Source organism: Nyctereutes procyonoides, unplaced genomic scaffold, assembly GCF_905146905.1.
Source record: "Nyctereutes procyonoides isolate TBG_1078 unplaced genomic scaffold, NYPRO_anot_genome, whole genome shotgun sequence".
Classification (NCBI taxonomy): Eukaryota; Metazoa; Chordata; class Mammalia; order Carnivora; family Canidae; genus Nyctereutes; species Nyctereutes procyonoides.
Genome location: NW_026575120.1, coordinates 35287655 through 35357523, shown reverse-complemented (window position 1 = coordinate 35357523; position 69869 = coordinate 35287655). Strand labels below are relative to the sequence as shown.

The 69869-nt window shown below is 48.3% G+C and overlaps 2 protein-coding genes, 1 pseudogene and 3 gene segments (V, D, J or C); all 6 read right to left on the bottom strand.

The window, feature by feature from the left end:
* Window positions 1-7685: 7685 nt before the first annotated feature.
* LOC129515762 (T cell receptor beta constant 1-like) lies at window positions 7686-14435 on the bottom strand. The segment is given in 6 exon segments: window positions 7686-7913; window positions 8202-8308; window positions 8462-8479; window positions 9134-9520; window positions 13770-13950; window positions 14379-14435. Coding segments are annotated over 6 exon segments (771 nt in total).
* A 2490-nt stretch (window positions 14436-16925) lies between these two features.
* LOC129515887 (T cell receptor beta constant 1-like) lies at window positions 16926-40669 on the bottom strand. The segment is given in 7 exon segments: window positions 16926-17171; window positions 17493-17599; window positions 17753-17770; window positions 18425-18811; window positions 21240-21273; window positions 40044-40366; window positions 40636-40669. Coding segments are annotated over 7 exon segments (924 nt in total).
* On the bottom strand, window positions 29701-32872 carry LOC129515888 (anionic trypsin). The gene is made up of 5 exons (XM_055335051.1): window positions 32833-32872; window positions 31793-31952; window positions 30652-30905; window positions 30156-30292; window positions 29701-29853 (listed from the first exon to the last, which is right to left on the bottom strand). Exons 1-5 carry the CDS (start codon window positions 32870-32872, stop codon window positions 29701-29703), a joined length of 744 nt encoding a protein of 247 aa, XP_055191026.1.
* A 5877-nt stretch (window positions 40670-46546) lies between the features above and the next one.
* On the bottom strand, window positions 46547-56102 carry LOC129515761 (uncharacterized). The gene is made up of 4 exons (XM_055334778.1): window positions 56054-56102; window positions 55648-55946; window positions 55016-55076; window positions 46547-46839 (listed from the first exon to the last, which is right to left on the bottom strand). The coding sequence occupies exons 1-4, from the start codon at window positions 56100-56102 to the stop codon at window positions 46547-46549; spliced, it is 702 nt and encodes a 233-aa protein (XP_055190753.1).
* Window positions 56103-64859: 8757 nt separating this feature from the next.
* LOC129515890 (T cell receptor beta variable 19-like) lies at window positions 64860-65332 on the bottom strand. The segment is given in 2 exon segments: window positions 64860-65152; window positions 65284-65332. Coding segments are annotated over 2 exon segments (342 nt in total).
* A 2924-nt stretch (window positions 65333-68256) lies between these two features.
* Window positions 68257-68647, bottom strand: LOC129515889 (histone H2B type 2-K1-like; annotated as a pseudogene).
* Window positions 68648-69869: the final 1222 nt, after the last annotated feature.

The window sequence follows — 69869 nt, the reverse complement described above, 5'->3', positions numbered from 1 at the left end:
AAAGCGGTGAGTGAACAACCCTGATCGTTGCACAGAGTGACAGAGAGACAGGAGGACGTTACTAGGAAAGGGGAGGCTGGTGAGGGAGAGGCTTGAAAGCCTTCCAAGTTCATCAAAACAAATTAATATCCTGCATGTTACCTGCCCTATTCATGAGTAAGACTCCTCGTCCCTAATGGTTTCCCTAAGTCTAAGGACTCAGGGATCTACAATTACCTTAGTTTCTGGGGGACAAAGCAAACCAGCTCAGGATGGCAGATGCTGCTCAGATACACTCTCCCCTGCCAGGAATTCATCAATCTCACTTGTGCCTGGGGCAGATGAGGCTGCCTTCTTTCTAGGAGAGCTTCCAGGACCCCTTCCTTGGCTGACTTTGTAGGCGTGCCAGGATGACAATTCCCAGGCATGTTATTCCTGGGCCACTGGCACGTGGGGGGCACCGAGCCACATGCTGTTGGCCAAAGAAACTCCTCTCAAGTTGTTTTGCCTGGATGTCGGGCACTCACGGGATTGATATGGAGTGAGCTGGGGGCCTCTCAGCAGCTGAGGAAGGCAGGGAAGGCTCAGGGTGGGAGAGCTGGTGATGCTGAAATCAGGCTGCTTCGTATTTTTGTCCAGATCATATGCTTTGCGTTGAGAATGTTATAGCCCCGTGAGCTGCTACAAGCACGCTTGGCTTGTGACACAGCCTATCATTTACCCACTCCCTCCTCCGGAGGCTTCTCTCTGTCTGGTCCTCTGTTCTCTCTGCATTACCTTCTCCTCCGCCTCTTGCCCAGCTGAGATAGAAACTGTCCATCACACAGACCTCACAGGCCTCAGCAGGAGGGGATGAGGCTTTAGAGAGGCCTGGTGAGTCCAGCACACAGACACCAGCTCAGATATCCAGGGACTGACCATTCTGTCTGTTGATTATCTGGGGCTCTTTTCCTGTGACTCATTAGCACCTCTCATTAGATGAATGGAAGGAAGCGGGAGGTTGCAAAGGAGGGGGGGGTGCATGAAGGGAACAGGTGGGAAGAGGGAGTTGCCGGAGTGATGTGGGGCCAGGAGGGACCTCAATTGGGTCAGAGCGGTTTGCAGCTGTTTTTAGTCTTCACTATCTGCTCTCTGATCTCAGGGGTCACCTCCAGCAGGTGTAGAGGTTATGTTGGGGGTGGGGTGGTCTGCACGGGGAGCTGAGGTGCCCAGATCCCCCTCTAGAGGGCCTTTCTTCTCCCTACTGTAGTTCTATTTCCACTGCCAGGGTGCACACCAGAGGCCCAGTAGAAAGAGGGGCAGAGAAGGGGTTGGGGCAGGATGTGGGGAGTGTGGTTCTCATGATGCTCAGAAGGGGGGGGCTTTCACAGGCCCCCAGATGCAGGACCTGGTAAATGTCAAACCACATCCTGTTGTGAGTCCCTGAGATGAGCTAGGGGCAGGTGGGTGGCTGTTGTGATGTTGCTCAGAGATAAACAGCTCAGCAGCCAGCCCTGGGCTCAGACATCCCCAAACCTCCCCCAGTTGTCTCCTAAAAGACCCCAATCTGCATCTCTTTACTTCCTGTCTTTGATTCAAGGCCACTCTCCTTTAAACACTATGTTCTTCTCCTCATTCACCGCCTAACCAGGTCTCCTTCTGGAGGAGAGCCAGCGAACAGGTGTCGGGGTACCAGGTGCCTCTTGTTAACTGCGGGCTTCCAGGGTTGGCACCCTGCCTCCCCACCAGAGACAGCTGCTGAGGCCATGTCACTGTGTGAATGATTTGCATCTGGGAAGAATTAGATCCCCAAAGCTCTCTTCCTCATGGTGACTTGGGGCCTGCAGACTGTGAATCACTGAATCTAAAGAGCGGAGTTTGAAGATTCTTTAGACATCACTTTACCTAATCTCCTCACTTCACAGACGAGGTGTCAGAAGCCCCACAAAGCAAAATGAGTTATCCAGAGCCATGCAGCTGTGGACAGAGGAGGATCAGAAGCTAATTATCTATGTTTGAGCAGCTCCAGGTTCTCAGACAAAGCTTAGAGGAACGTGGACTCTGTATTGAACTATGATCTTGCTGTGGGTTTTATGAGCCACTTCTGTAGAAACACATAAGGTGCAACCATCAGCCCTGAGTGGCATGAGGATGGAGGGGTCCATACAATGACCCACAAAATTAGATTCCTCAGAAATGAGACAGGTTGAAGAGATGAGCTGAAGAAATGCGATACAATTCAACAAATCCCCCCATCTCCCCTCATCTTCCCCTGAAAAGAGAAAAGCAACCGTCGGCACATAGCAAGTCTCATAGCAGGACCTGTGAAAAAGACTCAGGGTCTGAGTCAAAAGTGAATTCTGTGAGTGGGTACAGGATGTTGAAAATTGCCCTAACAGACCCAGTATAGGCAATATCGAGACTCAGGGGGTAAGCGCTCTGTCTCCCTGATATAGGTCAGAACCCACCTGGCACGGTCTTCCGTTCCAAACACCACACTTCTAGAAAACTGAAGGGTGAAAACACACATAAATATTTTCAGAAGAGGGTGGCTGGGCTGTGGGGAGTTGGAAGTGCTCAAAACTGGGCCATATGCGAAAGACATTGAGAGAACTGGAAATGTCTAGCCAGAAAATAGACTTTAGGCTCCTAACAATTTTTATGATGGTGGCTAAAATTTATTGAGGCTGTGATAGCAGCTTTGCCTGTTGTGTGCATTAATAAGATGAAACCACCTGATGGAGTCGGGATTGTGATTCAGCCCATTTTATAGGAAGGGAGGCTGAGTCTCAGAGGTGGTCCTAAGGTGGTGAGACCTAAGGCTTCGGTCTAGGCCTCTTTGGCTTAGAAGTCCATATCTTTGTCATCATAATGTTCTCTCTGCTGAGTCCTTTTCCTCCTCTGCAAACTCAAACTCAAGCTTTTAAAAGTTGTGCTTATTCTATCTCTCTTAGATTTGTGGACTCGACTGGGGTGGGCTTGCTGGCTCTCATGGGACTATCTCAGTGGTCAATGAGGGTATGACAAGGAGTTTGATGGTTATGGAAATAGGAGAGAATTCTTCACAAGAGCCACCGGGGGATGAAATGGCTGCACAGGTGGATGGAGAGCTCGCTGTTCCCAGGACAGGTCAAGCATAAATGGGGGGATACAAGAACCCTTATCAGTGAGGGCATGTATAGTTCCCAGACCCGGTCCAGTTAAAGTCTCACCGTGGGAGTGAGGGTGCAGAGGACTCAGCTGTGATTGCTGGAGTGACCCAGGACTTGGGCAGGAAGGATCATCCCAGCAGGACCACTCTCAAGTGGCTATTTTAAAAAACCACTTCTTACATTAGTGAGTTTGATCAGGAAGCAGTAGGGCGCTGGGCCCGCAGGAAGCCCTAGAGTGCAGTCTCCTGTGAGGTCCACCCCTCAGACTCCCAGAGGACAGCTGAGATACTTCCAGCTGGCTGATGACTCTCCTGGGGGAGATAGTCAGAGCAGTGGGCTCTGGTGGACCTACAGATCTGACCTACAGATCCACTCCCTTGTCACCAGGACTCCATCCTCCCCAAGGAGGGGAGCCTGTTAGGAGTCCAAGTGCAGCAAAAGTAAAGGCAATGGGTAGAAATGGAGGTGGAACACCATGTAGTGGGGACTGTGGGTGTGTGCTGAGCAGAGACTAGGTCCTCTGTTGGAGGGACATGATTCAGGATATGGCCAAGTGCTGTCACAGTAAATCCTAAGGAATGATGGAGAGGTGTGGTGTGTTAAGGAACCTAGAGACCTCAGATCCATAAACACAGCTTGAGAGCAGAAAGTTTCCAAGAGGGGAAAGGAGATATCTAGCCCAAGACTGAGGCAGAAAATTCTTTGTGTTTGGGGCCCAGATGGGGTGGATAACATCTCAGATTATGGGGTACCAAGCCTCAGAAATCACTATTCTGGGGATTACAGGAGTCTGCCACAGACAATGGGAGTGAACTGTCATCATTGTTGTCCAGGCTTGGTGGCCTTCCATACTCTGAGTCTTCTTATATGGGCATAGGGTAATTTCCATGGACAGGGTAAAAGTGAACTTGGTTATGAAAGAGAGGAAGTCAATGGGCAAGCAGAAGAGCAATTTACCCATAGGTCAGTAGTAGTGCTAAGAATGGATGTGGGGTTTTAGCCATTCCTGATCTCCATCAGCAGTTCCTGGCACCCTAGATGAAAATACACGTAGGCATGAGTGTATTTTTGGTCTCAAGTACCAATCCCCCATTCCCACATCCATCCCTAAGCAGTGACCTCATGAAGCATGTCCTACACAGGGACATTTGGGGCTGTGTGTCTCTCTGACTATAAGGGGCTGGGATCAGCCAGGCTGCCCTTCCCTGGGTCCCTATGGAAGAAGAAAAATAGGGAAATGTTTCAGGGCAGGAAATGGAGATATTGATATCTATCAGGATCCATTGCTCCTTTTCTGGCCTCTCTTGTTCTAAAATCTTTTTTTTTTTCCCTCTCTTTTCTCCCTCCTTCTTCCCCTATCACTTACTTAAGAGAGAAGAAGTCTTTGTCTCTTGGAAGGTCCCAGCACCCTCGGCTCCCATCCCCACCACCCAGCCTGGGTATCCGGGCCATGAGCCCTGTGGTAGGAGGGCATGCGGGTCTTTTGTGGATACTAGTGCTGATAGGAACATTTTTCTGGGCAAGTGACAGGGGCTTGAGCAGCCCTTCCCTACAGGAACCTCACCCCCCACCAGGATGTTCTCATGATTTCATGACCAGTGGGATGCTCCCATTTCCCTCCTAATTTGTAAGTAAATCTCTATAGATCACAGGGTTGAGGTTGCTTTCCTGGTTCACTCTCCTAACGTGAGTCCAGCTGTGCCCTGGGGAAAGGTGAGAACCTGGGGACCCCAGGCATTCCCTTAGAGATGCTTGGCTTCTAAGTCTTTTCAATCAATAAGCACGCTTTGCCCTGTATTGGGCTCACTTCTGGAGTTTGCCCCTGGACTACCTTCTGCCCTCAGGTCTCTTCAACAGGATGCTGTTTAGATGAGCCCTGAGATTGGAATAGGCTGATAGGCCCAGGCCCCTGAGGAATTGCTTCAGGGCTTCCCATTCATTCTCTGGGCTCAGAAACTCTTTGGGAGCCCTTTTAATTGGAATGGCCATGTATCCTAGTTTGCAGGGACAATCTTGATTTCCTTCTTTTTTGCTTCTTTTAAAGACTTTATTATTTTATTTGAGAGAGAGAGCACAAGTAGGGGTAAGCAGAGGAAGAGAGAGAAGCAGACTCCTGGCTGAGCAGAGCATTAGATGTGGGGCTCTATCCCAGGACCCCAGGATCATGACCTGAGCTGGAGGCAGATGCTCAACCGATGGAGCCACCCAGGTGCCCCTTGATTCACTTCTCTTGTCCCAGAATCTTACCTCTCACCCTTGGCAGGGTCCCCGCTCCTGTAATAAATAAATCACACAGTCACCTGGCATCTAACCTGTCTTTGCTCAGTTTCACCTGAGGAAGGATGGATGGGATGCCCAGAACTGGTCCAGAAGGACCTACTTGGATTCTACAGAGAGAGGCCGAGGCAGAAGAGGTTAACTTCCTAGTGCTGTGAGTCGAATATTGAGGAGGTGGGGGGGTGTTGTCTGAGGGGGCAAGGAAACAGCTGTAAGAATTGGGTCAAGCAGGGTGCGGTGTGGGTGTGGGGACTAGTGATGTTTGTAATTCTCTCCAGCTCTATTATGTCCCCCGGAGTGGAAGGGTGGAGGGTGGTTTGTTCTCCAGAGCACATTCTTTCAGTCCTCACATTGGCAAACCCCAGGTGCCCACGGGCTCCTCTGCCCACATCCTCCCCAGCTGCTCATGCCCTGCTCAGCGAGCCCCGTTTCCCTTCTGTGTGGGGTTACCCTCTCTCCACCTGCCCCTCCATCTCTGCACTGCTTCTGCTCAGCATTCTCCACCCCCGCCACTGCTCTGTGCCCACAAACACCCGTCCTCCACTCCCTGTCTCAGGGAAGCCCCTCTGGTCCCCACAATGCCCTCTTCTCTCTGAGAAGCTTAGTAGTCCCTTTAGCTTCTCCTTTCCCTGTCCTGTCCTGTCCCTTCCTGGCCTGTGTCAGCTGTGTCTGGGGAACCCCTCACCTCCATTCCTGGACACACAGTGCAGTGGGGTAAATAGCATCGCCTCAAACTTCGTGCCCACCCTGAACCTCAGAACAAAAAGTGGCCTAATTTGTCAATGAGGTCTTTGCAGAGGTACGTGTTAAGGATCTCAGGACAAAATCCTTCTGACTTCAGGGTATGTCTTAAATCCAATGACTCCGGTCTTGGTAAGAAAAAATAAGGGAGAAATTCAGGCATAGGGACACAGGGGGAAGGTGATGTGGAGACAGGCAAAGGGTCGGAGCGATGTTGCCACAAGCCAAGGACCACCAAGTGTGCCAGAGGTAGGGAGAAGCGGAAAAGATTCTCCCCTAGAGCTTTTCAAGGGGGTGTGACCTTGCTCGCACCTGATTTTGGACTTCTGGCCTCCAGAACTGGGAGAGAATAAATGTCTACTGCTTTAAACCATCAAGTCTGTGGTTCTTTGTTACTGCAATGCTAAGAAATAAATACACTCAGGAGGAGTCAAGGTCTCTTTATAGTCTGTGCCTGTAGGTCCTGCACCGGAAGTTGGGGGCAGCTACTCCATGTCAGCCTGTGACAGTCACACCATTCTGGCCACTATTCAGAACAGGCTTCCTGAATTTCCATCTTCATGAGAACGTGCCACGGTTTCGCAGCTTACCGGTCCATGTGACCCATGAACTGTGGCTTCCTCACCCGTGGACGAGGGAGAGTAACACCTGCTTCCAGGGGCGCGATGGGGATGAGCCGGGACACCTGTGCCAGCGCCCAGCCCCAAGCCTGGAACAAGCAGGCTACCAGCAAGGGACTCCACCTTCCCCATCCTTTCTTGACTTTCGGACTCCCTGCTCACCTCTGCCTAAAGGAGCTCACGTCTCCTCTCTCAGTGGTCTGGGGGTCTGTGTCCTTCTTTCCCCTGTTTGTGTCCCTTCCCTCCCCTGCTGTGTGTTCCACTGCAGTGACTGTGACTTCCTTGGAGGATTTCCCCCAGTAAGATAAGTAACTGTCTCTGCCCGAGTGGATGCGCTTGACACGCTGCGCTTGGGGTGGCCGGCTGTCTACCGCATCAGGTGAGGGGCTCCTCATGTGTGACATCTCACCACCCCCCACCCCTGGAGCATGATCCCCTCGCGCCCCGTTTCTGTGAAATCTCTGGGCTTCATTCATCAGTAGTTGCAACTCCGTGCCTCCTTTAGGATTCTAACCCAGACATGCAGAAGAGAGTTAGATCTTCTGCCGAAATCTCAAAACAAGATGAGATGGCGGCATTAAGAACAGATCCAGAGAAGACCTAAATGGATAATAAATGAAACCTGAGTCTGGAATTGAGAGCTGACCAAGCATTTCAGACCATAGGCTGCCCTGTCCTGGGTCCCATGTGAGGTGAGCTTAGGGCTCATCTCTGCTCATCCTTATGCAGGTTTTCCCCGCTCTGTGCCCTTTGGGCCAACCCTACACCCAAGGAACCCGGAACACCTGGGTATGGACCACGGAGGCCATCCTCCAGCAGGATGGACAGGAAAAAGCAGCCTTGCTCAGAAAGAAGGGTCAGTCAGGGATGGTGCCTTCCTGAATCTTCAAAGGACAGAACTTCATAGATACTCCCGAGACACCACACGGCCTGGCAGGACACTTTTATTGTTTTAGTCTATTTCAGTATCAGGCCTGAGGAGCTCAGTCTGCAGGGAAGCAGAGAGAGGGGACAGATATCCCAGCAGGAAGGTGATAAGAGGTAGAGAGAGAATAACTCTTTTAGAAACGCAGACTGGAAGCGTGCGAAGGAGAATCGAGGGTGAGGCTCATGATCATCTCAGGATGCACTTTTGGAGCTGGTCTCAGGAACCTTTTCTCTTGACCTGAAGGAGAGAGAGTATTGTCAAGGTCCCAGGAGCCATGAAGGCCTGGGGAGCCTGACGCTGGGCCTGATTTTGGGTACGGCTGGTTGTCTCTCCCCATCCTCGGATGCGACATCCTATAACCATCCCCATACTTTCTCCCCAGTCTGACAGTCCCATTATAATTTCCTTGAGACAGAGGATATATCAGGGCTGAGTCAGGCTCTGAGATCCCCTCGTGTTCCACGCCTGATGTTCTATTCTATCCTTTCCCTCCAGGCTGCCTGCCCCGTCCCCCCGCCCCCCTACCTTGGCCATCAGCACCAGGACGCTGACCAGCACAGCATACAGCGTGGCCTTCCCCAGTAGGATCTCATAGAGGATGGTGGCAGACAGGACGCCCTGATGGTAGGACACTGCGGGCGGGAAGGGAGGGCACACGGGGACCTGTGAGCAGCAGGTGGCTCTGGCCTCTCCACCCCCACCCCAGGGCCCATGGGTTCCCCGTGCTCTGGGTCCAGGGCAAAGCCACGGGAGGCAGAGAGTGAGCAGCAGACAGGGACACTTACCCGAGGTGAAGCCACAGTCTGAAAGAGAAAAGGGGGAGGGAACGGATGAGAGACCCCATCTTCTGAAGCAGGCGGGGAGCTGCCCAGGTAGGTGCACCTGAAGCTAACGCAATATGACTTGTCAGCTGGGCTTCAATCAAGAACAAAACAAACACGAACACAGGAAGTGAGCCTTCTGGGGAGCAGGGACCCCAGGCCGGACCGGCCTTCTCGCAGGCTCTTGGACTGTCTTTCTGGGCCTGTGTCGATGGAGCCACACCACCCTGGCACCCCGTGGAGCGTGCGGAGCCCTACAGGCTAGGACAGTGAGGGCCCCCGCTGCAAGGCTCTGCTGGGCTGAGGATCTGGGGGAGGAATGAGCCCGAGGCGCCCGGTCCCCCTCATGCTGGCCTTTAGTCTCCTTGCTCTGTCCTGGGTTCTCTGCACTGGTTTTGCTCTCTTCCTGTTTTTCATGGGGAATGTTTTATTTCTATCTCGCTGCCTTCCACAAAAGGCTTGGGGTGCTTATTCTTTTTTTTTGCAATCTAAGTTGGATTAATGAACGTATAAGACTGATGATGAATCTCTGAACTCTACCTCTGCATGTGGCCTGCCTGGTCTTCTGCCTGGAACCTCCCCACCCCCTTGCTGGGCTCTGACTCACTCCCCGCCCATCCCCCAGGGCCCCCTCACCTGCTCTGCCCCAGGCCTCAGCACTGACGTTCTGGGTGATGGGTTTGACTCTATCGTGTTCCCACTCATCGTCGTCCCCGAGCCCATAGAACTGGACTTGGCAGCGGAAGTGGTTGCGCGGGTTGTGCCAGAAGGAGGCAGAGACCCTCAGCCGGCTGCTCAGACAGTAGCTGGAGTCATTCTCGCTGGGCCTCTCCTTGTAGGGCTGCGGGTCGGTGCTGAACCCACTTGTGACCTCCTTCCCGTTCACCCACCAGCTCAGCTCCACGTGGTCGGGGTAGAAGCCCGTGGCCAGGCACACGAGTGTGGCCTTCTGGGTCCGCGAGATCTCTGCTTCTGATGGTTCAAACACTGTGACCGTGGGAGGGGTGACCTTCTGCAGATCCTCTGCAAGGGAAGAGAGGTTGGGACCAGGGCTGGGCTGACAGCTGTCTGGGTTTGCTCTGTGTGTGTGTGTGTGTGTGTGTGTGTGTGTGTGTGAGAGAGAGAGAGAGAGAGAGAGAGAGAGAACAGAGACAGAAACAGAGAGAAATAGGGAGACAGAGAGAGAATGAGCTGGAAATGGAGTCATCATAAAGCAAAATTATGTAGCAGTAGGTCCTGTGTGTTTGGGGTCTCCATAATGTTCCTCTCTATTTGTTCTCCTGCCCTGAGTGTCCTTTGTAGTCACCCTGTAGGCATTCTGAGTAATGTCCCCTCACCGATGTTATTTGATTTCTTCTCCAGCAGTGAAACCTTATCTGTCTGCATTTCACCATATCAGGTAGTAGTTATTTGAGGGGATCGAGCACACGATGGGAATCAGAATAATGGATCCAAATCTTGAAGCTGACTTTGCCCACCAGTGTGACATTGGGACAACATCTTAAATTCTATGCATCATTTTCCCTGCTCGTGAAGGGAAAATCATGACACCGACTTTCCAGAGTGGCTATGGAGGCTAAGTGACGTTGGTATTCAGAAAGGCCCTGTCCTCAGCCTGTGCGTTACTTCTAAATCGAAGTGGCCAAGGAGTAAAGAGGAACTGGAGGTTAGGGGGTCATTTGAGGGCTGGGGGGTTTTCTTCAGATGATAGTCTACAGAGGGTATATTTTTGTGCACTCAGGGGAGGGCACCCTTTGGTGTTATGGTGTGCTCCTGAGAATGTGGGAGCTTTGGACTTTCTTGTGGTTCATGAGGCCACCCTAGCCATTGCTCTGCCTTCAGGTGCCCCCTGAGCTTCCTAGCTCACATAGAGAACAATCGCTCCTTATGTCAAGTTCAGGGGCTCATCGACCTTCTTCACTCCTTTCTCAGTCTTATACTTTTTTCTACCCATCAGCTTCCTAAATAAGCACCTGAGATCATCAGGGCAGCTTCTTGCTAGTTTTGATACAATTTTTGTCCAAAGTCTCTCCTTTGCAGAGTCTTGGGTGAAGGCCCGGACCACCCTCTGATTTGGCTGGCTCACTTCTTCTGGGTCTGCTCTCCATTCATCGTATCCTACTCCTTTGCTTTACACTGTTTTTTTTTTTTTATTCATTTCTTAGCAATTCCATTAAAATGAAAAATCTTCTTATAAGAAGAATCCAGTTTAGCCCGGAAGATGGAGAAAATGTCCTTCTAACTGACACTTCACATTCCTACGGATGTGACCTAACCTCCAGGGCCAGCTTCAAGGGTGTATGGGACCCCACCGTTACAAAGTCCACCCCCACCCCTTGGCTTAATGGCTGCTGTCGCCATCTTGAAATTCTAAATTATTTTTAATGAGAACCTGGCATTTTCATTTTGAGCTGATCAGGCCTCCTTCCCTATCAGCTTCCCCTCCCTGCAACTCCTGTTTGCTAACTGCGAAACTATGTCTCTAGGTCTTTACTGGCTGACCCACCAGAAGGGGTAACAGCCTATCTCCACTGCCCGGTTCCATCAATGTCTCTGCTTAACTTGGTGTCTTCACTCTCCTCTCAAAGACCTGGCTCTGAAGTTGTACCAGCCCTCCTGGCGCACTACCGAATGTACTTCTCTGACCCTCCCTCTCCGGTAAACACTCTGTCCTTCCCGCAGAATTAATGATGTGTGATGCTCTGCACAATGTGCGATGCTGTCTGCACAATGCTTATTGATGCAATGGGCAGGACAAACAGGATGCCATGTCTACACAGCTCTGCGTGAGGGCAGGGTCAGTTTATCCTTCCGTGTTTGTGAGTCCCTGTGGGGTGTGGGTGAGCGTGCCTACGTGGGTGTGTGTACTAGTGAGAGTCTGTTTGTATATGCTCTGTTTGTGGCTTGGACTGGCTTTAGGCAGAATTGTGAAGTTTATCTTTTCCTGTTCCCACCCATGGCTCACGCCCGCCCAGCCCTCCCCTCCATTATCCATATGCCAAATCGCGTCCCTCCTCAGGTACTGGGCTCACCCTCTCCCCTCACTCCCCACTGACCACCTAGGGGAAGGGTGGAGAGGAGAAGCACTGAATTATAACAATCCACCTTCCCTGCACGCTCTACACCCTCACAGCAATGGTAAGGGGTAGGTATTGCTGATGACCCTATACCGTAGAGGGGATGGAGCTTCACATAGATTCATTTGCCCAAGACCACCCAATCCTTAGCCAGCCAGCGACTGGGACCTAGGTCTACCTGGCTCTAAAGTCTGGTCTTTCCCCACCCCGGCTGATCACAGGACTCTGGCATTTCCTCTGGACAAAGCTTAGCTGAGCCCCATTGGCTCCAGCTTAATGCCTGTCTAACTATAACTGGAGCCTGTTGTTATCAAACAATCCAGGTTAATGTACCAGTATCCTGAGTGACCCTCCTGCATCACCTGGTCTGTTGAAACTGGGATACTTAGTGTGAGGCCCAAGATTGCAGGCTGGGGGGGGGGGCAGAGGGAGACAACTGGAGGGGGAGGGGTGAATGCACCCCAGTGGCCAAGGTTCCAGTGCTGCCCTGGGCCGGCAATGGGTGCTGTGGACACACCTCAGGGGGCTCGGGCTTAGGAGAGAAGGGCAGGGGTTTTAACTCTAATTTTACATGCTAAAGACTAAATCAACTCACCTTGCTTGTTTTGAGTCTTTTCTCCACTGACTCAACATTGATCTGCCTTTCTCTCTGGCCTCCCTTGTCTCTCATTCCTTTTCTCCTCTGGTCAGCGGCCTCCCTTGCATCTACCGGTCCCAGGAGCCGGCAGGGCTGGGTGCCCCCCACCCATCCCGAGCTTGGCGCTGCTTTTTCCTGCCCCTCAGGCTCGGTGCCCCTCTCTGTAGCAGCTACACCCCTGCTATGCTCCCCCAGCCCCAGTTTTCCCTCCTCAGCCCCGTGCCCCAATCCAGCGGCTCGGAGTCCTCATCAACGCTCTCGTCCCCCACTCGCCCTGCCCCTAAATGCCCCAGACGCGGGAAAAGAGCCCCACAGCGCCCTGGCCCTCCGCCCCGGTCCCCGGCCTGCGCGGACTGGGTCCCCACCACCTGGAAGGACTGACCCCCGCCCCTCCCCGGGACGGTTAGCGCCCCACGCGCCCCAGCCCGGCCCCCACCCGCGCGTTCTCCGGGTCCCAGGGGCTGGGCGGGGTGGGGGGCGACGCCCGCATCTCACCGAGGACCGTGAGCCTGGTGCCGGCGCCAAAATACTGCTCGTAGCGCACAGAGGCCCAGCCCCGCGCGCAAACCCCAACGCGCCCCCGCCGCGCCCCAGCCCCCAGCGCGGGAGCCCACCCGGGGTGGGGGGGGGGCTGGGGTCGCCCACCCCGCGGCGCTGCCCGCTCACCCACGACGGTCAGGGCGCGGCTGCAGAGCACCGCCCTGGGCCCCCAGCCAAGACCCCCCCCGGGGGGGCCGCGCTCACCCGGGACTGGCACGGTCAGCCGGTGCCCGCCCCCCAGAAGTACTGGGCGTCCAGGCTCACAGCCGCCTCCCCCCAGGCGCAGCACAGAAACAGGCCCGCCGTCCCCTGCCCCCCTGCGCTCCCCGGCGCTCCCGGGCATCCCCCCTCACCTGGCACGGGCAGCTGGATGCCTGCCCCAAGCACTGGGCGTCCAGGCTCACAGCCTCCCCCCCAGCAGCACAGAAACAGGCCCGTCTTCCCCGCCCCCCGGGCACCCCCGCTTACCTAGCACGGTCAGCCGGGTGCCCGCCCCGAAGTACTGGGTATTTTGGCTCACAGCCCCCAGGCGCAGCACAGAAACAGCCCCGTCCCCTGCCCCTCGCGCTCCCCAGCGCCCCCCGCACCCCCCTGCACCCCCGATTACCGAGCACGGTCAGCCGGGTGCCCGCCCCGAAGTCCTGGGTGTCCAGGCTCACAGCCCCCCCCCCGCGCAGCACAGGAACTGCCCCGTCCCCTGCCCCTCGCGCTCCCCGGCGCCCTCCCCCCGAGCCCTCCTCCCGCACCCCCCTTACCGAGCACGGTCAGCCGGGTGCCCCCGCCGAAATACTGAGTTTCTGTGCTCACAGCCCGGAGCCCCAGCACAAAAAAATCCTGCGCTGTCCTCTGCGGCCAGCCGCGCTCCCTTGCGCACCCCGTCCCTGTCCCCCAAGCCCGAGTCCCGCCGGGCCCAGGGAGCCCCGCCTCTGAGCGCAGCCCCAGCCCCAGATGGAGCTGGGCACTTGCCCGCGGCCTCGTGCCACCCCGCGAGCGCCCGGCACCCCGCTCCACTCCTTACCCAGCACGGCCAGCTTGGAACCGGCCCCGAAGTACAGCTGCCCCGTGTTGGCACAGCTCAGGGGGCCCAGGCGCAAACCCGCCTTCCCCGACCAGGCGCCGGCTCCTTGCGGGCCAGGGTCCTGGGATGGTGCGGGCTGGGCAACCCCTTCCGCGGTCGCACCCAGGAGCTCCTTTCTTACCTAGGACGGTGAGCCGGGTCCCTGGCCCAAAGTGCTGCTCCCCGTATTAGCACAGTGGGCAGGGGCTGCCAAGAATTTCTCTCCTCCCTACTTCCCTTGGCTCAAGCTGAGGGGCGCTCTCCTCCCCCCTCCTGGGCCTCTCCCTCCCCACCTCCAGAGCTAGCTGGACATAGCAATCTGGAAGCTTCACCTCCAATATGCAGAGAAGAATCAACTTGGTTTGGGGACAATACAGTGGAGGTGGAAAGTGAACGAGGACTGGTGATGGTGCTTTGGGCTGGAGTTGGGAAGTGTTCCGGGGGACACTGTCTCTTACTCCTTATAGGACCTGCAACCTCTCTGGCCTCTCAGCTCTTTCATCCGAAGAATGGGGTGGTATCTTTCACACAGTGTCATGAGTTCTCAAGAAATAGCTCCTGTGTAGGTACTTTTGTCAAGGGCAAGTGTTCTGAAAAGTGCTGGATGACAATCCCACTTCGATGCATTGTCTTTTGTGTTCCTGGGAGGCTGTCTGGAGCCCAGAGACGCAGAGGTATTCCGAGTCCAGCACTTTAGGGACCAGCTAGAGAGACACCTCCCAGCCACTCCCCATCCAGGACCTGTGTTCCCCCTAGGCTGGCTGGAGAGATTTCCTGAGGCAGAGCTTTTTGTAAAAGGACCCCCTCCACCTGAATCATGGTGAGTCCCCCAGTTCCCACAATGTTACAGTAGGATACAAAAATGTTTCTTTCCCTCTGGTCTCCTCCCCCAACCCTTGCGCAGAGACAGGAAGTGCAGGTGACAGAGGTTGTATTGACTTGGGGCTATGAGCAAACTCCCAGTACACTGAAAGTGGGGAGGGGTTGAGGAAGGTCTTGGAGCTCGTGGGGGCAGGCAGAGAGGCCCCTTTGTGGAACACATACCACTCTGAGGGGACCTTCTATGTCACCAGGTCTCCCCTCTGAGACTCACTGTGCCCCCCTGCACAGACTGGCATTTATAGTGAGGCAGGGTGGGAGGAGCAAGGGGTGCAACCCACAGAGCAGGTGATGGCAGTTTGTGGCATGGGGACAAGCGGGTGGGAAACCCCTCTAATTCCCCATTGCTCCCCAAACAGAGTCCAAGCTCCTTCCCCTTCGTGTATTCCACAAGCTCCATGAACATCTGCTGTGCGCCAGGCCTCCTGCCGGGGAGTCCACCTTCGGAGGAGCATGTACCAGCCCTGCCCAATGCCTCAAGCCTCCCACCTCTGAGCCATGGCCCCGGCTAAGCACCCAAGAGTACCCGACCCTGTTGTTCGGCTCTGGCTCATGCCTCTGACTGTCACCACCACCCTTTCCCATGGATAATTGTACCAACTCTTGCTTTGAAGAGTTTGCCAACTTCTCAGACTCTTCCCGGAGGATCCCAGTTGGAAATCGAGTGCTAGCCTCTGACTGCATTGGAGTTGACAGCTGGCAGTGCTATGTGAAAGGGCCACTTTGCATTTCAACTTTCTATTGAATTTCTATTTGTGTTTCAAAATTTCTATTCATGAACGACCCCCTCGTGAACGGGCAGGCTCCTTGGGGACTGTGACTTGGATGTCTTTATTTTCTTGAAGGTTAATGTCAGAGGACTGCAATGATGTGTGCTTGATGAGTGTGGTAGCGCCCATGTGCATGTATGTAAATACATATATACACACACGTGTGTGTGTGTGTGTTGTAGAAGTGAGCACACACATCTGAATGCCTCGTGTGTGGCGATGGAGAGAGAAGGCCACGTGCTACAGTCCCATGAGTGAGAGAGTAGATGGCTGGTTCAGGCAGGCCTGGTGGCGATATCTGCTCTTGCACTGGGTCACACTGGATTCACTCATTTCTCCATTCACTTATTCAAAGATAATTGACTATGCACGTCCACGGAACCAAGGTCCTCCGCTGTATGCCAGGGAGACTATAATAAAACATATCCCTGTCATCAAGGACTGCCTGCCAAGTGGGGATGTCAGACAAGTGAAGAGATTGTTCCCATCAAGTGTGGCATGGGTTCTGACGGAGGTGTGCACCGGGCACTGTGATAGCAAAGTATAGGGTGCATCTAAGCCAACTGCAGGGGAGTAGGGGGCAAAGAAATGCCTGAGAAGGTTTGCTGGGGGGGGGGGCGGGAGGATGTTGGAGCTGAAATTCAAGCATAAGTAGGGGTTGGAGTACGATGTCTCTCCAGGTAAAGGAGTGCAAAACAGTCTGAGAGCAGGTGGCTCAGGGACACAGGGTGAGAGGAGCGGAGTATGTACGGAGCAAGGGAGCAGAGGACCACTGCCATGTCCTAGATGCCATCCTCAGGACTGTGCACTGCATCCCCTCCTTGGCAATGGGACATTGAAGAGCCCTCAGAGGATTTCTAGAAATAGCACTACGGCTGATTCTGGATTTGGAGGACCCTTATTTCCTATCCCTCCAGCAGTGGTCAGGGCACATTTTCACACCCATTTAATTCACTAGAGAGAAGTTCATAAACGGACTTGTGACTTAAACTGCAAGACACACGTGCTACTTGAGAAGTCAGCACCTTGTCTTCTTGGCCGGGAAGCCCACTTGGTGAAAAATGGAGCACAGTGGCCTCAGGGCACAGCTGAAGGGAATGTGGGTGAGGGGTATGAAAGCAAGCTTTGTTAGCCAAGCATATATGACCTGTGAGAGACACACCTGTGTAGGCGGACTCTTCCTCAGAGCACCTTCGTTCAGGTAGGACGCAAAGTTCTTATAGGAAATGGCACCATTTTTCTGGGCTGTTCCTAAGTAAGTCTCTTCAATCCCATCATCTCCCATTACCAGTTACTCAGGTTCCTCTGACGGGAGGGGCAGTGCCAGCCACAGGCGGGGTCCCTCAGCCCTGGTACCGGAAGGGCCTGCCCTTTCCTTGATCCCTCCTGTTTCTGTCCTGTCTGGAGTCACACTGGAGGTCTGAGAAGATGTACCCAGATACTCACAAGGCAGTCAAACCAGGTCAGGCCATTTTTATTGATTCGGTCAATGTGGTCACACTAGGGTCCCCCTGGGGTTAGGGAGATTTGGGTCATGAGCATTCAGGTGTGCACAAACATAGGGGGTAGGTGTTGGGGGTGAGCAGAGAGATGAAGACAGCTCTTGAGAAGCACTGGCTAGAAGTGGAAAAAGGAGAATCCGTCCTGGGGCAACAGCAGGCTGGAAGCTGCTGGCTCTGCCTCCGAACTAGTTTCAGGAACCCTTTCTCTTGACCTGAAGAAGAGAAGGTTTCAGGGAGTTACTGGGAGTCAGGAGTGGTAGGAATTGAGAGGAAGTAGGAAGGTCCACCGACAGGATGAACAGTAGGGCTCTTTATAATGTCTGTTGGGTTTTCAGGTGACCCCAGCTTCTCCTTCCTTGCATGGCTCTCCCCACTGTGGTCCCAGAGGCACAATGTGTCTTCTTGGCACACCGGTGTACCTCCCTGTTCCTCTACTGCCACCGCTGGCTCTAGCAGGGTCCCTTGCTACTCACTGCTCTGAGTTGTTGTGTTTCAAGTGTGACCCCCCCCAGTGCCCCATCCGCCCCCCCTACCTTGGCCATCAGCACCAGGACGCTGACCAGCACAGCATACAGCGTGGCCTTCCCCAGTAGGATCTCATAGAGGATGGTGGCAGACAGGACGCCCTGATGGTAGGACACTGCGGGCGGGAAGGGAGGGCACACGGGGACCCGTGAGCAGCAGGTGGCTCTGGCCTCTCCACCCCCACCCCAGGGCCCATGGGTTCCCCGTGCTCTGGGTCCAGGGCAAAGCCACGGGAGGCAGAGAGTGAGCAGCAGACAGGGACACTTACCCGAGGTGAAGCCACAGTCTGAAAGAGAAAAGGGGGAGGGAACGGATGAGAGACCCCATCTTCTGAAGCAGGCGGGGAGCTGCCCAGGTAGGTGCACCTGAAGCTAACGCAATATGACTTGTCAGCTGGGCTTCAATCAAGAACAAAACAAACACGAACACAGGAAGTGAGCCTTCTGGGGAGCAGGGACCCCAGGCCGGACCGGCCTTCTCGCAGGCTCTTGGACTGTCTTTCTGGGCCTGTGTCGATGGAGCCACACCACCCTGGCACCCCGTGGAGCGTGCGGAGCCCTACAGGCTAGGACAGTGAGGGCCCCCGCTGCAAGGCTCTGCTGGGCTGAGGATCTGGGGGAGGAATGAGCCCGAGGCGCCCGGTCCCCCTCATGCTGGCCTTTAGTCTCCTTGCTCTGTCCTGGGTTCTCTGCACTGGTTTTTCTCTCTTCCTGTTTTTCATGGGGAATGTTTTATTTCTATCTCGCTGCCTTCCACAAAAGGCTTGGGGTGCTTATTCTTTTTTTTTGCAATCTAAGTTGGATTAATGAACGTATAAGACTGATGATGAATCTCTGAACTCTACCTCTGCATGTGGCCTGCCTGGTCTTCTGCCTGGAACGTCCCCACCCCCTTGCTGGGCTCTGACTCACTCCCCGCCCATCCCCCAGGGCCCCCTCACCTGCTCTGCCCCAGGCCTCAGCACTGACGTTCTGGGTGATGGGTTTGACTCTATCGTGTTCCCACTCATCGTCGTCCCCGAGCCCATAGAACTGGACTTGGCAGCGGAAGTGGTTGCGCGGGTTGTGCCAGAAGGAGGCAGAGACCCTCAGCCGGCTGCTCAGACAGTAGCTGGAGTCATTCTCGCTGGGCCTCTCCTTGTAGGGCTGCGGGTCGGTGCTGAACCCACTTGTGACCTCCTTCCCGTTCACCCACCAGCTCAGCTCCACGTGGTCGGGGTAGAAGCCCGTGGCCAGGCACACGAGTGTGGCCTTCTGGGTCCGCGAGATCTCTGCTTCTGATGGTTCAAACACTGTGACCGTGGGAGGGGTGACCTTCTGCAGATCCTCTGCAAGGGAAGAGAGGTTGAGACCAGGGCTGGGCTGACAGCTGTCTGGGTTTGCTCTGTGTGTGTGTGTGTGTGTGTGTGAGAGAGAGAGAGAGAGAGAGAGAGAGAGAGAGAGAACAGAGACAGAAACAGAGAGAAATAGGGAGACAGAGAGAGAATGAGCTGGAAATGGAGTCATCATAAAACAAAATTATGTAGCTGTAGGTCTTGTGTGTTTGGGGGTCTCTGTCGTGTTCCCTCAGGTTTGCCACTTTTCTCGCTTACCCCATGGGTGCATACTGCCAACTATCTCTTCCATCTCCCTAAGGCAGCGGGGTGTCCTGATTTCCTTGGCTTGCTTGACAGTCTCTTTCTCAAGGCCTTGGCCCATATCTATCAAGAGTCTATCTGTTTTTTTCTTCCTCATTCAAAGCTCTCTTCGGTGCATGACTATCTATTCCCTCAAACTTAGAAGCAGCTATGATAGAATTGAATGGGCCCAGGATTTGAGGCTGAGGGTTCTCACATGATCCCGGGAACCAAGTCAACTCTTTCTAATGATCATTCTCATGTGGCGGTCTGTTTGGGTGATAGCACATATGAGAGTTAGCCTTTGTTGCCTGGAGGAGACCCTGTCCCCTTGCATCTGACTCTACTTTTTTCTAAATGCTTTTCCCAAGTCACTTTTCCTCCCTTTTCTTGTGTGTGTGTGTGTGTGTGTGTGTGTGTGTGTGTGTGTTAAATGTGTAATCTACTTTGAGGAGCCAAGAAGCCTCTGGCTATTATGTTATCAGACATTCCACATTTACTTCATTTGCAGTGGGGCACACGGGGTATGTGGTAGCTTGCCCGGGATGGCTGTAATCCTATGAAAGATACTACTCCTGGGTTGAATCTGTTTTCTTTCCAGCACCCAGCAAGCCTCCCTGCCAGCTTTGGAAATACTAGTTCACGGCCGATCTTGATGGGTATGAGCAAATTCCAAAGTCCAAGGGCCATGTCATCAGACTGTTCATGTTGCAAAGTCCTGGGCCCTTTTTTTGTGCTTGACGCATAAAGAATTTCTGGAGTTGTTGGAAGGCAGGGCCTCATGTGCAGACACAGAGGGATGAGAGAAGGCACTTCCATGCCCCCACATTCCCATCTTTTTGCTGGAATGGGCTGTGCCCTCTGCTTGGCTCTATACTGACTAGAGGAGTGGTTTGGGGGAGCAGAAATGTGGGCAACCCAAATGTCTCCACTTTATCCACATTTGAGATGCAGTTTGGGAAAAAGGCCAAAGTCTGTGACACAAGACTTTGCACAACAGGAATGGAAAGGATGGCCACAGTAAGGAGAGCCTTTTACAAGGATTTCAATATAAGTTAGTCCCTAATAATTTAACACCCCAAGAGGCTGGCGCTATCATCCCCATTTTATACATCTCAGAGATTCTGAGATTTCCACTTTTCTGTTGTTCTAGCAACCCCATCCTCTCCGGTGAGCCCAAGTATTTGGAACCCAGTAATTGTACTTTCTAATTCTTAATCCACTTGCTGGCATAGGCACCCATCTGTCGGACAAAGTCTGCTCCAGCCAACCAGTCTGGTAGGACCAAGTGTCACATTCCTCGGGCCTTGTCTCTATGGCCCAGCACAGACCCATCCCTCCACGGCCTGTCCTCCACCTGCCCCTTCCTCCCAAGCATGCTAATGGTGTGTTTGTGTTTCTTGATGGGCTCCTTACCTATCAGCCTAGCAGAGATCCCGAGGTTTGGGAAAATGGGGCCTCCTGTCTATTTTCTCTTCTTTACAACCTATGTCTTACTAAGATGGCACAATTTTCCTTGTTGTATCTCCTCTGATACTGCCAAGCAGGGTGTCCCTCAGACACCCATACTGTAACATGTACTTCTGCCCTTGGGGCTCAGAAACACCCCTCAAACCAGCCCAGTCTCATCAGTCTGCCCCCCCCCCCAACTACCTTCTGAGCCCTAGATCACTTCAGGAAGGCACGCGGGGATCTTTGGAAGTTAGTTGAGACAGAGAAGGAGGACAATGAAGGCAAGCACAGAGTTCTGAGTGCGGGGTAGATTCTAGAAGGTCTTCAACATAGAAGCCAGACCCATTCACCAAAATGGAGTCAACGGTGAACGATTGGAGGTGGAATAGGAGGCAAAGTGGAGAAGATCTGAATCAGGAAAGAAGAAAAGGGAAAGTAAAACAACACACCCCCAAAAAAGAAGAGATGAGAGGAGTCCCAGAGAACAATGAGAAGCAGAGCAAGGAAATACCAAGTCTGAAGACTAAACCGGAGCCCCCTACCAGAGGATCCACGACAAGCACTGCAGAGCAGCTCCAGAAGCCCCAGGAGGGAGAGGACAGCTCTGACCCCCATCCTTACACCCCTGACCCCACCCCGGGCTGATCGGTCATGCACAGGCACCCCAGCCAGGAGGGCAGCCCCATACCTGTCACGGTGAGCCTGGTGCCTGTTCCAAAGTGGAGGGGCGAGTTATAGAAACACAGCTGCAGGCAGCCGTGGTAAAACCGGCGGAGGTCTCCTGCCAGAGGGCGAGTCCTCACTCCCAGGGACAGGGCTCAGCCACCCTCCCTGCCTGGATGCCTGGCTCTGGACCAGGGGGGTCCCATTAGGAGCAAGGTCCCCATGATATGCTGGCTTAAGCGGCGGAACACAGGAGAAGGATGAACCAAGGAAAAGAGTAAGGAGGAAATATGAAGGGCTGAAGACTCAGGGAAGAGAGATAGAGGACCCACCAAGCCACACCACGAGGAACGGCAGCCCCAGCTCCTTGGAAGCTCCCCAGGGATGAGAGAGCTTACTTGACCCCCGACAGCCAGGGCTGGGAGGAGAGACGGGGACCCTCTGAGTCCAAGCGACCATGGCCCTGTACCACCCCGGTCCTGCTCCTTACCCAGGACAGAGAGTCGAGTCCCATCTCCAAAGTGCTGTGCCTGGTTGTTCCACAGCACAACAAGAGTGTGACAAACCCCAGAGGTGCTCTCTGGAGCCTTTGTTTCCAGAAGCTTCCTTCCACCCAATGTCCAGGGACTCGGGTACCTCCTCTGCTTACCAGCACTCTCTGAGCCTTTCCCCTGCTGTGTCCAAGGAGTCATCCTGGGACCGCACTCCCCCAACACACTACCCCCAGGGAAGCCCCTTACTTACCCAAGACAGAGAGCTTGGTTCCACTTGCAAAATACAATTTTTCATTGTTACACAACCCTGCAGGCTGGTAGGAAAACTGTCCTGACTGCATCCTATTCCTGTCCTCCCAAGTGTTCCTGCCCTCTCTCCCTTTCCTTAGCAGAATTTTGTCACCAGAATGTGGGAGCGGGGGGACAAGTATGCCATGTGAAGTGCCGTGGTCAGAGGATCGATTTGGCCATGTGGCCTCCACACCTTTCTCCCGTGTCCCTCACCTTTCTGAGCAGGGGTTAAGGCAGCTCTGAGGCCAGAGGCTTCTCATCTATGTGACCATGATGGGGTGCCCTCCAAGGAGACAGGAGATGGACAAGGTGACCCCAAGAGGAGACTACCTGCCTCCCAATAGAGGAACCCAGACTTAGCATCGCCCGTCCATGAAATCATGGAGATGGAAGGCCGTCCCCGCCTGTCCTCATCAAGACAAGAATCCAGATCTTTTTTATAAAAACGTGCTTTAACCCAAGCCCTCAAGAGAGAGGTTCCACCTGGACCCCTGCCCCAATCTGGGTGGGGGTTCCCAGCCCTCCATCCCTGATGTACTTACCTACAACACTGAGCCGGCTCCCGTCCCCAAAGTGCAAGGTGTTTCAAAAGCACAGCCTCCCAGATCCACTTCAGAACCTCCCCCTGTCTGCTGAGCTCAGCTGAGATTCAGGGACAGATCTCTCCCCTCACAGAGCTCCCAGCCCTGCTTCACATATTCCCCACTCCCTTCCAGAGCTCACCCAGGCCCCTGGACAGTCATAAAAAAGGAGCCGCAGTGTGGCCTCCTGTGAAATCCAGGGCAAGGAAAGATATGAAGCCCCTGCCCAGAGCCTGAGTCAGTGAGGAAGATGGACCAGCGTCGGGGCTCATGAGTTGCCTTCCAGGCTTTCTCAAGGCTTCCCTCTGTCAGATAACTACTCAGAGGGGCAGCACCATCTCCTTTCCCTCCTCTGCCTTACACACCGAGGTTCAGCTCTGAGTTTACAGAGGACCCTCCCCTCCCCCCCCCATAGCTGAACAGATTTGCCCTGACTGGGACCTTCCTACAGTTTCCAGAATTAGGGACGACCTCTCCTTAACCAGGACCCAAGACCTGGGTGATCCCCTCCCTCCTGCATTTCCCAGGTTAGAATCCTCCCCTTAGGACCCTGCCAGAGACCCCCCCAACCTTACCTATGACTGTCAGCTTGGTCCCTGGGCCAAAGTTAAGATCATAACACATCAGAATATGGCCACTCTAAAATGGACACTTGGGATCTGCTTTCACCTACAAGGGCTCTGGGAAGACCCAGAATACGTCTTACCTATAACTGTGAGCCTGGTGCCTTTTCCGAAGAACACTTCAGTGTTCACACAGTGACATGGGGCAAGGAGGCAAACAAATTTGAAGCCTGGAAAGAAGAGGGGTCCCTGGTTGGTGTCTGGAGGACTCCGTGGATCCCCTTCTGTGGATTAGAGATACTGCATGGAACAACGTTTTCAACTTTTAACTCTTGGGACCACAGAGCACGGCCAGAGTCTATCCAGAGGGCCCTACACTACTTTCTTGATTCTTTCTGAGGGTCCATCAAAAAAAAAAATGTAGGTCTGGAGAGGAGGGCAGGGCCCTGGAGCTACTGACCATGTCCATGGAGAGTGGGGCTATTTCTGGCTCCTTCCTCTACAGAATGGGTCCCCTCCCATTCACCTTTACACTGACCTTGCCCTGGGTTCTGCGGGGCTTAGGATGAAGGAGTCTCCCTGAGTCCTTCACCTGAGGGGCCACTGAGGCATTCTTCTTACATCTGGACTCTCTGCAAGCTTCTGTCCCGATCCAAGCCCGTTCTTATCCATGGTCTTGGCTTGACAGGTGAGCAGGGGTGAGGTGAAGGCATCCTGACTCACACTGCCCTCGGGTTCATGACCCAGGACAAAAGTAGAGAAACTGTGGTTTGGGACAGGCAGAAAGGTTTTTGTAAAGCTTTCCCATAGAGTTGAATCACCGTGGCCCCCTGTACCCACAATGTTACAGCTTTGTACAAAAAACGACCCCTCCCATGGTTCTGCCCATCAGAGCCTGGAAGAAACCACCAGAGCAGCTGCTTCTTCCAGGGCATTGGAGGGCAGGCCGGTGACATCACTCCCCATGTTGCGAGGTTGTGGCCGGGAACAGACGAAGCCAGGCAGGGGGGCCCTCCTCACCCCCATGCCCATTCTTCAGGACACTCTTGGCTCCCCAGAGCTGGGTGTCTTTGCAGGCCATCTGTCCCAGGGGCTGCTTTTCACTGGTATCCGCCCCTCTGCAAACTGTCGTCATTCATCGTCATTCATCGTGGGAAGCTATCCCCCAAGCAGCAGCACCCCCCCTTTCTACCCAGGGCCTGCCCCTGGGACTGTGTCACTCAGAAGCCACACCTTTCATCTGGGAATAGGATCCTTCAATGCTCAGACCATCCATTTGGCCCAACTCCGAATCTCTAGGGTGATCTGGAAGGGAACTAACATGAGCTGCTCAGCGGTAGGGCTCCCTATGTAGAGACAAAACAACAGCCGAGAGCTCGAGTATTTCCAAAAGAGTCCTGGTGTGGGAGGACTGCGTGTGTTGTTAGCCCACCTCCCTTCTCCGTGGATTTCAGACTTCAGGGTTAGGAAAAGGGAGTTGGGGAAGTGGATATGGAGAGCTGCATCCATAAAGTCATAGGAACACTCAAATGTAATCCATGTCACTTTTCCCCTGAGGGACAGACCCCTTTAAGTTGCTGGTAGGTGTTTTATTTTCCTGCGTCAGATGACCCTGAAATGTAACCTCCAGTTGAGTGGCCTAGGTCTCATTTCACTCGACGGTACGTCCTTTTATTGCCTTTCAAACTATTACTTAAAATCTAGAAGAAAGAAGAGGAAGAAGAAAGAAGAAGAAAGAAGAAGAAGAAGAAGAAGAAGAAGAAGAAGAAGAAGAAGAAGAAGAAGAAGAAGAAGAAGAAGAAGAAGAAGAAAAAGAAGAAGAAGAAAAAGAAAAGAAAGACAAACTTCACTACATAATGATGACACACTTTCACAGAAAAATATACACAGAATCAAAAGTGAAATGACAATATGGAAAGAACCTCTGCAATCCTCATCGCAAGGGCCGATCTCCCCAGTATATGATGAACTCCTAGAAATCAGTAAGGAAATAATCCAGCAGCACAAGGAAAGTGGCAAAGAACAGATGGTTCAGAGAAAAATAAATGCAAATGGTGTTTCACCACGGGGGGGGGGAGGGGGAATCTTACAAAAAAAAACTGCATCAAAATATCTCTGTTCACCAATGTGATTGACATTGAACTAGGGAAGACCGTTCTGTTAGCTGGTGTGTCATGGAACATACACTTCACATAAAATGATACCACCTAAGTGGACCCTTAGTCCGATTTGGAAATATCTATGAAAATTACAAATGCGTTTACCTTTTTACCTGGAACTCCCTTATCTGGGTGTTTATCCTGTAATTATTCTTGCATACAAATAAAAATGTGTGTAAAATATTTGCATTATCTGGGGTAGCAAAAAGATCAGGAAAGCTCAAGTGCCCATCAGGAAGGGACTGGACAAATAACCTGGGATACATCCACAAAACAGAATACTATTCAATGTTAAAAAAGAATACAAATGTTTCACTGCTGTGGAAAGCTAAGATAAACTGTTAACTGGGGGAAAAAAAGGAAGAAAGCTGCAGATCAGCATTTCTGTACACCACTTTTTGTCCAGCAAAGGGGAAATATATGAATTATACATTTGTTTGCCAGGGTCCTGCACAGAGGCACACTGGAAAGTCACAAAAGATACTCATGAAAAGCATTGCTTACTAAGAATGAGTAGAGGCGGGGGTGTCTGGGTGACTCAGTGGTTGAGCATCTGTCTTTGGCTCAGGTCATGATCCCAGGGTCCTGGGATCGAGTCCTGCATCAGGCTCCCAGCAGGGATCCTGCTTATGTTTCTGCCTCTCTTTCTGTGTCTCTCGTGAATAAATAAATAAAATCTTAAAAAAAATGAGTGGAGGAGACAGAGACAAGGTGGAAGTAAACGCAAAGTTTACTTGCGTTTTACTTGAGATTACTTGAGATTTTTAAATCTCAACTTTATTGTTTCAGTTTCTGAGCCATATGGCTATATTATCTATTTAAAGGTGGTGGAAGGGGAGGAGGGCGGGGGGTGGGGGTGAATGGGTGACGGGCACGGAGGGGGACACTTGACGGGATGAGCACTGGGTGTTATTCTGTATGTTGGTAAATTGAACACCAATAAAAATTAATTTATAAAAAAAATGGTACAATAAGGAAACATAAATGAAAAATAAAAATTAAATCTCATAAATATAAAAAAAAATAAAATCAAACTTAATAAAAATTTTCAAGAAAATACCAACAAATTATTGCTTTAAGTAACATTTTGAAATGTGCCACTTAAAAAAAAAAACCCTACTTGTTTAATTTACAAAGTCATTATTTTTCCAAAGATCAATTTATGTAAGAAGATGTGTTATGGTCCTGACTTTGCTTATGGGGTCTCTAATCACTCAGGAAGCTTGTGAAAAATGCGTATTTCTGAGGAGTCCTCAGGATCTTTAGTGTTAAAGATCTCCGGGAGTGGGTTTATTGATATATTTAAATAAACAATCAGGCACAAAATTATCCTAGATATTTCCATTTCAGCATGGGGCTTGGGACCCAGTGCCTGCCCCCTGAGCAGGTGTCAGCTGTGGTGAATGCCAGAGTGCTATCTGGTGGTGCCTCTTAGAATTTAGGGAAAAGAGAAAAAGAGAGGCAATCTGTGCATTTTATTCAGGAATAGTGATGGATCTCACAGCACTCTGCCTTTGTCTGGATAAAAGGTCCTCGACTGCCTTCACCAAGTGGAACTTCCTGTCCTATTTACCCCTTTTGCTTATCAGTAATTTACTCTCTAAGTAAATTTCCTTTTGACCATCTGGCTGGGGACCCTCAACCCAACGGACCTTACAAAGACTACTACTCTGTCTTGGTGTCGCAGCTGCTTTCAGTCCCGATGGAGTTTGTCCCATTTTGCTACTCAGTCACACTGGTGCTATGCCCAAGCAGCACATGCAATTTTTTTTTTTTTTTTACCCCCTGTGACCCGAGTTTAGAAGTTTAGGCCAGTCCAGGGAGCTCATTCAACATCTTGGGCAGAAGGGGGCAGCCTTTCCTTATTTATTTTAGACCTAAATCCTTGCCCGCTCAGGGTGACCACTTGAGGGCGTGAAAAGAATGTGTTTGGTGCTGGAGGGGACCCCCCTCCACCACCACTATCACCCCACACCCCGCAGGGGGAAACTGGGTTACCTGCCTGCCTTTCCCAAGGCTGAGATGTGGGAAGGAGAAACACAAATTGCATCTCTCACATGTGTAATTCTGGAAACTTTTTTTTTGTAGGTTTATTTATTTATTTTAGAATGAGAGTGAAAATATATGCATGGGGGTGGACTGGTCAGAGGGGAAGCAGACTCTCCTCTGAGCATGCCCCCCCCCCCACCTGCGCTGTGGGGCTCCAGCTCTGGACCCTGAGATCATGCATGACCTGAGCCGAAGAAACCGAGAATCAGAGGCTTAACCAACTGAGCCACTCAGGTGCCCCTTCTTGAAACTTTTGGAGCATGTTCATAGATTCATTTAAATCCCAAATTTGGGATGCCTGGGTGGCTGAGCCTTTGAGCTTCTGCCTTTGGCTCAGGGTGTGATCCCGGTCTGGGGATCTAGTCCTGCATTGGGCTCCCCTCAGTGAGCCTATTTCTCTGTCTCTGCCTCTCTCTGTGTCTCTCATGAATAAATAAATAAAATCCTAAAAAAAAAAAAATTTGTCTCCGAATTTCCTCAGATGACACTGAAGCCCAAAGAGGCTAAGTGAGTTGCTGCAGTCATGCCTGATGATGTCACGCGTTGGCTGGAACCAATGCTCGGGATTCATATTTAAGTTCTGAGGCTCCAGTGGGGCCACTGAGGAAGGAAGGGCCACTGCGCTTCCCTCAGCCAGACTGCCTGGCCCTCCTGGCCGGTGGGTGAGGCCTGGGGGGGGGGTGCTGCTAAGCCCCTTTAACAATAAAACTACCTACCTTATGGAGTTACTGAGAGATCTAAGTCAGATAGTGCACACCAAGCTTCACTGTGGTGCCCGAAAATAGTGAAAGTGTGAGTGGCTGCTGCTTTCGCACGGACCACTGGCCTAGGAACATCTCGACCACATTGGCTTTCAAGCTTCAGCGTGCATCAGAATGAAGTAGAAGTCTTGTAAAATGCAAGTGGCCGGGCTCCACCTCGAATTTCTGAATCAGTAGGTCTGGGAGGGGCCCTGGAACTGGTACTTCTCCTAAATTCCCAGGTGATTCTGGTGCCACCGGGCCAGAGTCCACATTGGAGAACCAGTGTTCTGGAAGGCAATTTTTTCCTTCCATATATTTCCCTCTGGTCCCAGCTCATACTTTAGTCATTCAATTATTCAACTTATTATATTGTAGGCGTTGTTTATTTTTTATTTTTAGTTAATAAAGGTTTTATTTATTTGACAGAGAGAGAGAGAGAGAGAGAGCAAAGTGAGGGGCAGGGAGCGGCAGAGGGAGAGGGAGAAGCAGGCTCCCTGCTGAGCAGGAAGCCCAACTTGAGGTTGGATCCCAGGACCCTGAGATCATGACCTGAGCCAAAGGCGTCTGACGCTTAACCAACTGGGCCACTCAGGCGCCCCGGTAGGTATTGTTTAATCACTAGATATGCCCGGATGAGCAAGATGAGATTTCTTGCCTAAGGAGCTCACAGTTGAATGCCAGGTAGATGCATCCAGAGTTACTAGGCAGCAGGAGCAGGATTGTGACAGCAGTAAACATCCTCAGCAGGAGGACCCCTCGCTGGGCCCACTAGGCCAACAGCCAGCACAGGGGTGGGGGGGATCCCAGATCCAAAGGAGTCAGAAAGGACTTTTCTAAAGAGGGTGAAGGGGCAAGTGGGAAGGGTGTCAAGCCAGATGGACCAGTAATGCCCAGAGCCAGAGGTACCAGGTCCGTGGCTTGTTGGAGGAGCCACCTGGATTTCTGAGCACTGGAGCAGAGTCAGGGAGGGGAGGAGGGGAGAGACAAGAGATTGGAAATGTAGGCAGTGGCAGAGAAGGAAGGACCTTCCCTCTGCAGGATAAGGAGCTCGGGTCAGGAGGGGTTTTAATCAGGAATCAGTGCAACATGCAGAATCGGAGCTCAGCGCTGGGAGGTGGCCAGGGGCCAGAGCCCCGATGAAGTGCAGGGAGGCAGAGAGAGGCCTGGAGGAGAGAGAGCCTTGGAGGATCGGAGCTGAAGGCCGAGCAGCATCTCAGACCACGGCTGCAGCAGGTGGGCAGAGAGAACTCACGCTATGGGGCCAGGCTAGCAGGGAGCCAAACCCCAGGTTTCCTGTGTGCTGGCAGAGGAGGCTGGTAAGATAACCAGGAACTTCCTTAATGCAGCCTTCTGAGATGTCTTTTTCTTTAGAAAATAGCCCCTCATGATGTCCTGCTTATTAGTTTTTGGATTCTTTCTCTTTACATGCTCCACCGATATTCCAAGGAACGCATTTTGGGAAATGGGGCACTCTGTTCATCTTTAAGGGGGAGCCCTGTTGGACCGATGCGGCCGGAGAAGGAGGGGACACAGACACAGACAGTTGAGAGACAGTTACACTTTATTAGCATGGTGATGGTAGAGGGATGGAGGTGGGGGTGGGGCTTTAGCTGTTGGCAGCTATGGTCGACTGAATCCAGTCTACGAAGTTGCACACCTTGGTGTAGACTCCAGGTTTGTTCTTCTGGGCACAGCCGTAGCCCCAGGAGACGATTCCCTGGAGCTCTCCATTGCAGACCACGGGGCCACCAGAGTCACCCTGGGGAGGAAGAAGGTGGGACAGGTTTTATCGAGAAGGTGGAAAGGGCACCTATATAATCGGAACCTTTAAAGATTGCATTCTGGTCAGCTCTGTGGCTCTGCATGTCTCCCATGGTGGTCCCTTCTCTGTCCTGACTAACGCGGTGACTGTCATACAGCCTGGCCTGCCTTGCCCTGTAGAAGTCCTCCCTTCTGCACGGAGCCCTCCTGCCTCAGCTCCACAGTCCTGTGTGTTCAGTCCTGCTCCCCGGTAGAGCAGGTGGATGGGCAAGGGTCTTGGCATGGGAATGGTCAGGTCACCTGGCAGGAGTCCTTGCCTCCCTCGAGGAAGCCGGCGCAAATCATGTTCTCCGTGATCTGGCCGGGGTAGGAGGCTTCGCACTGGGCCTGAGTCAGGATTGGGGCGTCCAGGCACTGCAGCAGCTCAGGGTAGTTGGCTTTGAGGAGAAGGGAGAGATCAAGGCAAGGAGAAAGGTGAGTCAGGCCAGCATGGGGACAGGGATCCAGTGCTGAACACTGAGGGCAGCCCACAGAGAATGCCAAGAATGTAAGCCCCGGGGAGGAACAATGGGTTTTGGTTTCCAGGCTGAACCCTGCCAAGCCCCTCCCTTGATGGGGCAATAGTAGGTGCTCTATTTGTCCTATATTTTGATTCTAGGGGGTCAACTCCTTAAAACTTTGCCTCTTTCTAGGACCCAGCACAAAGTCCTGTGTGTAGTGGTACTCAAGCTCCAGGGCATGGCTGGTTCGGGAAATTGGGGACATTGGAGGATGAAGTAGTGAGGGTCCCACTCACTGCCAGAGCTCAGAGTGTTGCCCCAGCCGGAGATGAGGCACTGGGTGCCAGGGGCTGCGCAGGCCTTGGGCAGAGATATGGTGGCCACCCGGGCATTGAGCACCGCAGGTGAGGAGAGCTTGATGAGCATGATGTCATTGTCCAGGAGCCAGCTGTTATATTTGGGATGGCGGATGACCTTGGCGGAGTTGATGAACTGCTCATTCCCCTCCAGGGCCTCGATGTTGTACTCTCCGAGTCTCACTTGGATGCGGCTGTTGGGAAGACAAGCACAGGGAAACCCTTTTCTCCATTATGTTCGCTTTTCTCCAGGGTTCTCGAGCTCTCTGCTCATGAGTGGGAGTGTGGCAATATCACCTGGCAGGAGAGGGGTGGTGGGTCCGTGCAGATGTGAGACCAAGAACTTTCTCCCCGAGAGGTAGGTGGTCATAGAGTGGGGTGACATAAAGGGATCCAGTGGGGACTGCTCCTCAGCCTGCTTTTCCAGCTGCCTTCCCTACCCCACCCCTTCCCTGGCACCTGGAGCCATAGGCATACAGGACTGACTTGAAGTCCCCCATGTATTCCTTATCCTCTGTAATTTGCTGACTACAGGCAGTGACTTCTACTCCCTCCCTTCTAGGGCTGGTCTGTGCCATCATCCTGTATGATCTACTCCAGAGTGGTTCTCAGTGTTGCCCTGGGATGTGCAGCCTCAGCATCCCCTGGGAACTTGTTAGCAGCACGAGGTCTTGGTTCCCACCCCAGACCCGCTGAATTAGGAGCTCTGGGGTGGGACCCAGTGGTCCATATTTTTGCAAGAAGCCTTGTAGGTCATTCTGATGCTCACTCAGGTTTGAGAACCTTTGGTCTAGGCAGTGACCTTCAGCTCTGCTGCAGAATAGAGTCACTAGAGGTAGAAAGCATTAAAAAATCACCAATATTCAGACTCGTCTTCCTGAAAATTCTGAGTTAAGTGCCCTGGGATAGGAGCTGCACATCAGTATTGTTTGAACATAGCTTAGGTGAGTGGGTGGGGCAGCTGGGGACAACTTCTTATCCCCACCCGCCCCTCTTCCTTAACCTCCACATTCCTGGGCTGACCCCAGCTCTCCACGAGGGTTCTGGGCATGGAGAACAAGGTGGGAGACAGAGCACTTACGACTTGTAGCAGTGAGCTGCGGACACCACCCACTGGTCACTGATGAGGGAGCCCCCGCAGAAGTGGTAGCCTGCGTTCAGGGACACCTGGTAGGGGACGGAACTCTCCTCACAGGTGTAGCCCCCGACGATCTTGTCATCGTCGTCTGTGGGGGTAGCAACTTGAATGGAGACAGGAACAGAGAAGCCAATTCAGTAGATGTAGGCGGGTGGAGCCCAGAGCCCGTGTGGCTGGATCATGCTGATTAGAAGCCCTCAGCAAGCACAAAGATGATAGATGGGCCAGTGGGGAGCTTTACATCCCTGATAGGTATCATAGTGTGAAGCTCTGCTGAGACTCTTGGCATGTCTACAGGGCACATGGCCAGGTGCCTGCTGGGGCTCCGGCCCAGACCTCTTCTGGGGGTGCCAGGGCGAGGACACAGTGCACGCAATGTAACACGGGTCCGAATGTGGTTTTCTCATCCACTGAATGCTTCTCTTCCTCATCATTGGTCTACTCCTCATGGCTGTTTGAGCCCCAGATTGTCAGGATGGGTTGGCCTAGCTAGGAAAATCTGGCTAAGTAGCCCTGGCTGTACCTAGCTTTTCCCATCGCTAAAAATCTGCACCATCAGGCCTGGGAGAGGAGGCCCCAGGCCAACTGAATCAGAATTTCTAGGGCTAGGACTCTGACATGAATGTTCTTTCAGCTTTCCTAGGCGTATCTGGGATTGAGAACAGCTCCAGGGGAGCTATCCCAGAGCTGATGGAACTAAGCCTCAAGCCCCCTGGTTCATTTCATGGCCTACCTGCACCTGATCTCCCTTTCCAGGCTCTCCCAACAAAGTCCCAAAATGGATGAATGACAGGGTCTGGAGTGGGGTCAGCGCAAGGTGGGAGAGGTGGGGCTTACAGAGAACCCAGGAATGAGAAAGAGGGCTGCCGGGCAGGGGAGAAAGACTCTCAGAGCCCAGGCAAATACAGAAGAGCAGCAAGAGTGGAGCAGGATTCCTGCCAGGAAGGAGGCGAGTGGGGTCCAAAGCCATGTATGGAACTCACCAGCAGCTCCAAGAAAAGCAAGGATCAGGAGTGGATTCATGATGGCAGGAGTATAACTGAATGGGTGGTGGAGAGCCTTTATACCTCCCAAGGTGAGGGAGGGGGTGTACGCCAGGGTGGAGGGTCACCACTCCTCCCAGAACAAACACACCTGTAGCTTTCCCTTCCCTTGGCCTTGTATCACCTCTGCTGTGTTTGGCTGTCTGGGGATTTGTGACCCTCAGGTGATAAGAAAACCTACCTTGTGAGAGCAGAGAGGAAGGCACAACTGACTCTTGGGAGGATTCTGGGGTGTGGGGAAGAAGCCAAGTCCCCATATGTCACAGCTGGACCTTCTGAAGCTGAGATGAGAAGAGGAGGAAGAATGGCCTGGGCCTCTGACATGGAGGTTCATTTAAGTTGCTCCGAGCAAGGCCTAATACTGGAAGGAAATCTGGCTGCTAGTGACCTGGGGCCCCTACGAGGGGAATAAAGTCTTGCATCTGTAAGCATGAAGACCCTTCTCCCAAGTTTAAACCACTGGGCGGGAAGGTCACATCCAAGGTTTTAGGGAAACAGGATCCCAATGTCAAGAGGCGATGAGAAGGGAGACGGGAGATGGGAATCTGGGGTTTCAGCTGTCTTTCCTTCCCATCAAGGCTTGTGGACAGGAGCACTTGGAAGGAGAAGTTCAGTGGGCATTTACCTGATATGTTTGGAGGATGGAAGCTCAAGATCACATCCTTCCTCTTTCTCACCATTAGGACATTGGTCTTTCTCATCACTCACACTGTCATGGGTTCACTTTATGTAGTCTCCTGGTTGCCCTGAGAATCGGCACCAGTGGTGATGAAAATTGCTCCCACCTGCTAGGGGCTGACAGCCTGAGCTCTGATTGTATGCTCCAGATCAGACATTAGACAGGCTCTGGGTGATGGTGAATGTAGGTTCCAATCAGAGAATCAGCAGTAGGTAGAGAGATTAGCACATAGTGAAGGGGTTGAGTATTTGGTGATCATTCACTACAGTGGAACGGGGGAAATTCTAGAATTTTCTATTGTAGATGCAGTGAGATTATTGTGCTGGACTCAGCACAGAGGTAATCTTCCCAGAAATGGCCTCAGTTTGGGACCTTCCGTGCGACCAAAACACAACCCCGTAATTTATTGAGGCACAACCTGGCCAGAGGGGAATGGAGGTGGAGAGAGTGTGTTGAGTGTAATTCCATGAGCCAGGTGAAGGAACCCTCTTGCAAAGACAGTTCTCCTTCCCAGCTCCTCTGAGCTCTGAGGTGATGAAGGGCAGGGCTGGACACAGTTCACTTTTGAATTTTTTGAAAAGTGGAAATGAGTAAATGTTCTGGGACAAAGTGAAAAAGGCTCAGACATCCGGCAATAAAACAGGAAGTGGGCTGGGGGAATGGAGTCAATGGAAACTAGCAGAAGTTGGCCTTTGTGGGTTCACAGAGCTGGGAGGGGCCCATAGGAAGTCTTCCAGTCCATTCGCCTGGCATGGCTGGAGGCTGGCCTCCCCATGACGGGAGCACTGCCCTCAGAGCTCTGGCCTCTCTGATAGCACCCCCTCTCATCCTGATGGGCTCACACCTCTGTGGGAAGGTGCTATATTTGTATAGTGTCCGACAGCCTTCTATAAGGCTTCACATACCCCAACAACAGCAGTATGCTGGTCTTCATTGGCATTGAGTTTTGAATTTGTCTTTTCACAAATATTTTAATTGTGAAACATACAAAATGAAATTATATTTCCATTTGTAGAAGAAGAGACTGAGAACAGCATGGTTCTGTGTTACCCACAAATACAGATCTAAAAATGGCAGAGCTGGCTTCAAGGCTACCAGAAGACGTGGACAGAACTGGAAGTTTGGGAATTGGGGCAGGTGCCACATGAGAAGGTTTATTTGGGATCAAGCCAGAGATTCTCAGAGGACAAAATGTACCTTCAGCTCCTTCCTGGTGCTTGGCTCCCTGGCAGAAATAGGGATTGAAAGAATATTCCACCTTGCACCTGGTCTCAGAGCTTTACCTTGCCATGGCCCTGGTCTACTCTAAACCACATTTAAGGCACGGATGACATGTCTCTGTGCTCATGGGTAGCTGAACCAGGTTGTAGAGCTTTATAACAGAGGCTTTCCCTATAATGTCACCAAATATGCTATTTAGTTTTGTCCCTTTGTCGTGGGGTTTTTCTAGGAAGTCTTGCTGTAGCAGAGAAGGAGAAGAACACATACAGTGTTCCTGGACAGGTATCCTACCAGGAGGTGCCCCTTGGGAGAAGACAGGAAATTGAGGAATAGGGAGAAAATGTTTGTGGTCTTGACTCTGTCTAAAAGGGAACACCCAAGAGCTCAAGGAATTTCTGTGTCTAAAGCCTTAAGACTAGCTTTTTCCTGATATTTTGTGCTCCTCCTCAGAATAAACTATTATACCCACAACATAGTATGAAGTCAGTTTTTGTTGAATGTAGAAGGAATCACTTTATAGGCAGAGAAAATAGCTCTAAGTGAGACTATGACCTCATGCTTTAGGCTCAGACAGGTAGGGTGGATTCAGGTCCAGCTTTGCCCAACTTTGGTTTGGTTAAGTCTATGCAACTCTTATAATCTTCCTTCCCTGTCTATTTCTCTAAGGCATTCTCATAGTTCATAGTTAATAATTAGCCTATCAAATCACTGAGGTTTTTTTTTTTTAAAGATTGATTTATTTATTTGAGAGAAAGAGAGAGAGTGTGTGAAGGGGCAGAGGGAGAGGGAGCAGACTCCCCACTGAGCACAGAGCCAGATGCGGGGCTTGATCCCAGGACTCAGATCATGACCTGAGCCAAAATCAAGAGTCAGTCGCTTAAATCACTGAACCACCCAGGTGCCCCATTCCTGGTTTTTAATTATAATAGTGAATAGTTTCTTCGTGCTGACTATATCAGACATTGTCTAAGTCTTTTATGGACCTTTTTTCACTTTATTATAACAACCAATTATGAGGTTACCCATTTCATAGATGACAAAACAAGCCTTGTAGAGAAGGAGTAGCTTGCTTAAGGTCACACAGCCAGTAGGTTGTAGAGATGGGATTTTAGCATGACAGTTGACTCTAGAGCCTGCCCGCTCTACCAGAGACCATTCAGCTTCCTGTCTTCTTGTTTGATCCCGAGGGCAGCCCCATGAGGGAAGCAGCAGACACCACTTTCTCGGGCACTTATAATGAATACTAGGAGTTATATGGAAGTGATGAATCACTAAACTCTACTCCTGAAACCAATATTACCCTATATGTTAACTAACTAGAATATAAATAAAAACGTGAAACAAGCAACCTAAAGCTCAGAAGTTAAGTGACTTCTGCTGGGTCACCTAGACGATCAATATGGAGTTGACACCTGGGCCTTCCCCTACTTGGGGTAGTTCATTTCCCATTGTGTTGCTACACACTGGGGGCTGTTGGACCTCTCAGTGGTCTGAAAAGTAGATTTTGGTCAGATTCCAAATTCCAGCTTTTTTTTTTTTTTTAACACTTACTTCCTAAACCCTTCCCCCTGACTCAGGTATTTTTCCTCCACTCATAGTCAGCTCCGCCTTGGGCCCCATATCCTTCACCGCTCTTCAACCATGTTGTCAAATTCTGAGCTGTCTTCTCTCCAACCTTCCAGCTCCTTTCCTGCATTATTTTTTTCTAAACTACATATTTTCTCCATGGCACAATTTCTTCTTGTCCAGTAAGAACTGCTTTCTTGAATATTGGAGCCTGGGAGTTGCTGACTCTGAATAGTGAAGGGGGTTTTGTGTGGTCCCGAGAAACAGAAACATTGAGACAGAGGTGTGGATGTGTAGACGGGCCATGCTAGTTAGCTAAATGGGGGTATCTGTCCTTTCTCGCCCCTTCATCCTGCTCCCCACCTTGAAGCCAAAGAAGACAAGTGAGTTTCAGGCCCAGAGCAAAGTTCCATTTACATATTTTATCTATTGCTCAGGCTTGAGGGGTAAGTGGGCAGTGTCTAGCAATTGAGGTTTTAACACTAACGAAAGACTGTTTCCCGTAATGTAATGGTCATTCTGTTCACATTCCATCCCTCCTGGGCCTATTAGATCTTCTTAAGTCGCTCCAGCATCTTCTGGAAGGTAGTAGCAGAAGAAAGGCAGGAGAGAGTCCAAGAGGAATACCCATGTGGGCTGTTATTATTGTAGCAGCCGTGAATTATTCCATGATACTCAAAGTTTAATAAATAACATGTGTTTTTATTTTTCCAAATCGTGTTAGGTCCAGATTGAGCTCCACAAGCCAAGTTCAATAATAAGTCCAATCAGTCAATTGGGCTCTCTCCACTCATTTGGCTTATAAAAACTCTAGAATGTGTTGTCCATTTGGAAGGCAGCTTTCTGGTGACTCCAATTCCTATTGACCAAACTGTCCAGAAAGATCTCCAAATGGCTTCCAAGGCTCAGCATTGAGTGCTTAGTCCGCATAGGCACCAAGACAGTTCCAATTTGAGGACCATCTACTTCAGGGCCACTGGGTTTGAGCACGTTCTGGGCTTTGGTCTCTAGAACCCATTGCATCTACTCCCTTTCCCAGCCGTGGGAATGCAGCAGAGGGAGCTGGCGATAGTTGGGCCACCTTTCTATTCAAACATAAGCTGAAGCATCTGTTCTGTCCCCATTAGAACAATTCATTTGCTTGTTGGCTTACATTGTCTAAACTCAAATACTTTTGTAGACTTTTTCTCCAGGGAAATCCACACTGCTTGTCAAATTTTCCTCTTTTCTTTTGAGTCATATTTATTTAGTCAATGTATTAGTTTGCTGGGGCTACCATAACAAAAGAACATAGACATAGGTGTCTTAATTATTTATTTATTTATTTATTTATTTTTATGATAGTCACACAGAGAGAGAGAGAGAGAGAGAGAGGCAGAGACACAGGCAGAGGGAGAAGCAGGCTCCATGCACCGGGAGCCCGATGTGGGATTCGATCCCGGGTCTCCAGGATCGCGCCCTGGGCCAAAGGCAGGCGCCAAACTGCTGCGCCACCCAGGGATCCCGACATAGGTGTCTTAAACAACAGAAATCTTCTTTCTCCTAGTTCTGAGAGCTAGAGGCCTCAGATCGAGGTGTCAGCAGAGTTGATTTCTCCTGAGGCCTCTCTCCTTGGCTGGCAATGTGTCCTCATGTGGCCTTTCTTCTGTGGGTATAACCCTGGTGTCTCTCTTAGGATGTCCTCATCTCTTCTCATAAGGATACTGGCCAGTTTGGATTAGGGTCACTCTAATAGCCTCTTTAAAGGCCAGATCTGTAAGGGCCAAATCTCCAAATACAGTCACATTCTAAAATAGTGGGGCTCAGGGCTGTGATTGTGTGAATTTTGAAGGAGTCGAATTCAGTCTGTAACTCTCAGTAAATACTGGCTGAATTTCTGTAGCGTTCCTGCAGTTTTCTTAAGATGAAAGGAAATAGCACTGAAGAAGATAAAAGTGTCCTTGCTTTCACAGCAGTTATGTGTATTTGTGTGTGTATGTGTTCACACATCTGTGAGAAGGTATAGTGACAGGAAACAGACAATAAATGATGTATATATGACGTGTATATAGAGTATATATATTTATACCAGACTATGGTGGTTAGGTATTGTTAAAATAGGATAAAGTGGTAATAGGCGTGAGTGAATGCCAGGTTGGCAAATGCTCTGTTAGCTAAGGTGGTCAGGAAAAATCTCTTTGGGGGAGGGGGTGGTATTTGAGCTGAGACCTAACTAAAAAGGGCCAGTTGTAGAAAGGTGGAACAGGGAGAGCTTCCATTATTCCCTGCCGAGACTGCAATAGAAATAAATCAGTACACACGCCGTTGCTTTTAAATTAAACCTTGTCATCTAGCATATGATATTTACCTTGCCATTGGTTTTCATTGTAAAAATCGATATATAAAGGACAGTCATCAATATATTGAAATAGTCTTATAAAAGTTAATGCAGGGTACATTTTTTGACATGAAAGGGTATTTATGAAATATTCTTGGGTTGAGAGAATAAATGGTAAAACAATATGTATCATATGATCTAACTTTATTTAAATGAGTGACTTCAGGGGTGTGTGGGTGGCTCAGTTGGTTAAGCATCTGCCTTTGGCTCGAGTCATGATCTCAGGGCCCTGGGATCAAGGCCCCATGTCGGGCTCCCTGTTCAGCAGGGAGTCTGATTCTCTCTCTGCCTTCACCCTGCTTCTCTGTCTCCGAGCTGTCTCTCCTCTTTCAAGTAAATAAAATTCTGAAAAGAAATCACGGCTTGTAATGGCAGACCTCTATTAACTTCACAGGCTTTTCCTATCATCTTACAACAGCCCTTAGATTATTTGTATTAAGGATTGGGTTATACTGTGATCTCCAGGTACATTCTTAAAGGATTTGTAAGCCCCAAATGCCCATTATCCATCATGATGTAATTTGGTGAAGACAAACTGTGGAATTGTTTTCGGCAAACAATAAACAATGAATTGTGGACTTGAAAAAAAAAAGAAAAAAAAAAGAAAAAAATGAGCAATTTCAATGTTTACAATAATGTGCATTGATTTTGCAATGCAAATAGCTAAAAGAAAGAGAAATGATGGCAATAATAAATGAAATTTTCTCAGAGAAGATGATACCTAGCCTTGAGGAAGAGTGGCTACTGGTAAAATTTCGTATATTACAGTGAGCTCATCAATGTGGCAGGTCTCTGAACTTCTGCGGATCTTACATTGGTCTGGCGTGCATATGTCATGCTGAGGCATCGCGAGCGCTTTCTAATTCCTACTCACTGAGAACATCCTGAATGATGCCATTGGTCTAATGGACCTGTATGGTATCAAGGTGACTAAGAGCCTTCTGGACTGTATTAATGGAAAACAAGCTACATAGAGCTTTGAGATAAAATAGTTAAAGGTTCATTCTGACCCTGCCACTGGAAGGCAAACTATCCGATGGTCTCTACTAAGTACTTCTTAACACTGTCGTGGAAGGAATTTTATCCTCAGCCTCTTGGTAGCCACCTTCCCTGTATTTCATCCTGCAGTTCATCCTGCAGATTGTGTCCCTGTGGCTAGTTGACCTATTCACACCCAGATCCGCCAACAAGCACACAATGAGCAGCTCAAGCTGTGGTCTTCCCCTTCCACCTGCCTTGACTGGGGCCTTGAGTTATCAGGCTGGAAGCTGGGTGGGAGGGAGCCAACTGAGGTTCTTGTTCAGATCTTTGATCTGTGCTGGGCGCTGTGTCTCTAGCGCTGCAGAAGTAAGAGCTGCTGTCTTCGAGGCTCAGGTTGCTCACAGTCAGAGTGGAGAACATTAGGGTTCGGCGGCTGATGGGAAACTTCTCCCTGGTAAATCCACTTTCGTAGGTGGCCTCTGCACCCTGGTTTGCGGTTGCGATCAGTATCAAGCTCTGTCCTGGGAGCTGACGGTACCAGAACATAAAGGTGACTTGGGTATCGACCTCACAGTGGATGGTCACGGAGGTCCCACGTTGACAGATGTCCCTGCGTGGCTTTTGAGAGACAAGAGCGCCGAACACAGAGCCTAGTTTCAGAGAGAGCAAGAGAGCGAGAGAGAGCTGACAGGCCTGTCCCCAGGCAGGAAGGTCTTTTTACCATTAGCTTCAGTGTCACTTCGGATCCCAAAGAACCCTTGGCACTGCCTCCGTTTTGTTCTTCCAACTGTTATTGGATCAGAATCCACTAATCACCTAACCCATTTCCCTCATCCTCCAAAGGGTGGCCTCAGGCCCTCTGCACCTCTACTCGGCATCAACATTAACCCCAAACTTCCCCATGGGATTAGCCTCATACCTTGTCCCAGGAGAAGTAGCAGGCAAGTCAGCATCTTTAGGTGCTAGCCTCTCACTGTCCTTGAAAAAAGGCAAACTCCAGGGCCTCTTTCTTCCCCAGTGGGTTCTTCCTTCCCTACTGCATTTCTGTTCCCCTCTTATAGTAGGAGGGTGAGCTTCTGCAGAAGCTTTGTTTGCCCCCCAGTGGAGCTATGTGGCTCTTCACTTTGGATGGATCTTCATTCACAAGGAATCACAAGTGAGCCACTGTCAGGTGTCCACCGTGTATCCACCCCTCCCCATCCATCACCGAGTACCACGGTGTGCCACCGTTCGGGTAGCAGCCCGTGGGGAGGCCTGACAGATCCCACATAGGCTTTTAACCAGATCCTGCCTCCTCATAGAACCTTTGCATTTCCGTATGCATTTTAGAATACGCATTTAAGTTTCTTAAAAAACGTCCAGTTGAGAAGATAATTAGGATTTTTCTGAAGCTATAGATCCATTTGGGGAGAATACTCATTTTTAACAATAGTCAGACTTCCAATTCATGAACGTGACATATATCTCCGTGTTGTAAACTTGTCTTTCATTTTCTTAGTATTGCTTTTTAGTTTTCAGTTTACAGGTCTTGCATGTCTTTTGTTAAATTTTTTCTTAAATATTTGGGTTGCTTTTTACATTCTTTTAAATGCAAGTTTTAAAATTTAATAATCCTGGGATGCCTGGATGGCTTACTGGTTGTGCATCTGCCTTTCTTTGGCTTAGGGTGTGATCCCAGGGTTCTGGGATTGAGTCCCACATTGTGCTCCCCACAGGGAGTCTGCTTCTCCCTTTGTCTATATCTCTGCCTCTCTCTCTCTCTCTTATGAGTAAATAAACAAAATCTTTAAAAATAAATAAAATTTAACTATCCAATTGTTTGCCATAGTATGTGAAATGCAATTGATTTTTGCATGTTAATATTGTAACACATGCCCTTAAGAAATTCACTTATTAATTTTATAGGTTTCTTTTGATATTTAAATGTAAATGGTGATTTCATCTCTTAAAAGGTTCTACTTTATCATTTACTCTTCAGCCCTTTCATCTTTTTTCTTGTCTTAACGTGCTGCCTAGCACCTTTAGTAATGTGGAGTACAAGTGGTGTTAGTGAAATTATTGACTTGTTTATTAGCTTAGAGCTAAAATGTTGAATATTTCTACTATCAAGTATGCTCTTAGTTGTGGGCTTCTTGTAGATGTCCTTCATTAAATTGATGAAGTTCTATTCTGCTCCCGATTCTGAGTGTTGCCATCATCAATGGGTATGGAATTTTGCTAAGTGTTTTTTCTACCTGTAATAATAACTGTGTAGTCTTTATACATGTATTAATAAGGTAAATTACAATGACTGATTTTGAATGTCAGAGCAAACATATTCCCAGGATAGACAGGCCCTGTTTAATTATTTGGAAAAAAAAATTAATGCTATTTTAATTTGTTAACTACTGGCATTTTAGGTATACTTCTTTAATTTTTTTAATGATTGCTCTAATAATTATCATACTCATTTTAAACTTTTTACAGCTTACTTACAATTAATATGGTAAAGATTCACTTAAAATATAGAACTTTGCAACTAAATGTGCATGTTTTCTTCATCTTCATCTTTTACATTATTATTGTCATTTTTACTGTGTGTATCCACTACATGTGTCACAAGACAATGCTGAAATGTTTGCTTTCACTAATCGTACATATTACAAAGAATTTAAGAAAAATCTTTAATATCTATCCACATTTCATCATTTCCTGCGCTCTTCATTTCCACCTCAAAATCGAAGTTTCTTTCTTTTTTCTAAAGATTTATTTATTTAAGAAAGAAAGAAGAAAGAAAGAAAGTGAAAGAAAGTGTGTGCAGGTGAGTGTGTGGCGGAGGGGCAGAGGGAGAGGAGAGAGAATCTTGAGTAGGCTCCCCACCCAGCGTGGAACCCAGCACAGAGCTCCATCTCATGATCCTGAGATCAGGACCTGAGCCGAAACGAACTCAAATGCTTAACCAACTGTGCCCCTCAAAATTGAAGTTTCTTTTTTTAAGATTTTATTTAGTTGAGAGAGAGAGAACATGAGCAGAAGGGAGGGGCATAGGGAGAGGGAGAAGCAGACTCCTCAATAAGCCGGAGCCCCATGTAAGGCTTGATCCCAGGACGTAGGGATCATGACCTGAACTGAAGGCAGATGCTTAACCAACTGAGCCACCCAGGTGCCTCAAAAACTGACTTTTCATCCAAGTGTTGACTTCCCTGTAAATATTGCCTTCTTTTGATTGCTTTTCAGTGTGTTAAGGGAGGCTTTTAAAATTTTTTGTCTGGAGAGTATATTTGCTATTTGAGGATGAGTCTTACAGGAGTTCCCATATCATCAGAAGACATACCTCATTCTTTTAAATCGGTATCTAGTGGGACACCTGGGTGGCTCAGTGTTTGAGAATCTGCCTTCAGCTCGGGGAGTGTTCCTGGGGTCCCGGGGTCGGGTCCCGCATCGGGGCTCCCCCCATAGAGCCTGCTTCTCCATCTGCCTGTGTCTCTGTCTCTCTCTCTCCCTCTGTGTCTCTCATGAGTAAATAAATAAAATCTTTTGAAATAAATAAATAAATGGCTATCTAGTAATCAGCAGACTTTGTGGTTTAGTTGCTACCTATATCTGAAACCTCTGAATAATCTAGATTCTTTTTAGTGGAGTCATCTTCTCCAGACTGGATCTGGGTTTCTGCACATGTTAACTCATGCTAGATTATGTTATGGATGAGTTTCTCATTTCGTGTATCACAGTCTATGTTTTGGCAATATTTGAAAATGTACCCTGGAGTCTCCCTGCTTCTGTCTGGATGGGTTGCTAACCAGTTCTACTGCACAATTCCTATCCTAGGACTTTTCTTTGTTGTTATTCTGAGTTGGATTCCCTAGTTCCTGAATCCTATGATTTCTTCTCTTTTTGATTTTCTCCCACAGATTGCTGATACACATTATCCAAGAAGTTTCTAAGGAAGAATAAAATAAGAATTTATTTAGGTTTGAGATCCTGGCAGAAACAAAAATCACATTTTTATGGATAGCTTGGGTTAGTTGAGAAATGCAGGCTGAAAATTATTTTCTGTCGGAATTTCATAGTTATTTTTTACACTGTTGTTTTCTAGCATTCAGTGTTGCTGCTGAGAAATGTGAACCATTGTGTTTCTCGTTCCTTCATTTATACATTGTTTTGGTTTTTAACACTTTTCCTTGTCTTGCATCACTTTAAGATCATTTTATCCACCTCATTCTGAAATTGATTGAGGATATGCCTTAGTTTCGGTTGTTTTATATTCATCAAACACAGCTTGTCCATCACTAGGATGATACCATTTCTTCCCTTAACACTTCATCATTCCATTTCAAGATGGAAGTGTTGGAAGTTTACGCTATATCATGAAAAGTGTCTTTGGTGCTGGCTATGCCGCTGGTACAGAGATACGGGGTCCAATTCTTTGGCTGTGTGAATCATATCTTTGCGTTAATGGTTGGATTCGAGACCCATTTGGCTGAAGCAAGGATATTTACCCACCTTGGACTTGAGTTTACCTCAACTTGAGTTTACCAGCTGTGTGGCTTTGGGCAAATTATTTAAATTTAGGTTCTTCATTTGTAATGAGTAGAAAATAGTCCTTGTATGTCACAAGTGTATGTTCAGATAAACTAGTCGGGATATCTCACTCTTGTCTAGAAAGAAGGGGAAGTGCTTTCTTCTGTAGCATCACCCTTGTTTGATATTTCAGTTCTTTTCTAGAAAAAAGGAAACATTTTTTCCTTCTCTTTCATTGCCCCTGTTTCTTAAGAAGCCATCTCCTCTTCCCCATCATGTCCTAGTAAACCCTGCTTTTATTTTCATTTAATACAGAAGAATTTGTTATATTTACCCATGTCACAGAATTTTAAACCTTTGATTCATAGAAGGAAAATAGCATTTTTCCTTCTATGAATTTTTCAGGACGTTAATGTGACGACTCTTTATCTAAAATCATGGTTTACATTTTCTGCATTCTTCCTTGTATTCTTATGGTAAACATTAGTTAACATTTTATGTGCTTTTGAGAGTGTATTTTGTGAGTTCTCCTTAGAACACTTCGATTTATCTCGAAACTGAAGCCTCCTACCCCAATCTACAATCCTTTCAACCTCTTGAGACATCTTGTGTAATTCATGAGATGTATGATATTCAGTCTCTGCACTTAATTCATGTGTTCTACATCTCTGCTTGGGCGACAGTTCCTTAGTGAGATGAGATGCATCAGAAGAAAGAAACAGGTGGCACCTTGTTGAGACAGCAGCTGGGCCTGGGGTGGTGCTCTTCCTATAAGGGTCTCAGTTGCGGTGAGGATGGTCCCCGAAAGCACTGGGAGTGAAACCACAGTGCCTGTAACTGTTCCCCTCTCTCAAGGTTGATCTTCTGAGTCAGTACAATGCTCCTGGTGGGAAAGAAATAATTTATTGGACATCACAGGACTCCCAGACACCCTGAAAGCCCCCTGAAAATAAATGTTTGTAGATGTGTCTGGTCATTTAACACTATTCTGTGAAGGTGTGTTTTCTCTGTTCTAGGCATTGGCCTCTGTTGGGAGACCTCTGATCCCTGCCTTTTCTCAGAGAAAAAAATTCACTTTTTCATTCTGGCAGGATCTCTCACAAAAACATTGCAGGATATTTCTTTCTTTTGATAGTTCTTTTTGCCTTTATTTTGATCTAAAATCAGCTCAAGTCCTATCACTCATGTGAACTTGATCCTGAATAGTGTAATACACACTGATTTTTTCTTTTCTCTGAATTCTACAACATAAAGAATTAGCACTGAATCAAAACTTCTTATATGCCTGTTTCGTCTCATTAATACTTTGGTAAATTCCCCAACATTTGGGATTTCCAACACCCTTTATATTTGTTTTGCATTCCCAAAGCAGAATAGGCTCAATTAATATTTCCTGGCAGGATCGTGTATGTCTCATTCCTAAACTAAACAAACGGTACTTTCTCCTGATGATTGTGATTACGGGTATGGCCTGACTCATTCTTACCACCTTCTGTGTCACAGGGTACTCCTCTGATCAGAAGTTTCCAACACAACAGTATTGGCCATTTAGGAACCTCAGAAAGATTTATTTTTTATCAGTATTTTTCTCTTTTTCGATTGAATGAACAGAATCCAAGCTCCACCAACTTTCTCTTGAATCAGCACACGGATACTAAAATTTATCTAAAGAAAGGATTTAGAATGTGTGAATGACCTCTAGCGAAATATCAGTCAAGACCAAAGACATGGGGCAAAGTAGCAGAGTAGGGAGCAGGATAGGAAGGGGAGGAAAGACCGATGAACAGTCATAGAGCAGGGCCTCTCTGGTGTGAATATGTGAGATATGTCTCCTCCAGCTGGGAGGAGGGTCTCATGGTTTTAGGCTGGGGATGACACATAAGGTTGGGTTGGTTGGGTTTGGAAGGCCCCCTGAGGTTTTTTTTTTATTATTATTTATGATACAGAGAGAGAGAGAGAGAGAGAGAGAGAGAGAAGCAGAGACACAGGCAGAGGGAGAAGCAGGCTCCATGCACCGGGAGCTCAACGTGGGACTCGATCCCGGGTCTCCAGGATCGCACCCTACGCCAAAGGCAGGCGCCAGACCGCTGCGCCATCCAGGGATCCCCGGCCCCCTGAGTTTTAAAGGGCTGGTGAATGAGGCCTGAGAAACATTGCTCCCCTGGCCCAGGTGTGCGCCTGTGGCCTGGGTTCCTCTTTAGAGGCTGCCTTTCTTCTAATCGGCACAAATGTGCCATAGGAGCCAACGCAGCTCAGCCCCGAGTTAGGGTCACTTCCCCATGATCTCTGTGCTTCTTGTGCAGAGAGGATGTGGCTGTGGAGCACTGTGGCTAACTGCTGGCGCAGAAGTACACAGATGTCTGGTTGATGCGAGCAGACTCCAGAATCAGGGGGAAGGCATCCTTCTTCTTCCTAGAGACACTGTACCCGTAAGGGATGTCTCCTGTCTCCATACTGTCAATATTATATGACCAGTGGAGGAGCCGCAACCCCAGACCTGGGTCTTGTCGATACCAGAACATTCTTTCATGGTCCATATTCTGTGAACATTTCAACAAAACTTTTGCTCCCACTTTTTTGATGAGATGTCTTGGGGTTTGAGTCACTTGTGAGTTCAAAAGGCCTATGAGAGAAGAGCAGAGGATGTGACTCCAGAGGCCAGGAAGCCTAAGGAAAGAAAAGGCTCATATCAGGGCCTGGAAATAACAGCACAGGGGTTTTCCCCTAACATCCCACACTCACCTACTCCCAGGAAACAAAAGGCCACACCACAGAGGAGCCCGATCCCCATGGCAGACTTGAGGCAGGACTGGCTCCTCTCAGGCTCAGGCTGGAGGCTGGTTGTCTGTGATGTCACTGTCCCTGCCCACACTCACCATCCCTTAGTCGTCTTCTAGATTTAAGAGAGTTTAGAGTTGCCAAAGTGAAAGCCATCTCTGTCTCACGTGGCAGTGTAGGTGCATGTGTGCATGTGTGTGCATGTGTGCGCGTGCCTTTGTGTCTGTGTGTGTATGTGTGTGTGCAGAAAACAGCTAACACAGTAGGCCTGAAGAGTCTCCCCTTAGAAGGACCGGCTCTTGCAATGTAGGCCCCAGGCTGGCGTCTGGGAACGTGGATTTCAGGAGCGTTCCTACCATTGAGTAACTGGTAAGTGTTGTTCATTTTGCCTGGACTGCTTGCACAAACAATGTAGTGTATGCCAAACACCCACTTTGTCTCTTCAAGTCTGCAATTTGGGTGTGTGTTAGTGCCTGTGTGATCAGCTGTGTTACTTTTCCAGGGCTGCCCCGATATACTACGAACCGGGTGACTAATCCAATGGAAACTGCTTTTCTCACTGTTCTGGAGGCTAGAAGTCCAAGATCAAGGTGTTGGCAGGATTGGTTTCCCAGCGACCTTGCTTCTCGGCTCGCAGCTGGCCTCGTCCCTCTGCCTTCACACAGTGTTGCCTCTCTCTGTGTCTGTGTCCTGATTACCTCTCCTTATAAGGACACTGGTCATATTGGGAAAGGGCCACCCCCACAACCTCATTTAACATTAGTTACCCCTTTAAAGAACTTATCTACAAATACAGTCACATTCTGAAGTACTGGGTGTTAGGACTTCAATATATGAATTTTGAGGGAACATACTTCAGCCCATAACACTGGCTTCCAAAAGTGTCTATGATGCTGAGCCTGCATCTTCCTTGCTGGGGAAGGAGTGCATCCTCCGGGGAGGGCAAGAACATAAGGAAGTCTCCATGGATTCATCCGAACTCTGGCTGGTTTCTTTCCTTTCCAATCTGCCTGTGTATCCTAGCGAGGTCTGGGTAGTAAGGCCACACGGCCTGAAATGCTGGTCCCCTAAAGTCCTTCTAGTGAGTCTCAGGAAGTGAATCTCCACCAGCAAGGATTTTTTTTTTTCCTGACCAATTCCGATTAGGAAAGCATTACTGTCCTCTGTCTCTATTTCCCTCCCTCCCTCCCTCCCTCTCCATATATTTTTCCTTCACAGCAATTTTAGTTTTTCATACAATCTTATTAAAAAACAAGAATTACCACAAGTAATGTGTTGGTTACAAGGCAGGCTTTGAAGCTACACTGTCTGGGTTTGAAATTCAATTCTGTTGTTAATTGGCTGTGACCAGGGGCAAATTCTGGGTCTCAGTGCTCTTATATGGAAAATTGGACTAATAAAAGTATCAACTATTAATAAAAGTACCAACCACTGTAAGAACGCAACAGATTGGTACATATGAACTGGTTATATCATCGCAGACCTCAATAAATCCAGCCTTTAAACCCATGAAGTCTTACTACTACTACTGTCATTTACTGAATACTAATTTTGTGTCAGACAGTGTGTTAAAATTCTCCACTGATATGATTTCTTGTACTCATCCTTATGTTAACGTTTTGGGGTAAATCTTCATCTTTTTATTTTTCTTACATTTTTTTAAAGATTTATTTGAGAGAGAGCATGCAGATGAGTGAGGGGGAGGGACAGAGGGAGAGGGAGAGAGAATCCCCAAGCAGACTCCACACTGAGCACAGAGCCCCATGCAGAGCTCAATCCCATGACCCTGAGATCATGACCTGAGCTGAAACCAAGAGTCAGACATTCGACTGACTGAGGAAGCCAGGCGCCCCAAATCTTTGTCTTTTTAGATTTGCCTTCCAAAATGTTTCTGCAGGAATTGTTTTTCAATGAATTCAAAACAACAAAACTGAAAGCACACTTGCTATGCCCTTTTAGGCCACCATGGATATTAAACTGTGGCTCGTTACCAAGGGTCCTACAGCTTTCCTACTGTCTCTAAGCTTCATGGTACTTGTGTAATAGGGACCTCACTCAGGCAGCATCGGATCCTACTCACTCACTAGGAAGGAAAAGCTACAAAGCCCAACATAATTCTGACTTAGCCATCAATTTATTTTCTCTGAATTCCTGGTGAAGTTCATAACCAGAAGTGACCAGAAGAAATATGCCTATCTCTGGGTTCTGGCTCAAATTCTATCTTCATGTTTTGCTGTTCTCTGCTTTTGAAATGATTAGCTTTAGCATTTAGGGGATTTTTATCAGATGCCTTAATAGCCCCTATACTAAGTGCCATCCCGAGCACATCCTCGTATCCAGGTGGCATCTCATATTGCAAAATTTTACCAATTCCTCAGTCCTCATTTCTTATCTGTCTGTTCTAAAGTACACATTTAGTGTGCTGAAAGTATTTAGTTGTAGGTATTTCTGTTCTAATTGTTACTGATTTGGTTTCATAGATACAGGTACATCGAGGTGTGAGTCTTCCCATAAGCAATAGGCTCATTCCTTTGATAAAACACTTGCCTTTTCTGTCCATTGTGTTGGTGGTGGAGACACAATGGAGACATAATGGAGACATGATGGTGCCCACATGTGCAGGCTCCCCCTGGTGATGTAGTGGAGACAGTGGGGTACCAATGATGGGGTGCAGTCAGTAGAGGTGCAATGTCTGTGAAAAAGAAGAAGAATAAAGAAGAAAGAAGAAGAAGAAGAAGAAGAAGAAGAAGAAGAAAGAAGAAGAAGAAGAAGAAAGAAGAAGAAAGAAGAAGAAGAAGAAGAAGAAGAAGAAGAAGAAGAAGAAGAAGAAGAAAGAAGAAGAAGGAAGAAGAAGAGGAGGAGGAGGAGAAGAAGAAGGAAGAGGAAGAGAAAGAAGAAGGGGAGGGGAGCAGGAGGGAGGGGGAGAAGATGAGACATCACAATCAAATGCAAAAGCAAAGATTTAAAAGGGCATTTTCAAGGTAATGGGAGAAGTTTAAATACGATTCTGGCTATGCATAATATGAAGGAATTGCAAATAATTCTGTTAGGTTGGCAATATGACTGTATAAAAATATTATTTTTTAGAGCTTACTAAAATCTGGAATAAAATATTATGATGTCTGGGAAATTGCCTCAAAAGATATCAACCAAAAATGCTGGAGGAATGGAAGATGAAAGTGTGGCAGGTGTTAATTATTGAATCTGGGCGATAGGGCTCATTGTATTACTCTTTCTGCTTTCATGATTGACAATTTTCTTAATAAAATGCTTGAAAATGTTATATCAAGAGGAACATGGAAAGTACGAATTATTTTCATCTAATGCTTCACCTTCAGCATGCTTTACCATAGTATTACATTAAGTACCAGGCTCTACAAAGCAACTGGTTTATACTCTTCAAAAGTATTGAATTACAAAGGACAGACGGAGGGGCATTCCAGAGTAAAGAGAAATAACAACTAAATGTAAAATGTAATTCTGGATTGGATTATAGACCAGAATCTGTTTTCCTTTTTTGTTACAAAGGACACTATTTGGACAATTGTCAAATATGAAAAAAGTAATAGATACTGATATAAAAATATAATAATAAAATCCAATTAAAAGTTATTCTGTTTGTGTTATCACCATGTGCCAGAAATTCTAAACAATTTTGGTGATGAAAGACTCCTTCCTTCTGTGTAATATCTGCCCTCTGGGACTGCCTTAGTTCACTTAGCACAGGGACAAATACCTGGAAGCAGAGAGAATGGCAGTTGCCAGGGGCTGGGGAAGGGTTAAGCGGGAGTAGCTGTTCACGAGATACCAAGTTCCAGTCTTGCAAGATGATGACATCTGAACAACATTGTGTCTAAAGTTAAGGAAGCTGGAGTGTACATTTAAACACTTGTTAAAAGGGACCTCATGCAAAGCGTCCTTGTCACACACGTGCTCACAAAACAGCAAAAAAAAAAAAAAAAAAGCCCAAAACAAACCCTCAGTGCGTGATTTTGGTGCACACGGAGATTTGTAATTACGTACATGACTATTAATGAAAATAATATCGTTGCATACAGGAGGGGATGCTAAAATATTATTTGTTCTGGCAGCCAGGTAGGCGTGATACGCCATGGGTAGGAGGCAGAGGATTATGGCCCTTTCTGTTATTTGTTATGATGAAGAGGAATTCCAAACTAACAGATACTCAGGTGAAGCTTACTTCTTTTTTATTTTTTTTATTTTTTATTTTTTTTATTTTTGAAGCTTACTTCTACAGGATCCCTTGGTCACAGTCTTCTTCTTGTCCTCCGAAGAGCAATCTGGTGGCAGAGGGCCCGCTTGCCCACTCTGAGCAGTTCACATGAGGGACCTCTCCCCAGGAGAACTCGCCTCCCCCATCCCCAGTCACCACCGCTCCTCTCTGGGCCTGGAGCTGCTTTTAGAGTCTGTGTCTGGAAAAGTTTGTCCCTGCAGCTGTGATGGTGAGCGTGTAACAGAAATGGGGCATGTCCAGAGCAGAAATTGGTAGCCTCTGTGTTCAATAATAGCATTATCCAAGCGAAGAGCTTGTCTCTTAGAGAATTTATTCATAAGATTTGTTATTTAAGCTGCTTATCAAAAGGGCTCATAGCTAGGAAAGAGAGATAAGGAAGACAAATCCTGATTAAAATTCTTGAAGGCATCTTAGAATCCTTGCATTGATATTTCTTGAACACTTGCTATGTGCTGGGCACCGGGAATGCAGTCACAGACCATGGACGCACGCTCTGTGCCTCGCAGAGCGTCCATTCCATTCCGGAGCCAGTGGACCAGGCATAATGATGGTTTGGTGATGCAAACATGGGAGGACACATTACCCTAAATCAAAGAACAGACGGCCCCAAAGGGAGATTTATAGCAAACAATAACAATGACACGGTGAAGCTGTTGCAGAACTGAACTGAGATGTATAGAAAGGGTGTGTGTTCGGGAAATGACCAGAGACATTCTGGGGATCATGCGAAGCAATCATGAGATCGGGAGAGTAAGAATGAGTTTGCTGGGTGGGCTTGGCAGAGCAAATGACAGCATGATCAGAGCCAGTGACAGCCGACATGAAAATAATGCTGAATAAGAAGTTGAGCCCCAGAGTAATGAAATCCAGAAGCCAACACCTGAAATTAGAAAGGCAATTTGTCTAGAGGTGGAGTGCAAGTGTTAGATGGAACGTGGGTGATGGGGAATAGGGCACTGACCAGGGCTGGTGGCCCATGGCCCTGGAGACAGTCCCCGAAGACCAGTGCATCTGGGTGGAACGACGCTCCCTCTTGCAGGTGGTGCCAGGGAAGCTGAACTGGTACCAGGTGAGTTCTCTTAGGTGGCCTGGGCTGCGCAAGCCCCATGCAAGTCCCGAAGGGAAGTGAGGACTCTGGCATCTCATTCATAGGTGCTGTCCCTACCACTGTCTCCTGTGGGTGCCACCTTCCCCCCTGTGACAACCCTTTCAGTGCAGAGAGGAAGTGGCCATGCAGCGCTGTGGGTTCACTGCTGGCAGAAGTGTCTGAAAAGGGCTGGACGTCTGAAGGCTGGGAGGAATGCTTAGGCTTATTTAAAAACACACCATATCTCTTAGGGACTTCTCATCTGTTGGGGTTCTTGGCATTGAGTAAAACAGTAACTGTAGCCTCATTCTTGGCTCTTGTCTGAATCAGCACATACTGGTCATGGTATATGTTTTGGCCACAACACAGTCACCCTTTCTTCTGACACTGAGATTTCAGCGACACTAGCATCCATGGACACTTGTGGATAAAGTGAGACGGTAAGTCAAGGGAAAGAGCTTCAGAGGGATGCCAGTGTATAAACCACCAGACAAAGCCTTAATGCAGCGGTCTGAGAAACCAAGTTCAAGGACATAGACCTGTGCCCATGAACTACCTGTCCCAAGGAGGATGTCACAGCAGGTGAGTTCATGGTGGGGTGTCTGCATTAGCTCTGGTGTTAGTGAAACAATACCTCGTGAGCCCACTTGTAAGGGAAGAGTATATATAGAAAGAGTAGGGTACCAAGGACATTGACAATGGGTGAACTAAAAATTAATACTTAAAAAAAAAACTGTGACTAGTGTCCAAATCTGAAAATTCACTAAATCTTGTAGGTCTTTCTTTAGCATGAGTGAGTTTGGTTGAGGTGTGAGTAATCAAGAGTAGATCCCATAAAGTAGCTGAGGCTACATGCCTCTCTGTGAACCTGAGCCCTGCTGGCCCTGGGAAATAAGAGTAAGGAGCAGGGTAACCTGGTGCCTAAAGCAGGTCCATGTTAAGAATTAGGGCATCGTAGCTATCATCTCTAGGTCCTGTGAGAGGGTTCTAGGTGTGTGGGATTCTACAGAAGTAGGAAGGCATCTGTCTACATCATGGTCCCATGGGCTCCCATGGGATACAGGGTCACCCAAGATGACTTCCAGGAAATAAGACTAAGTCATTAGATGGTAGATCCCCATTCCAGGGGGAACAATCTTTGATTTTATAATCTCCGCTTCCATCTCCGATTTAATTAGTATAATTCTATTTATATTGAGGATGTGATAAAAGTAGTAATGGAAACTCAACTTAGATGTGAGAAGCAACAATTTTTGTAGTTCAGAAATATCTGAGCCAATCTTTCAAAAAGGAGAGATACATCCACTGGAAGCCCCTGTGTGTGACAACATAAGGTGCCTCCTAGAGGGAGCTTATCCTGAGACTAGGGCAAGGGGCCTACGGGGTGGAAGACCTAGTAATACAGCCAGTTCTTGGAGGGATGAGTGGATTTGGAGTTCAGCTGGGTTTCCTGCTGGATTTTGCATCCTGGATGAGGTTCTCTGCATTTCCGTATCCCAGGATATAACTACTATTTTGGTGGTTGGTGAGGAATGTATGTAATTGAGTGAGCCTTCATGCCAAAGTCTGGATAAGATATTTGGGATCAAGATGCGGAGCTGTAGTTTTGCCCTTCCAACACAAAGAAAGAAAAGGAAAAGCTTGAGCAAATTTTTCTTCTTGTGCTTCATTAATAGAGGTGCCACTCTGCAGGAGGCTCCACCTGGGAGGGATGTTGGAGCCCGTGGGCAGCAACAATGAAGTCTGCTGTATTGTACTGCATGGCAAATGAAAGGTACAGAGCTGAAGCATCAGCAGTGGCTGGCAGGTATTTTAGGGCCCACCCGAAAAAGAAAAAGATCCCATGGGAACAGTGGTACCCAGGGAGGCAACATCGTCATCGGGGGACATAGAGCTCAGGGGCTGGAGTAGAACAGATCTCTATTAGAGCACACGATCTGATTTGCTTGGATACACATATGAAAAACCCTGGAATCTCCCCAGACTATGTGTAGGAGAGGACTTCGCGGGGCACCTAGATACTGGACTAGTCAGAGGGGTGTTGGAAAGAGGATCTCGAGACAAGACTGATTCACTCACTCATTTAACACTACTACTGCCTTCAGGGACTCTGGTAAGTACGGAGATAAGTAAGCAATAGAGGCATGATCCTTATTCTCTTTAACCTGGATATTTATGACTGTAAATGTTAAACAATAAACAGTTGAGTGTGTTGACTGCCATCAGGATAGAAGTTCAGGCTGTCATAAGAGGGCAGAGCAGAGGAACTGACCCAGCCAGGGATTCAAGGAAATCTTTCTGGAGGAGGATGTGACTTCCGAATTAGCATCCAGAGGAGCGATCAGTCAGGTGACCGGGTAGGTAGGGAGAGGAAGGGCGCTCTAGGGAGAGTGAACGTTGGTGGTGAACACCCAGCAGTGAGTCAGCAGAGGGCATACGTGGTAGTTGTGGTCACCGAGGGAAAGAGGACATTCATGTCAAGAAGGCAGGTAGGTACACAAAGACCTCGTCAAGGAGGAGCTTGTAAAGTCTTGAGCTTATACTTTATACTGGCAGTGGGGGCGACTACGTGGAAGGCGGTTAAGGAATCCAGGTGAGAGACGTTGGCTGGGCCACAGCGTTGTCATTGAGGTTAGAAACATTAGTAAAAATTGCAAGGGATGTAACATCTGCACGTACGCAGGGTAGGAGATGCGGGACTAGGTGTCTCTGAGAGATGGCGGGGATGACCCCTCCGTTCCTAGCTTGGACATTTGGCCAGAGGGCGGGACCGTTTGCTGAGATGAGGAAGAATGAGGGACGTCAGATTTTGTGAATAACTCAGAGCGTGCTCTTCCCCCGGGGCAAGCAACCGGGAATAGGACGTGGAATATGGGACAAGGTTTTGTGGAGTGATTGGACTGAAAATGCGGCGTTTGGTTTGGGCAACAGTGAAGCCCAGTAAGGAGTACTGGGGGTGATAGTAGTAGTAGTAGTAGTAGTAGGGAGACAGGATCACAGTGTGCAATCCTGTTCTATCCTGTTCTAGGAAGAGAGTCCCTTGCCCCTGGCAGTAGACCTACCACGGCCAGCGTGTCCTACCTCGACTTGGACAAGCACCTTAGTGGTGAGAGGCCCCAGGAGAGCAGCACCCTGCAGGGGAGCTGCCCTGACAGCATCTGCGGAGCTGGGGAGCCGGGGAAGGACAACTATGGGGCGGATGGTGGAGGGAGTTCTCCTTGTGGTTGGGGTGGGGCTACCCAGGAAGGTGCCTCCTTGTTCTCCAGGTGCCCTTTCTGTGCAGCGAGCATCTGGCTGAGCAGCGCTATGGCTAAACTGCTGGCGCAGAGGTACCGCGAGGTGTGGTTGGTGCCTGCCGACTCCAGGGTTGGGGCCAGGGGGAAATTACTCTTCTCTTTCCGAGAGACCCAGTACCCATCAGGGACATCTCCCTCTTCAGTAAACTGAACGTTCCTTGAAGAGTAGATCAGCTTTAGACCCAGCCCTGGGTCTTGTCGGTACCAGTACATAGCGTCGCGGTTCACATCCTGAGAACAAAGCAGTGTCATCTGCCTCCCGGTCCCTGCGATGAGGTGTCTCGGGATCTGGGTCACTCCAGCTTCCATGGGGCCTGCGAGGGAAGGAAACAGCTAGAGTCAGACGAGAAGACCTCTAGATAGTGTCTGGAGATGAGACCTGCAAGGTGCAGCCACCTTGCCCAGGTGTCCTGAAACTCACCTGCTCCCAGGAGACACAGCACCACCCAGCCCAGCAGCCCGAAAGCCATGGGTGTCCTCCAGCCCCGGGGGCTCCAGTCGGCTTCTGTGGCATCTCCCTCTTTGCAGCTACTTGGCCCTCATTTTCGGGAGCGAAGCCACTTCCCTTTCTCACGGGGCTGAAGGGAAACACAAGCGACTGGTGGTGGCCGCTGTGGGCTGGCGAGGCTTGCGGTCACCAACATTTATTAGCCTCGCTCTCCTTTGAGGCTGCTCGGTGCGGTGCCCTGGACAGTGTCCTAGCAGGACACTCTTGTCAAACTTGGAGGGTATCTGTGTATTCTGAATCTTTATGATGAAAACTGATAGAGCACATTTATCACTTAGAACTGCGAGAGCATGAAACTTCCACTGTCGTCACAATTGCACTTTGGTATTTTAGACGCCTCACGTCCACCCTGCAGAGGCAAGTCCAAGCATATTCCTACCCTTGCTTCTCCACCGGCATGGGTTTTTTAGCTGCTGCCTTTTCCAAGAGGCTCGTCAGAGGCTGGGGTCAGGCCCCCAGCGTGGATTAGTTCACGGGTCTGTACCCAGATCACACTGTTCGGCGCAGGGCTCTATCCTCGTTAGGCGACTACACACCCCGTAGTTGCGGGAGCTGGTGGCTGCTTTCCTCAAGGTTGGGGTTTGCTATATCTTTCTTCTTTCTCCTCTTTTCTCTGAAGCAGGCAGGGATGACAGCTGCTAACTTCAGTCACCTCACATTTTTACCAGCCAACGTGGTTTCTTCGTCTGCTGCGGGCATGCAACCTCTTTCTGGCTTTCTGGTCTCCACCTGCTGCTCCACGCAGCAGCACAGCTGTGCCCCCGGGTGCTGAGAGTCCTGGGGGAATCCCGGCCGTGGCTGGGGGGCATCAGGGCGTCTCTTCTGCAGTCCAGCTGCGACATACTGCTCCCTTTTCTGGGTCACTGTGTCCTTCCTGCGTTGGGGTGACGTTTGTGGGGATTGCACAGTGTTTTCCCTCTTGGATACCTTCAAGTTTGTTTTGTGCTTTGTTGTAGCCAGAATATTCTTGGCTGGGGTGGGAGTGGGGGATGGAGGAGGAGGAGAGAGCAGAGACTGCCCCCCCCCCCAATTGCTTCCAACCACAGCCAGGGCTTCACGGAGTCCTTCTCTATTTTGCCAAATCATTGTCATCTCCAGGCAAGAGGTGGGTCCTCATCCCAGTTTGGGGGCAGCACTCACACCTCAGAGATGGCTTTCCTGCTTGCAATCCCCTTCATGCTGGGGGCGCATCTCTGACCTTCCCCATTCCCGGCCAGTGAGGCGCACCTGCTCTCAGGACAGCAACTCTGCCCTACGGAGGCGTGTTTTCTCTTCCTACGTTGCTACCGGTGTGGTTCCTTTCAGGAAAAGCATGGCAGGGAACAGGCTTGGCTTCACGTCAGCCCTTGGTGTTTTTCTGTTGTCCTGGGAGTTTTCCATATTCTTGCTGTGGGGCAGGTGTTCTCTGTGGGAAAGCAAGCAGCTTTCATTCTCAAGAACCCTCTTCAAGCCAACAATTTCCTTATTACTTAGTAAAGCTTGGCATCCCGAATTTCATCTTTGGAAATCTTTCACAGTTGACCTGCATCTACAAAGCTAAACCCAACTCTCTATTTACGCCCCGGTCCAGTGGATTTTCCCAGGTTCTATGGTGCTTCCAACACCATAGAAGTGGATAATTACAGCTCAAAGATTTATAGTTCATCCCAAGCATTCTCCATATTAGATTAACCCAAGAGTCAGGAGGCACCTGATTTTATATTCCCAAACTCCCCCCAACCCAGCAGCAAATTCACTCTCCTCAACAGGCTGCTTCCCTCCTCTGCACCCCATTGACAGGGAGGCTGCTCTGGTCTCTCCTTTGTTTCTCTACATCAAAAGCGATGTTGTTGACCTGAGTCCCTAATAGCCTTAGATCATGAGCCAATTGCTGCACCTTCCCACTCTTCCGTCCTAGAACCTTCCTTCTGATCTCTCCTTCTTCAGGCCACCACCTTCAAGACTTTGGAAACTTTTCCCCAATGTGGGGCAGGCGTCTAAGTCTGGGAATCCTGGAGATGGCCAGGAGCCCTGAAACATCTCCCTCCGTCTTTTGTACTTTAACGTAATGTGTTCCGTTGTGTGCTGTCCATCTGTCCATGTCTCTCCCAGGACTTCTTCGGTGTCTGCTCTCGGCCTCCCTCCTCGGAGGCACTACTTAGCAAATCTGTTGCATCTCCCAGCCGTCCTACTGGGCTAACAGTCTCTGGACAACAATATCTATGCCTGCCTCTACTCCACTAAGGAGCCATTTCTGAAAAACCCCTTTAGGAGAACATTAGGTGCCCTTTAAGTGCACAGCAAAATGTATCCTATGGCTGATCCAGAGCCCAGTTATAGACTCTAGAATGTTCACTACACCTCAAATCCTATTTTACTGATGCTCAGGCCCTTGGAGTTGTGAGGAAGTTGCTCTGCCCTCTATATCTTCATGTTATATGATTGACCTTTGAAAGATCTCATGAGAGACTTTTATATAGTGAGTTCTCTTTTAATTGGTGACACGGTGTTCAATTTTATCAAATGTTCCCCTTTATCAGGATCTGAAATGAAACATTCATAATAAGGAATGCGTTTGTGCCCTCTAGTGGAATCTTACTGAAATCGGCAGAAAAAAATGGTCTTAAAGAGGTTCACGTTTCATTATTTTTTAAAAGATTATTTATTTATTTATTTATTTATTTATTTATTTATTTATTTATTTGAGAGAGCAAGAGAGCAAGAATGAGAGAGATCACAGAGAGAAGAGGGAGAAGCAGACTCGCCACTCAGCAGGGAGCTCAATCCCAGGTCACTGAGATCATGACCTGACCCAAAATCAAGAGTTAGTTACTTAACCCACTGAGCCACCCAGATGCCCTGAAGATGTTCACATTATATTTTAAAGATTTTATTTATTCATGAGAGACACACAGAGAGAGGCAGAGACATAGACAGAGGGAGAAGCAGGCTCCCTGCAGGGAGTCTGATGTGGGATTCATCCCCAACCCCTGGATCACGGGATCACGCCCTGGGCTGAAGGCAGACACTTAACTGCTGAGCCACCCAGGTGCCCCTGCTGTTTACATTTTAATCTCCACAAACTGTGAGTGTTTGGATTCAATTAAAAAGGGAACCAAGGTGCTGGATACAATTAAGGTTACTAATCAGCTGGCCTTGATCTAGGGAAGCCCAGTCTAATCACACGGGTCTTTAAAAGAAGGGAACCTTTCCCGGCTGTGTTTGGAGGGAGACCTGGGTATGGAACAGGGTCTGGGAAATGGAACATCGCTGGTTGTGAAGGTAGAGGAAGCAGGTCATAAGGTAAGGGCATTTGATTCTTTTCTAGAGCTTTCAGAAAGAAACATAGAGCCCCGACAAAACATTGATTTTAGCTGAATGAGACCGGTATTGGACTTCTGATCTCCAGAACTGTAAGATAATAAATTTGTGTTATTTCAAGCCATTGAGTATGTGTTAACTTGTTCTAGCGTGCAATCACCGAGACTATAAAGTCATAGCGAGATGTGGTAAGAAAGCGATTCAGGGGCAGCCCCGGTGGCCCAGCAGTTTAGTGCCACCATTGGCTGGGTTTGTGATCCTGGAGACCTGGGATCGAGCCCCACGTCAGGCTCCCTGCATGGAGCCTGCTTCTCCCTCTACCTGTGTCTCTGCCTCTCTCTCTCTCTGTGTCTCTGTGAATAAATAAATAAATAAAATGTTTTAAAAAAAGTGATTCAGATGGGGGAAAAGTGAAGGAAAGGCTAATAACTGGGTGGTGATGGGCATCTGGGCCGTCTTGTGGGTGGGGGTCAGGCCATGCAGGCAGAGGCTCTGTGCCTCTTGCGTTCGCCATCTATGTGCAGAGGATGTGGCTGCATTGATAAACCGCTGGTGCAGAGGGACTCAGGTATCAGGTTCCTGCTGGACTGTTCAAGGGTCAAGGGGAGACCATTCTTCTCCTTTCTCTCTCTCTCTCTCTCTCTCTCTCTCCCTCTTTTTCCTTCTGCATGCTTGAGTGCGTTTGTGTGGTCATCTTGCAGGGGAATGGAAGCTTTAAAATGTATGGGCTTCTGTGGATATGCACAAAGACAACAAATTCTACTTTCCTGCCATTTGGAAAGTGACATCCTCCCTGCCGGCCTCAGCCACCGCACCTCGCTGGTTCTGCGCCACTTAGCAGAGGCCACGGGGTGCACTGCGCCAGCCACGGATGGTCCCACCAAAGGCAAAATTCTTCCCAAGAGAATAGGCCCTCAGAGGCTGGCAGTAACACCTGCTGGAACATTCTGATCCAAAGCCTGTGCAGAGGAGGCATTTGCAGAAATGGAGCATGCCAAGAGCAGAAACTGGTAGCATCCGCCTTTAAAAATGGCATCATCTGATTCAAACTCCTGTCCTTAATATCCCTTTGCCTCTTCAGCTTCTCCCAGAGTGGTTTTCTTCAGCAGCAGCCTTCTTTCAGGGGCTCAGAAGTAGGGCCCCATGTTAGTTTTCTACTGCTGTTGTAACACAGGATTGCAAACCTAGTGGCTTAAAAGAACACAAATTTATTATCTTGCTGTAGGTTAGAGGTTTGACACGAGTCTCATTGGGTTGAAATCAAGGTGTGGCAGGGCCATGTGCTCTTCTGGAGGCTCTGGGGAGAATCTGTTTCTTTGCCTTTTCCAAGTCCTGGAGGCCACCTCCGGTCTGTCTGGGGCCCCTTCTTCTATCTTTGAAGAGAGCCACAGCAGGTGGCATTCTTCCCACATCACTCTGTAAGGACCCATGTGTTTAATTGGGCCCACCCGGATAATCCAGAACAATCTCCCCGTCTGTCTCAACGTCAACTGATTAGCAAACTTAACTGTATCTACAAACTTGATTCTCTTTTACCATGTTGTAAGGCAATATATTCACAGATTCTGAGGATTAGCAAATGAATATTTGGGGTGGGGCATTACTTGGCTTATTAGGAACCCTTAGCTAGAAAAGGAAGGTAAGACTGGGAACTGTTGAAATGTAAGAAATATAATTTTTAGAGGGAGGAGAGGAGGCAAGCTCAGGGCCCAGTCCTCTTAGACATTGCTGAGCCATTCTATCGTTTCCTTTAATGGACATATAATGAATATCAAGTATGTGGCAGGTGCTGTTTTAGACTATGGAAATACATGAACAAAAAAGATGACGTGCCTGTCTCCAAGACGCTGATGATTTTTCATATTGATCATTGAACTTGTGTGCCACGTACGAAGGAAGATTCTGGGAAAGGAATGCTGGAAACACATATCTTCTTACCATAAAGATTTTGTAATCACTTTAATTTGGCATCTGCAGAAAGGAAGAATTGTGGAAGGTGTAGTGGGAGTACTAGAGGAAGGAGCCCACGATCTTGGGAAAACAGAGCACATTTTAGATAGTGCTATTTCAAGTAATATTTTGAAGAACAAAATGAGTTTGTCAGATGGGCCATTCAAGGGAAATATTATGCGCTAGAGTTCAACGTTGCTAGAGTAGAGCGTGCGAGAACGTGAGTGCTAGAAGGCATGGTGGGATTTTCTAGTAGGGTTGTCATTTTACCTTATATATGCAGGAAGTTTGTCCACCACCAGACACCTCTGTCCTGGATAGTTTACTTATGTCTCTTCCCAAACTCACCACCATCCGCAGGGCTCTGCTGGCCTGTATCAAGCTTGGGAGCAGAGTATACACATGCTTTAAATGCTGGTAAGCATTTGGAGACAGAGGGGCAATTACTTTGTTTGTTGGAGGCTGGATCTGGTCAGGTCATTTGGTTTCCTCCTCCTCTGAGAAGGCCTGAAGAGTCTGAAGCACTGGCCCATTCCAGCTACGTCCAGCTCACGGGTCCGTCCTCCCCAGTGCCCGACTGTGATGGACTTAATGGAGAAAGGGATCTGTAACTCAAGAAGGAAAATAAAGAGCTCTTTATCCCAGACTCTCATGAGAACTTGACATTCTAATACAAAGATGTCTTTTTGGCAAGGGATTTAATTTCTTTCCTTTCCAAATACTAAAGGAATCATCATATGCTTCTTTGCATGATAATCAGTTTAGATTTTATATCTGTTAGACCACAGAGGGCCACGGAAAGACGAAGGGGAAGGGAGTGACATGGCCAGAGTTTTGCAATCAGGAAGGTTGCACTTGGTACTGGGATGCTGATGCTTCATTAGTTGGGGGAGGCTGGAGCCTGAGACATGGATAAAGAGGCTACTAAACTTACCTGTGGAGCTGATAAGAGCATAAACGTGACAGTGTTGCACTGAGAGAATGGATGAAAAGAAAAGTTATGTGGGAGTTAGAAATCAAAGCTCTTGGAGAAAGAGTGGGTGTCCGGGGTAAAGGAGGAAGAGAAATGTAGCACAGCTTCAATCTCATGCAAGTAAATGACTCATACTTCAATTCACCAAACCAGGAAACCAGAGAATAGCTTTCAGGGCCAAGATGACATATATCCAAACTCCAGGGGGAGGTGTTCAGTTGGTCTCCTGAATGGACTTAAGTTCAAATTAGGAATCAGGGTGAAGAGGATGGATCTAGGATTCATTTATTATGAAGTAAGGTTCTTGTGCTCCAAACCCCAATCTTGGGATGGCAGACAGCAGCCAGCTTGTAGAGAAAGACAGGAGACTGATGCCATCTCAGAAAGTACCTTTTCTCTCTAAGATCAGTCCTGCTTAACTCATTAATACTTAGGCTACCCCAAAGAGAGTTCTATTGTCTAATCATGGAAGGGGTAGGTCAATTCATGAGAAAGACAGCTTGCCACCCAAGACACTGATGAGTATTCAGATGATCCCCAATTTCTCCAGGAAACTTTCACAAATTGGCTGATAAAAAAAAAAAACAAACTAAAATCACACTAGATATTGTCTTGTTAATTGGATCCTGATATTTGTTGTTTTCCCCAAGGTCTTGCCTTGAGGTTGCTAGTCTTCTGACTCATTGGAATTTCAAAGGATTGTGCTCCCCAAATAATCAATCAACTGAAAAGTTACGTCTATGTTACCTCAAAATTCATAGGAACAAAGCTCATTGTAGATTGCATTTCCTTTGCCAAACAATTTTATTCTCTTCTAAAAAATTCTCTCAACCCTCATTCCATCCCTTTCCCTGGCAGCTGTTCTGGTCTCATTTCTCATCCTTTTCCTCAACCCACGGAGTAAAACAATTTGGTTTCTTACCCTGAGGCTTTGGTGTCCTTCCAGTAGGAGCTAGATCTTTCCTCTTTATCTTTCCTTTGTATAATTTCCCTTTGCTCCTTTTACCAAACTCCAGGCCACTCTACTTTTATACTGTGTCCTTGATAAAACAGTGGGAGGAAAACTTGATCTATTGTGTCCAGGACTCAGAAATCTCTCTCAAGTAGTTTTGAATTCTAATTCAATGTATTTGATTGCATCTAATTCTCTGCATTTCTTGTCCCGATAATCTTGGCATTTGTTCTCCTTTGGTGTGGTAGACAAGATTCTAAGAACAACCTGCAGTGCCCCTTGCCTGTGGTTAATCCCCTCCCCTTTTGAGTGTAGGAGGTACCGGTAAATATAATAAAACCTCGCTCCTGTGATTGAGTTACATTGTTTGGAAAAAGGGATATTATCCACATGAGCCTATGCAAACCTAATCACATGAGTGTCCAAGGCACAGTTTTCTCCAGCTGGTAGCAGAAGGGGAGGCCACAAAGCTTTCAGGCCATCAGCAGGATTTGATGTGCATTTCTGTCTCTGAAGGTGGAGAGAACAAGGGAGACTGCAAGGAACTGTGGGCAACCCCTAGTGACCACAGGCAAGGAAACAGGTGATCGCCATACTCACTCCTACCACCACAAGTAACTGAATTCGGCTGATAATAAGAATGAATGGGGAGAGGAGCGGGCTCCAGAAGAAATTACAGCCTGATGACACCGTGGTCTCAGCAGACCTTAAATAGAGACCCAACACCCTGGTCTTCCGACATGCAGCACTGTGGGATAATAAATCAGTGTTGTTGTAACCTGCCTAATTTGCACCATTTGTTATGCAGCAACAGAACATAAATACAGCTGGTTATCACCCAACATTTTCCTTTGGGGACCTACACAGTGACCCTGTTGCATCTCTGTCTACTCAGCACCATAGGTTTTGATTTTAAAAATTACACTTGCATCTACCCAGGTGTGATTCTGCTCCCTAATAATCCCTGTGAAAAAACACATTTCTTTTGTCTTATTACCAACCCACCTCCCCTCCACTAACTTTTCCCTCCTTCTCGGTAATCTTGAGCCCATGGGTTGTCTGAAAACTTGTCTTGACCCTCTGTTACTCATGCTCGGGATTCCACATCTGAGGAAGCCCCTCTGTCCTACTGAATTTCCTGTGTGACTCCATCAGTCATCGAGAGACACCATCGTAGAATCTTTGAAGGATCTTTGTTAATCTGAGGATTTTGTTCTTTACTTGATCAGAATTCAGTTTTATCAAAATTTTCCCTGCATCTGTATCTGAAAATTGAAGTTTACCATAGGAAATAGGACACTTTAGGTTAATGCTCTCTAGTCTAGCACAATATCATCAGCCAGAGGTAAAGACTTGGATTACAACAGGAAAAATGTCTTGGAGGGGAAAAAAGAAGTAAGGAATATTACAGTCAAGGCAGGGCTTCGGTTCAGTTTTTGTGAGAAAACTCCTAATATGGGTCAGGAATCTTGAGGGCAGTGTTCCTTCACTCCTTGGTTGGCTCCTTTCTTGTGCAGAGAGGATGTGGCTGTGCAGTGCTGTGGCTAACTACTGGCACAGAGGTACACAGATGTCTGGTTGGTGCTGGCAGAGACCAGGGTCAGGGGAAAAGAGTTCAGCTCGTTTCGAGAGACATCATACCCCTCAGGGGCATCTCCTTTTTCAAAGTTGTTGGTACCAGTTGAGTAGTAGATCAGCTGTAGCCCAAATCCTGGGTCTTGGCAATACCAGAACATTGAAACATGATTCATATCCTGCAAGCACTGTAGGGTTAATTCCTTTCCTGTCCCCAAGATCCTATGTCTTGGGAACTGTGTGACCAGAGCATCCTTGAGATCTGTGGCATAAAAAAAGGGGGGGGGGGTCAAATAAAGACAGAGCCCCGGGAGAGGGGTCTGATGCTACCATCCTGAAGAAACTCCTCTAGTTGGAGCCCTGGAAGCCTAGTGGCAGGTGCCCGGGACTCACCTACTTTGACAAGACAAATGACAACACAGCAGAGCAACCTGTTGCTCATGGCAGCGTCAGATGAAGAATGCTGTCCAGCGCTGTGATGAATTTAGTCTCTGAGGCCAACGCTCTTCATTTGCTTCCTGGCCAGAGACCACACCCTCCTTCCTCACTGCTTCAGAAAAGAATCCAAAGTCTCTTAGACTGAACAGAATGTGGCTGGATTCATTTGTCTCGGTCACATGATTGTTTATGATGTTCTTTTAAGGAATGAGCACTTTTTACCCCTATGAACTCTAATCTCCTTTATATGATATATCCTTAGTAATGTGGTGGGTTTGTGTCTTTTGCATTTTTGCTAGACTCTTATGGTACGTTGAGGATTGTTGCATGGACCCTTGAGGCTTCCCTCCAAACACTTCTCTGGAAACTCTTTCCCATTTCACCCTTCTACCCAACTTGAGATTTTACCATAAAAGCCCTCTAATCTTCAGCCAGCTTTATGTTATTCATTTCCATGAGCTTCTGCTCATTAATCTCGGCATGGTTTTCATATAATGCCTGTGCCCCTTCTCTCTCTGTGGGCTGCCTCATAAGGGAGTGAGCGGTATGGTGGAGGGAATGGGGCAACTAAGTGTATACACACAGGAACATCTGGTGGGTGCCTAGAACTTGCTCTGAGGTGATTCGGATCTGGTGTACGATCTCCTCTTAACTGGAGCTTCCTCCAGGCAGAACTGGGTGCAGACATACAGTATGCACCCCCTTGTAGCTACTGATCCCTATGAGTGGTCTAGTAACTGCTCTCAACACCACTTGCTTGGTTGGGGGGAGGGAGCATTCTTGGGAGATTGTGAGATGTGAGTCACCACAGATGAACTGAAGTTCAAATGTCGTAGATGTGGCTTTTTGCTATTTAACATTCTTTCTAGGAAGATTTTCCCCCCTCAAATTCTAGGCCCCCTGAGGGTGTGGCTGTAGATTTCTGTAGATAAGCTGCTAGCAAAGAAGCATGAAGATGTCTCTAGAGCCTGAAGAAACCCTCCTTCTTCTTCCAGGAGACACTGTGCATCAGGGGATCATCTTCAATACTGCCAGCAACAAGTGAGCAGTGGATCAGCTGTCACCCCAATGTTGGGACTTGGTCATACCGGAACATTCTGTTATGAACAAAGTCCTAAAGACATTCCACCCCCACTGCATTCTGTTTTATATCTAGATTCTGGATCACTCTAATATCCAAGTGACTAGTGGGAGAAGGATACACAAGTTATAAGCAGTGTCCACCAAGGCCGCCAAAATTTTGGCCATGAAAAAAAAAGCCTGGTGCTAGAGCCTAGAAATCCCAGTTTATGATTATTCCTAATGTGCCATGATCTTATCTGCTGCCAGGAAACAAAAAGCTTAGTGCCCAGAGGAGCCTGATCCTCAGGGCAGGGTAGGAGGAGCATGTCTTCTTCTAGCTCTCGTCAGCCTGTGGGTGGTTTGCCTCTGATGTCACTGTGTCTGCCCACACCCATAGTCCTGAGTCCTGCAGAGATGGAGTCTTTCTTCCCCCTCACGGAGTATTACTCAGCTAAGCTCAACTTTTCTGGGCAATTCAGAAACAATTGTTCTTTTGGGTCTATACATGCTATTCCTTTGCATTCTTTCTGAATCAGGCTTAGTTTTTCATCTACAACATTCTTTAATAACCACTATTGCCACAGGTTACCAATTAATCTGGAAACTTCTAGAAGGAAACTTCTTGGATCTGAACACCGGTTCTGCCTCTTTTAACTATCATCTTAGGCAAGTGAGTGGACTGTCTCATGCCTCGATTGTACTATCACTGATTTGTGCCGATAAAAGTGTGTATCTGACAGAGTTGTGAATGGCGACTGAGTTAAAGTGTTAAGTGGTATAACAATGCCTCGTATATAGTAACCACTCATTAAGATTTAGCTCTCAAAATAGTTAACTAATAGTACTGCTACTAACGTCATTATTGACTATTGAGTCAATTTTTTTTTTTTGAATCAAATTTCTATTCTGGGGATTTTGTTAGGCAATCACATACATTTTCTGGACCAAATAAAACCTCTGGGAGCCAGATATTACTGATTGCATTTTACAGACTAGGAAACTATCTTTAGAGAGATTCGGTAATGTGGCAAAACTAGAAAGTGACCAGATAAGTCTAATCCCAAAACTGGTAGTATTTTCAACAATTAGTAATGAATTTCTCAAAGATTCTCTATTTCTCTTCCTTTCTCTTTTAAGGGTTTGACAAAAGCCTCATTCCTGCCGGAGTTATTTTTCAATTTACCCTGACTTCTGAATCTAAAACCACATGTGGTATACCATCCCCTATCTGCCTGAAATGCAAAATATCCTTTACTCTCAGGGGTCCTAGGCTAGCTCTGTCTTTTCTTGTTGAAAACCTTGAGCACTTCACTCAGCATAATAAGTCAATCAGAGAAGGACAAACATTATATGGTCTCATTCATTTGGGGAATATAAAAAATAGTGAAAGGGAATAAAGGGGAAGGGAGAGAAAATGAGTGGGAAATATCAGAGAGGGAGAAAGAACATGAGAGACTCCTAACTCTGGGAAACGAACTAGGGGTGGTGGAAGGGGAGGTAGGCGGGGGGGGGGTGACTGGGTGACGGGCACTGAGGGGGGCACTTGATGGGATGAGCACTGGGTGTTATGCTATATGTTGGCAAATTGAACTCCAATAAAAAATAAAAATAAATAAAAAAGAACAAAAAGAAAATGCAAAACAAAACAAAACAAAATTCTATTAACCAAAAAAAAAAAGAAAAGAAAAAAATAGAGACTTAAGAGATATTTCAGACATATACATTTACTCATTTATGCCACAAATATTTTTGAATGCCTGTGATTTCAGGAATGAGGAAGGCTGAGATGAACAAGATAGTTTTTTTTTTTTTTGTTGTTTGTTTGTTTTGGGAGCAGCTCACTCTCTATTGATGGAAGGCCCTGGGTCACTTGGAGCTGGTGTTTGTGGTGACGGCCTTGGTGCCCTCAGATATGGCATGCTTGGCCAGCTCCCCAGGCAGCAACCGACGCTCCGCCGTCTGGACCTCTCAGGATGTCAGTGTGGTCCAGCCCGAGTACTGGGCCAGCCGGGCAGCCTCGCCAGCCAGCCGTTCAAACACATTGTTCACAAACGAGTTCATGATGCTCATGGCCTTGGAAAAGATGCCGATGTCAGGGTGCACCTGCTTTAGCACCTTGTAGATATACATTGAGTAGGTTTCCTTGCGCCGGCTATGCTTTTTGGACTTTATCACCAGAACCACGGCCTCTGCGGTCTCCGGACTGCGGCTGCTGCCCATGCTCGGCGCCCATCCTCCTGCCTGTCCTCTTGGCATGCACAGTCTAGGGGGGAGATGGACATGAATTAAATAATCATATATATAAAGGTCATTGTGGAAATGTGGAAAATGTGCCAAAGGAGTAGTAGTGGGTGTGTGTAGGGGAGAGTTGACCAAGTCTGAAAGCCAGGGAAGGCTTCCCTAAGGAGGGGTATTTAGATGAGGAGAGTTAATCAGATGGAAGTGGATTGAGAATGGATGACTAAGAGTGTTCTAGACAGAAGGAATAGCACATGAAAAGGCCCTGTGGCAAGAGAAGGAAGGAACAGGGTTCTGGAATGGAAAGGAGGCCAGTGCCAACTGGTGTAGTATTGTTTACCTTCCAAAATATATAAAATAATCTAAATGTTTGGTACGAAGAGAGTTATTAACTGAATTATGATGCTGCTGTAGAAGGGGACACTGTGTAGTCACCGAAATGGTGTATAAATCTATGTATGTGGGAAATACTCATAATATTGATGAGTAATAAAAACAAGTTGTTAAACTGATTATTGATATTGATAACTAATAAAAACACACTGAAACAGTGTAAAAAAAAGAAAAAAGAAAACCTTGAGCATGTTTTTATCAGGTAGCTGATTCAAGTTCTTTATTTTTTTTTTCTAAATTCTCAATTCTTGGTAGATTTCTTTTCTAACAGTCCATTGCTGGCCATTTCTGGGTTCTGTCCTTTAGTTGTGCTATTACTTACTTCTGAACAAATTTCCTTTAGCATTTAGCAAGTCTTAACTGATTCCAAGCACTTTTTTATCACATGGAATCATCCTTGTAACCAGGTTGGTCTCTTTTTATAAGAATTAGGAGAGAATTCTGAAGAATCTTGTCTTCCTATAAACATTTCTGTTTGTAGTAAGTATTTCATCCAACCGAAGGTATTTTTGTTCTAGCTATGTCTGCTCCTTTGGCTACCAGTTTGCTTCCAATAGAGGAGATAATTTCAAGGAATGTGATTCTGGGAATGCACATACTGCTAAATGCACCATAAACTCTCCTCCCATCTTTCATTTTCATCGTTGCTGCTTTGTTGCTGGGATGGTGACAGTGCATGACTTTCTCTTATAGCCATGAGCTATTGTTCTGCTTAGACTTTCTATCTGCATTAGAGTCAGTTTTGTGAAGCTGTATTTTCCTAAATATGATCCATTTAGGCTTTGGAGTCATTTATAAAGAAATGTACAAAATACTGTTTTAAAAAATGTACTCTGTTGTGATAATTT

Bases quoted from the DNA above. Each gene is read 5' to 3' on its own strand.
- LOC129515888 (XM_055335051.1), bottom strand. From the start codon at position 32,872: ATGAATCCACTCCTGATCCTTGCTTTTCTTGGAGCTGCTG. The intron at 30,906-31,792 runs GTAAGTGCTCTG...TCTTCCCAACAG, and splicing joins GCAGCTCACTGCTACAAGTC to CCGCATCCAAGTGAGACTCG. The intron at 29,854-30,155 runs GTGACCTGACCA...CTTCCTCCCCAG, and splicing joins GAGGCAAGGACTCCTGCCAG to GGTGACTCTGGTGGCCCCGT.
- LOC129515761 (XM_055334778.1), bottom strand. From the start codon at position 56,102: ATGGCTTTCGGGCTGCTGGGCTGGGTGGTGCTGTGTCTCCTGGGAGCA. The intron at 55,077-55,647 runs GCCATAGCGCTG...TGTCCAAGCTAG, and splicing joins ACCTCTGCGCCAGCAGTTTA to GAACGGAGGGGTCATCCCCG. The intron at 46,840-55,015 runs GTACGTGCAGAT...CTTCTCTCATAG, and splicing joins TCCCGCATCTCCTACCCTGC to GCCTTTTGAACTCACAAGTG.